A 70,878-nucleotide genomic window follows, 5' to 3' on the forward strand; every position below is an offset into this window, starting at 1 on the left:
CTTTTTATTATTATTTATGCAGAGGGGAACACGGTCCTCCCACCCCTCCACCCGTACAGGAGGGGTGGATTTAGGGCATGCCAGGAAGAGGTGGGAGAACCTGGGATGAACAACATTCCTCCTGGACCAAACATCCTTCCCAGGGCCTTACAAGACGCCTCCAGCCAAGACAGGTCCCATCAGACCCCGTCCATGCTCATCAGCACAAGGCAAATCCAACCATTCCTCGCACCCAGACCTCCCCAGGAGTCTTTTAACACCTGAAAAATATTACTTTGAGTCTTAGTTTTCCCTGGGAATGTCCCACTCGCCACTGAGGGTAACGTGTTTCCCAGGAGGGTATTCCAGGGTTTTTTTTTTGGTTGAACAAGCAGGATACCCTGCATTTTCCCGTTGCTGTGGCGAGGGGGAGAGCTGGGATTTTTTGTGCATGGGTTGGTGGATCCAGCCCGTTCTGCACGGCTGGTTTGCCCTCCCATTAATTAAGGGCATTCTTCCCTTCCCCTCGCAATTAGCAGAAAGAAAACCCAATTAACTCCTGCGCGGTGGGCGCCGTCAAACCCTCCCGCTCTCCTGGGGGAAAAATCCCGCTGGCCAAAGACATTGTCCCGCTGAACACGGACCCCACACTGGTTCCCAGTGCACTCCAAGGCCACGTGTTGCCGCCCCGTCCCTATGGAAGCTCCTGGTTTTCCCTGAGTGAATCGCATTCTTGGCTTTGCCAACCCCACCGATGGCAGGGCTTGGCTGAGAAATTGGGAATTTTGGGCGGAAAAGGAGATTCCTTAAAGTTTTCTGGACACCCTCAGGCTGGTGCCTGTGTGTCCCGATTCCCACCGCTCCCAGGCTTTACTGAGCACCCGGAGCAAACTCAGTAGGAAGGGCACCTCCACTTCTCCTGCCTCCCTCAGCCTCTCATCCTCCTTTTTTTATGGCTGGAGCCCTTTTTTATGCAGCTGGAGCACAGGGTTCTCTCCGTCCTGCCCCAGCATTCCGGCCCCAGCGGCTCCGCCCGTGATCCCTGCCATGAGGTGCAGCAGGAATTACCTGTTCCTGGACTGTTCCCACTTGCCCTTCCTGGCTCAGGCTGCTCCGAGCAGCTCCCTGGCTACCCCTGGCCTTCCCAGATAGATTTGGGTCCTGCATGACCAGCCTGGTGCCTGTGGCAAGGATGAGCTGTGCTCATTCCAGTCTCCCAAAATAAATATGGGAAGACTTTCCTGATGGGACAGGATGGCAGACAAGGAGTGACTTTTGGTACGGTCTGACCTGGCTCCTGCTGGTCACCAAATCCCTGGGATTTGCCCCAGGATTTGCCCCTGGAATTCCCTGTCACTGCCTCAACACATTTACTTTGCGTGACATGTCATTCCAGGGGATGCCTTGGTGGCCTCTGAGCAGGGACATGACTTGGTAACTTCCAGCTACCATCCGATATTACTCCCTTGCCTCCACTGGCTTCTCCTGAATTTTGGTTTTCCAGAGGAACATCCCTGCTCTGGCTGATTTATCAGCCTGCAGATGACCCAGAGCAGATCCATTGCTCTCCCTAAGCCTGGAATTGCCCAAAATCCCAAGTGCCAGCATTACCACACTTTCCTTTTGCTATTTTAACCCTAATTAGGTGTTTGTGGCCACTGCATAGCGGTTGCTGCGTGTCCCCTCCAGCTAGATTGCCCTGACAAGTTTGGCAGCAGGATGACTGATGTCCAGAGGATTTAGGGAGCTCACTTCCCACTCACTTCCAAGGAAATGAGGCCTTCCAGCTGCTCTGGAAAAGCAGGAGCCCTGTGGCAGGGAAGGGATGTCAGAGGAGCCCCCTGTGATGCTCCTCTACCCTTGTGGGGCTGAAACCCACATCCACAATCCCTTTATTGGGCATTTCTGATGTTTTCCACCCACTGGGAACCTCCAGCTACTGGGAACAAAAAATCTCATCCCCTTCCTGAGAATGTGTCATCCCTTCACCTCACCTTGGGGTCCCTGCTTGCTTTAGAGACCCCCCTGTCCCAGGAAGGGCAGGATCCAACCCTGAGGATAACAGCCAACACCAGCAGCTAAAGAGGCTCGGAAAGGGCTGCACTAGGACATGTCTGGCTGCTCTGAAATTCCACAGGTCATCAGGAAAGGATAATTCCATGGTTTGCTAGTGGCTATCAGGTGGGTTTAAGGAGCTGCTGATCCATTTGGAGAGGTCACGGTGCGGGATACGGCCCCTTCCCATCACTTGGATGTGGACAGAGCAGCACCCGGAGCATCCTGTATCCCGAGGAGAGCTGGAAGTTTGTCCATGGAAGGGGTGAATCCCACAGCCCCCCATGCCCATCCCCAGGGCCACCCACGTCGCTGCCACAAGGGATTACACCGACCATCCCGAACATGATTCCAACCCCATCCATCAGCCCTGCCAATAATCCCTTGGGACAAAAGACCCCGAGGGCAGCTCCCGCCCCCGCCTGTAATTCCTCCCCTGCTCCCTAATCCCCAGCCCTTCTGTCACAGTGGCCAAATCCAATTAACTGTGCAAGGATCACACTCCACCCTCAAGGCCCAGCGGGTGCTCAAATGGAGCCACGAGGTCCCTTGGGATGGATGGCGTGGGATGGCACCACTGGGGGCCAAGAGGAGCCATCCTTGCCCTTTAGTGGGCTTTATTCCCCCAAAAAAGGACCTTGTGAGAGCTGAGAGGTGCATCCAGGCAAGGTGTGAGGGAGGGGAGGTGGTCTGAGACCTGTGCCTGTTATTCTATCTGGGGTGACTCTTTTTTCCCCATTTTCCCAGTTGGCTTGGTTGCGGTACCAGCTTCCAAGACCCCATTCCAAACACCCACATGGGTCCCACTCAGCCTCCAAGACCCAATATCCACTTGATCAGGGTTTTCCATGAGTCTCTGAGCTCCATTTCATGTCTGGTTGCAGAGGAAGATGTTCTGGTCCTACTCTGACCTGGCACAGGGAATGGTGGGGATGGGAAGGATGCTCTCCAACCTGGCCACGACCCCCAAGGCCACAGAACTCTTTTCCCATGATCCAGTCTGCCAAAAAAAAGGGCTCATGATGGAGGTACCACAAATTCAGGACAGTCCTGGTGAACCCCCACCAGGACCAGGGTGCAGCCAAATAAACACCCAACTGTTTGGATTTGTAGCCTTTGCCAGGATGAACTTGAGCTGCAGGATCAGGATCTGAAATCAGGTATTTTTGGGATTGTGAAGCTCATGGGACAGAAAGAAGGAGGGGGGCAAGAGGAACTGGAGGGTGCACAGGTACTGGGAAGGGAGTTTTGTGGGGACCACCAGGGATGTGCCAGCAGGGAGATGCTGCTTTTCAGGGCATATTCTGGGGGAAAAGGTGAATAAATGATGGTTGGCCCCAGGAGGCCACAGAAGGATCAGGAAGCACCTTAAATCAGGGGGAGAAACACGTGGAGGTGGAGGCTGAGTCCAAGGGGACGAGATCCAACCGGCAAGGGGACGGCTGAGGGTGGCACGTCAGCAGCTGCTTCAAGACCTGAGCTAATGTTTAGCTTTGGACTTTGCCCAATTGTCCAAGGGGCAAAGGAGGAGGAGGACGAGGGCGGGAGATCTGTGAGGGGCGGAGTGTGGCCAGGGCTGTGACTCCTGCACGAGCTCTGGCTCGGAGCAGGGTGATTCTGGGTGTAGTTCCTACCAGTTTGCTCCTGGTTCAGCAGGACATTCCCTGACCAGGCCTTGCTGAGCTCCTCCCTTTAGCTCAGCTCTTCCTGATGTGTTTTATTCCCGACACACCAGGCTCCAGAGGGGTGTTTGCAAGGGCTGCAATGAGAGAACACTGTCATGGGAACACCATCATGAACAGGGTGAGGAGCCTGGTGGCACCACTGACAAAGCTGTGAACGTGTCCCCAGCGCTGACACAGGGTTGAGCACTTCCCTCTGGCCTGGATAACCCACCCTGGGAGGTGCCTTGTCTCTATTTAAACCCCCCTCTCCCGGGATGTAATTAAGGACGTGCCTATTAATTGCTGTGTCACATCAGCTCGTCCCTGTCACCACCGGTGCTCCCCGGGCAGCTCCCGTTGGACCACGGCCACGTGTTCCCTCTCCATCCCCATCCCCTTCACCCTGCAGCATCCCAAGCCTTCCCATTTTGAGTTCTACCTTCCCAGGCAATTTTGCACGGCAACATTCTCCAATCCCAGATTATTCTAATGACACCGTGGAAGAGCTAAAAATAGGAGCAAGGCATTTTCTGCCTCTCCCCCACCAGCCGCTGCCGGGAGCGCGGGGACGGCACCGGCAGCGGGAGCCTCCGAGGTGTTTGCAGGGAGCGTTTGGAGAGTATCACACCTCCCCTTTCCCTTCCCAGCCCTGGATCTTTAAATATCTGGCCCAAATCCACACGAGCCTGTAGTTGCTTAACTCCTTCCTTGCACTCAAATCCAAAGGAAACTGGGCACCTAAAAGGGTTTGGAGGAAACGGGGTGGGGGGGGTGCAAACACTGCAGGAAGCACCGAACCTGCAGGAGTGACTCAGCCACGGTGTGGGTGGTGGGGATGGGGTGGTTGGGCTCTCCCGGCTTCCCTGGGGACCTCCTGGCTCCCGTGGAAACCTCCCAGCTCCTGTGGGATTCACAGCACCCACCTGCCCCATCCCACTTGGCTTCCTCTCCTGCCGGGGCTCTTGGAGGTCTCAGGGTCCTGCACGCGCTGGGAAACACTGTGGGAAGCAACCCCTGAATCCACGCTGCTCTCCCAAAAATGCACATCCCACAAAAGTGATGTATCGCCCCCAGAAATGAAGCCCTCCCAAAAAAATTATGCCCTGCCCCAAAACCAGCCATGCTGGATTTAGCACCTGTACTGCTGGGCTGGGCAGGAGGAGCAAAACCGCTGTCACCAACAACTTTTTCCCTGGCTTTGGACCAGATTCCAAGAGTCTGCACTGGGAATGGGTCCGTGCATCATCCTGGACATGGAAGTCGGTGCTGGAATACAGGCATGGATGCCTAGGGGGTGGCAGGGAGCAGCCAGGGACACGTCCATCCCCAGCAGGGACACAACTGTTTTCCTCTTGGGATGCACAGATCCTATCCAGAGGGGAGTTAATCCCCTGCTCCAAGGCTCTGGGGCCAGGATTCTGCTGACGTGGAGCTGGAGGCAGGATGGGCTCTAGAGGCCGAGCAGAGTGGGAAGAGTAGTCACTGGGAAGAGAAGCAGCAGGTTCCTGGCCCACAGAGGGGAACAGAAACGCCGGTGAGCCGGTGGCTGCCACGCGCCCGGGACTGCACTGGAGCGGAGCAGAGACGGATGAGTCAGAGGTTTCGGGCACAATGGGAAGCGCGGGCTCAGCAGGGATGGGGACATGCAGGGACAGGGACACGCCAGGATGGGGACGTGCCGGGATGGGGCCTCAAGGCTGCCCTGAGCAAACCCTCCTCCAGGGCAGGGTGAGGAACAGCGGGGAGAAACGGTGGCTTTTTTTCCTCCTGGTCGCCGGGAGAGGAAGGAAAAGGGTGAACTCCTGGCAGTGTGCAGGGAGAGGGCCCTGCCACGTGTCCTGCCGGCAGCCGGGCAGGGGGATGTCCTGCACTCCTCAGCCGGCCCTGGCAGGGTACCAGGAACCACATCCCAGTCTCCAGCCCAGCTGCTTCTCCAAGGCCACTTCCCTCCCGCCCACTGCTGCCTCCTCACTTCCGCAGCCTTTTCCTTTTTATAACTAATCCCCAAAACCAAACCCAGAAGTGCAAGAGGAATAAAAAAGTGCCCACAGCAAAGCAGGAGCTCTGCTCTGCCACCTGATCCGAGTCACCCAGACAAGGCCTCGGCTGCCCCCACATTCCACATGGGAGCTCGTGAGGGCAGAAATAATGGGCACAAGTAATTACAGGCCTGAAGATGGAGGTGCTGCTTGTGGGCCATGTGTTCCCACAGGGATGGGAGAAACCTCCAGTGGCAAACCTGGGGTGGACTCAGCTGTCCAGTGGGAGACATCCTCCAAAAATGTCTCCAAAGGCCAAAGACAGAGTTTCAGCCACCTTTCTTCCTTCCTCTTCCCACAGGATGGTGGCTGGGAGAACTTGAGCCTCAAGAGGCCACTGAGCTTGGACACAAGCCTGGAACACCATCACCCTGGAGGTCCCAGGTCACTCCCTGGGGCTGGGAGCACACAAACACTCAGGCTCAGGGCTGGAAACCAGGGCTGTGGTTGCCCAGCAGTGCTGCACGAACCCCACGGTTTGCATGGCCCCGGAAAATTAAATTTCTCTTTCAGGATGTGAAAGCAGACCACGAGACTGAGGTCCCATGGCTTCCCCCCGGGCTGACAGGACACTGCACTGGCAGCAAGCACGTCAAAGTGACAGTTTGAGGAGGCAGAGGGAGGTAAAGGCTGGGATCCCACACGCCTCTCATGGGACAGTTCCTGCAATGCCATCGAGGAGTGTCCCCATCCCCCAGCTCAGGCTGCCCAAACGCCTGGGGTTTGAAATCACAGAATCACAGAATGGTTTGGGTCAAAAAGGATCTTAAAGCTCATCTCATTCCATCCCCCTGCCATGGGCAGGGACACCTTCCACTAGCCCAGGTTCCTCTAAGCCCTGTCCAACCTGGCCTGGAACACTTCCAGGGATGGGGCAGCCACAGCTTCTCTGGGCAACCTGTGCCAGGGCCTCCCCACCCTCCCAGCCAGGAATTCCTTCCCAGTATCCCATCTAACCCTGTCCTGACCCGTGGCCCTACGAGGTGGGAGGCAGGAGCAGTGTGATGGGAGCCCCTGGATGTGTTTTCTCGTCACCAAGTGGGGGTGTGACAGTGTCACTGAGCCGTTTGCTCCCCGGGTGAGGCTCAGGAAGTGGCACAACGGTGGCAGCCACAGCCTGGGAGTGGCTGCTCCCACAAAATCAACGGGAGACACCGTTTAACAGAGCTGTTTGCCACATACCGGGAACCCACCGTGGCCAGCGGGAGGGAGCAGATCCTCTGGAATAAAAGCCATTTTCCAACACTCTCTCTTAACACTGCAGGCAAGAAGCATCACTTTCCAAGAGGAAAACCCATTTGTCCAGGATCACATGCCACGGAAAATGATTACAGAGCTGCAGAGGACAGACTTTCCCAAGCGGAGCCACCAGTCCCGTGGGATTGTGTGGGCACAAGTCCTGCTCCCACACAGTCCCAGGGGGCCCTGCAGCAGCACTGGGAATCACTCCTGGATGGATGGATTGGGACACTGGCACTCTCTGTGCCAGTTGCATGGTATTCCAAGCTTTTCCTAGGAAAGGGAAAAAATAATGATGGAGCATCACGGGCCTTGCACTTTCTGAGCCCTGTCGTGACTGGTATCGCGACAAGAAGCCACCAGTGGTTTGTGCAGCTGCCACCGCACACTGAGCTCCCTCCCGGACCGCGCGCACGCGCCGTGGATCCCAGGGGAAGTGGAAAAGCTACGCCGGCTGTCACGGCAAAGGGTGAGCAGCCCAGGAAAGCCCCAGCAGGGCCACGGGATGGTGGCACTGCCATTACTGTCACAGAGACACAGGTGACACCAGAGAGACCAATCCGAGCCACCCGCCAAGGCTGTACGAGGCGACGCCGCCCCGGCACAGGAGCACCACAGGTCTCCCGGGAACAATCACCTCCACACCCACATCCCACACACTTTCCCATCACTCGAGCTGGTGTCGAAACCATTCCAGAAAATCATCCATGATTTAAGTATGACTCCAGGCAAACGCCCCGCTGTCCCAAACGTCTCTGCCTGTGGCACCAAACCGGCTCCCACAGCAGCGGCACGGGGAGGTTTCCTGCTCTCCCTTGTGAGGGTGTAACCAAATTTTGGCAAGATGAAGCACAGGATGGGTATCCAGCTTGGATGTGGTGGCTTTGGTGCTGCCAGTTCTCACCACAGCCAGCCTGGAAGCAGCTGCACACCCTGGGATGCACTCTCCTGTGTGGAAAGAGCTGGACAGATTTGGGCTGGCAGAAGGGGCTGAACAGAGCCCGACTCCAGCAAAGCCAGACCTTGCTGAAGAGCCCCTGTGTCTAATGGAACCAAAACACCCCATGTCTCCAAGGAAACGGGACAAAAAGCCAACAGGGACAAACCAAACAGGTGAGGGAGCAGAGAGGTCACCAAGAAGGACTAGCACTTCCCTCACATCCTGTTTTCCACGAGAACCCCAACATCCTCTCCTAGTTCAGAGCAGGCACCACCAGCCTGCTCAGACACGGTGGAGCTGAGCCGCAGTACAATCCCATCCCCTTTTCCAAAAGCCCTTTGTTGTCCCCGAAAAGCAGCAGCCATGTCACGTGGTGGCCCCTCCCTGCTGCCCAGGTTAGCGGCAGTTCCCTCCCCACGGAGCAGCAGAAGTGGTTGGGTTGTACATCCCCCCCGCCGGGTGACGGGAGGTGACACGGGGGTGATGGGGCCCAGCCCCCCTCCCACGAGGTCCCCGTCACCAACCAGGGACAGTCACAACCTGAGAGCTGAGGGCACAGAGCAGCAGCCAACGAGGAAGAGAAAGCACAACTTCCTCCCTTTTTCTTTTGAGCAAGAGATTCGAGTCCTGCGCAAAAGGCACTGCGGAAACTGCACATCCTGTAGGTAAAATAGTTACTCCACCAGCTCCAAAATCTTGGGAGAGGCTGCTGCCCCCTTTATCACCCTCAGCACCTGGCCCAGTGGGACACCATCCCCCCCCACCACCGGGATTTGGGACACACTGGACAATGCTTTTGGAACAAGAGCTTCCAGCCAGGAAGCCACGTTGGTCTGAACACGCCGGTAAATCCCTTCCTGCAGGCCACTGGGTAATTAAGGAGCTCTTCTCACAACAAGGTAACAAATAACACGTGTGGTTTGACAAATTACATTCTCACCTTCGCTAATCGTCGCTGCCGCGCTCGGCAAGCCAGGACAGTGTCTCAGGATGTGTGGAGTCTGCAAGGAATGCTCCTACTGGAGAGAAAGGGAGCCCAAGCTCGGGGCAGGTGCAGAAAACACCTGGGAACCCGCAAAACTCCTCCCAACCCACCAGTTTTTTGGAGAAAACCCCGTAACTGCGCCGAGCAGCACCTCTGTCGCAGCCCCAACTTCCACAGCTGCTCCCACACCAAGAGAAGCGAGAATTCCTTTGGAATGACACCTCAAAGCCACCACTGTGCTGCGAGAGGCAGCGTGGTGGGAACACCGAGAGCCACAGCGACCCTGCGCACCAGAGCAACGGGAAGGTGTCAAAGCTGAGCTGCAGAGCTTTCCACCCAAGAGTGCAGGTGGGAACAAAAGGCACAAGGATTTCACACAGGTGTGGTGTGTCCGTGTAGGAACCACCACCACGACAGCCCCAGCTCCTGGGATGAGACTCCCAGGAGCTCTGCAGGAATGACACAGGATGAAAGAACAACCCACCATCCGAGACCCATCCCGGGTGCAGAAGTTTTATTGACTGGCCCAGTTCTGGGTGTGGTGTCCTCGGATCTGCTCGGCCAGCACTCGGCAGCGCTGCCCCAACAAGCCCAGCAGAGGTACCAGAACACAAATCCTGGGCTGCTCCAGGTGAAGCTCCAGTCCCATTTCCTGCCTTCCTCAGCCCGCAGGCATGGCCAGCCCACATCTGTCCTGCAGGAGATCTCAGCTGCTGAGCCCACCCCTGATGCCTCCTGCCAAGTCCACCAGGGAGAAGCTGTTTGGTGTGGATGAGTCACCAACCACACCGGAGACAGTCCCTCTGTGGTGTTATCCTACCCCCTTCTCCCTCTTCTCCAGAGCTCTGGCCAGAGGACACATCCTGCGGTCAAAGGCCTCACGATGGAAAATTCTGTGAAGAGATTTTTACAAAAATCATGGATTTATAAGCACTGAACCCACGTGTTGTGTCAGCACAATACGCAAAGTATTTTTTTTGTGCTTCATTAATCAACCCCAAAATGATCAAACCAGCCCTGGGAGGTGCTGAGCACCACAGTGCCAAAAACATGGAACAAGACGATCTTTAAGGTCCCTTCCAACCCAAACCATTCTGGGATTCTGGGATTCTCTGGACCCACCGTTTGCCTCCTGTGGATGTTCATGATGTGGATGTCTTCGCTGCGATACTCCTCGTCGTGCTTATCCAGGGGAATTTTTTCCAGCTCGAAGTCCATCTGAAGCAGCTGCTTGTCCAAGAACACACAGAATGATTCCACAAAGGCCTCTACAACCATCCAAGCCATTTTTCCCACCCCGTGCAGCACATTCACCCTTGGTTTAACCACCCCAGCACCAACTCAAAGCTACGACACCTTGTAACACTTCCGAAGAATCTATATAAAGCTTGTGCTAAAACATTCTGGGGGGGATTTAAAAGATGTGTGGATGTGGCACTTGGGGACATGGGTTAATGGTGGCCTTGGTAGTGCTGGGGGAACGACTGGACTTGATGATCCCAGAGGATTTTTCCAACCTTAACAATTCTGTGGTTCCAAGATTTTGCTTCCCCCAATCTCTGAAGCGCTAAGCCAAACCACAGCACCTGCCTCTGTCTGCCAACCCTCTCAAGTGGAAGAGAGGGGAAAAAACAGGCTAAACCACCCCACCGTGGGCTCTGGGACACGCTCAGATTAACTGGGCTGCACCTGGCAAGCCAAGGAAGGAAATAAATCACAAAAAAAAAGCAGAAAATCAGCCAGAAACACCCACAGCTGTTGTTTGTTGTGGGAGTGGCACCTCAGCAGAGCCGAGCCCAGCCCTCCTCACAGCCAGGGCCCCACAAGGGTGAGAGGCACAGCTAATTATGAAACAGGTGCTTTTAGTAACACATACAAATCAACCTGGCATTCTCACCATTCCCCTTTTTATTGTATTATTATTATTATTATTATTACTACTACTACTGCATATAATGCTTTTCAACAGCCATCACAGGTGCAGAGTTAAATCTGCACTGACCACCATCCCACACCTGGGAGGGATCCAGGTGTTCCCCCTGTTTCTTTCCTCTGCCTGCACACATGACACAGCTGGAACATTTAATTAAATCACCTCAGTAGAGGACAACAATTTTTCCAAGAGCAGCTCCATCACTCAGAAGAGAGTGCTGAGTTCCTGAGTGAAACTCTCTGTGTTTTCCCTCTGCTTTCAACGAAACAGCCTAAAAGAAAATGTGCTAAAACTCACTTACTTCAAAGTATTTTCTCTCGATTTCAGGGTTCTTCCCCATGGTTCTTTGCTCGTAGCAGCACAAGACACACGTGTCAGGGCCAGTGAGGTCCTTCAGCGTCTTCAGCAACGGCTCCAACGACTGCCCAAAAGAGGTTAAACATTTCCCACTTGGATTTCAAGCTCATTTCCCTGGAACGATACCCTCCAGCTAAAGTCTTCACCCAAGAGAGAAATTCCCAGTTTTGCTTTGCAGGGAGTTATTTTTAGTGCTTTAACTGGGACGAGAAGAACATGGGGGCAAGCTGGGAAGCAGAGGAGAAAGGGAGACTGCACGGGAGAAGAGTTTCACAGACTGACCAAGAAAACTGAACTAGAACCAAAGCCAAAACCATCCCACCCTGCTGAGCGGGCATTTCCTTGAGGCACAACAGTATTTCCTGACATGTTTCAAAAGTGAGAGTTTTCTCAGTTATTCCTGGAATATGGCTCAGATCCAGACCACTACGTATGGAAACGGGACCAACGTGCAGGGAGTCAATGCCAGGGGCTGGTAAAACCATTGGAAGGGCACTGGGACATGGGGTTCTTCAGGTCATTTCCCTTTTCCTGCAGCTTCTCTTAGCTCTCTCCATGTACATCCCACAGAACTCCAGCTGAGGACGTGGGTCAGACTACAACAACCACAAAGCTGAAGCATGATTTCTACTCTTGCCTTCCCAAGGGAAGCACGAGGAGAACCCAAACTGAGCAGATGTGGCACTTTCACGTTTCATTTACCAATGACTTCAACAGTTCACAGTGTTTTTTGCCTTACACTTCATTCCAAATGTATAAAAAAAAAGGGGAGGAATAAACATTAAATTCGGGGTTTAACATAAAGTCCCTGGTTGAAACTCAAATGGCCCTGAATCTACTCAAAATGCCTTTTTCAGTCTTGTTCTATGTATTCCTCAAAATCACAGGGACCAAGGTACACTATTTATTTGAACACTTCTCATACTAAACACACTGAATCCATCCCCCCTTCCCAAGGAACCTTTCCTTAGGGGTTTTGCAAAGTCCTCTTTTACCTCCTCATAGTAAATGCAATCAGCCATGAGTATATAATCAGGGGGAGGCTGAAATTCTGTTACATCTTCTCCCCTAAAAAGAACAAACAAGAAAAAAAAAAAACAAACCAACAAAAAGTGAAAACAAGCTTCAGCAACAACACATACAACTAAAGGACTGAGTATAAAATTAACTGTTTTCAAATTAAGCATCCCTTAACGCAGTGATGTTTTGAAGTATATTTAGCAATTTAACAAAGCCAGTACAGAATTACAGAACCACAGAACACAGAACAAATAGGAACATGGTTTGCACTGGGAGGGACCTTTAAGATCATCCAGTCTCACCCCCTGCCATGGGCAGGGACACATTCCACTAGCCCAGGTTGCTCCAAGCCCTGTCCAACCTGGCCTTGGACACTTCCAGGGATCCAGGGGCAGCCCCGGCTTTTCTGGGCAACCTGGGCCAGGGCCCCACCACCCTCACAGGGAAGAATTTTTTTCCTAGTATCTAATCTAAATCAACTCTCTTTCAATTTTAGCCCCGTTAAAGCCGAACAGAGACATTAAAGGTTCATACAAACCATTTCAGTACCTTGGCTCGGACTGACCCTGTGACCAGGTGCTTGTTGTTCTCTATATTCACCATCAGCAGCTCCTGCAGCTCCTCGAGGTCCGTGACCGTCACGTTCGCCCTGTAACACAGACACGGGGTCAGGGACCAACACAACGGCACCGGGCCGCCAACGGTGTTTAAAAGAGGCGTTTAAAGGCACGCAAAGGCCCTGAGGGAGGTGGCGGCGCGGCTCCCCCTCACCCCAGCGTGGCTGCCATGATGCCGACGGCGCCGGTGCCCGCGCCCAGCTCCAGGACGTGGCGGCGGGCGAGGGGACAGGCGCCGGTCTCCAGGAACTTGGCGAGGACCAGCGCGGCGTCCCACACCACGGAGCCCACCCCTCCGGCCGCCCGCTGCTCCAGCCGCAGCGCCGGCCCGGCCCGCCGCTCCAGCTCCCGCACGAAGCCCGCCATGGCCGCGGCTCTGAGGCGGCGCGGCCCCTCCTCAGCCTCCTCCTCCTTCCCCTGAGGGGAGGAAATGGCGGGCGGGCGCCGCGCCCTCCCCTCAGCGCGCCCGCCGGGGGCGGTTTGCCACCGAACGGGGCATATCTCTTTAAATCACTTTATGCTTCCTTATATCAGCTCATGCAGCAGCGGCGGGGAGTCGTCGAGAGGAGATTTAAACCCGTGAAATAAAGCGGTGACGGGCAGCCTCTGGAGGCGGGGGGGGGAGGTCCGCGTGTTAGAAAAGCAAATTATAAAGTTAAGGGGCCTGAGGAGCTGCGGCGCTCGTGGAGCTGGGAGAGGAATCCGCTGTTGGGGACTGAACGCCAGGAAATGCATGCAATATTATATTAAAAAAAAAAAATACAAAGCACAAAGACGTGTTACAGAAATCAGAGATGCCCTGTCTAGATGCCCTAATAAAAAGACTGAAATTGTGGGCTAATTAGCATGAGAAACAAGAAATCGATACCGATAAAAGATAGAGTACTAATTAACAAGAGAACTATGTAACTTGTAGCCAATAAACACTAATTCCTTTGTTTGCTAAACTATATTAGCAGGGAAAGGTTTTGATAGTGTGTGTGTTACGTGGAGCGATCCCCATGTACCTTCAATGTTCAGTAAAGCAATTCGAATTTCTAACCTAAAAAACTGGTTAGAGAGTTTATTTTCAGTGACAGCTCCATGGTCTTGGAGGCTTTTCCAACCAAAATGATTCCATGAATCCACCACTCGTGTCCCGGAGGCAACACAAGCCCCCCAGACCCCGCTCCCTCACCCCTCCTGACCAACTCCAACCTGACTCTTGCTGAAGCTGCTTTTGCTAGAAATCCTCCTCCTACAACTTACAGAAAGGTTTTAATAAACCTGCAAAAGGGTTTCAAGAAACCTACAGAAAGGTTTTTAATAACCTTACAAGAAGGTTTTAATAAAGCAGCTGAATATGATGCGTTGATTGCACGTAGACATTTTGAAGTGCAAAGGCTTTTGATTTTTTTTTTTCCTCCCCCCTGGATATGTGGAAGGATTTTATTATTTTATTTCTTCGCATTTCTTTTAGACTAAGGAAAGACCTCGTGGCTGTCTGGAGCTTCCTCATGAGGGGAGGCCGATCTCTTTGTGTCCCAATGACAGAACCCAAGGGAAGGGCTGGAGCTGTGCCAGGGCAGGGTCAGGTTGGATCTCAGGGAAAGGTTCTTCCCCCAGAGGGTGGTTGGCACTGACCAGGCTCCCCAGGGCAGTGGGCACGGCCCCAAGGCTGCCAGAGCTCCAGGAGGGTTTGGATGATCCTCTGGGGCACAGGGGGGGATTGCTGGGGTGTCCTGGGCAGGGCCAGGGGTTGGACTGGATGATCCTTGTGGATCCCTTCCAACTCAGGGAATTCTGTGATTCTAGAACACTCACTCCCTGCATTTCCAAGGGATTCTGAATGGTGTATTCAGACTTGTGGTGGAAAATTGTAAATCTGGGAAAAAAGGTAATAAAAAAAGGTTCCTTTTGTCCCTCCTGTTTTTTCATCTGCTTAGCGGTGCCATAGCACCCAAATTATTACAGCTCCAGAGCAGACAAAACTGCTGAAATTCTGGAACTCAAAACAGGATCACTGAAAACAACTACAAAGATGTTTCTTTTGCTATTAGATGCCTTCGCATTCCATCTGTTGATCTGTGCTTTTCTGAAGGAACTGCCTTTTCCCACACAAGCCAACTTCAAACCCGAACTTGACATTTTTCCCCTCTGGCATTTTTTTGTTGTTCTTTTTACCTATCCCTCTAATTATGAAGTAACTGAAAAGTTAATTTATTGCTCTCTTGGCATTCCTTGAACCACGCTGGTGGGAATCTGACGGCATTTGACCACTTCCATGGCCATGTTATGTTTTCCTACGGGATATTGAAAATGGTTCTGGCATAAGCACTTTTACAGGGAGGCATAAAGCTGACACCTATATATTCTAAAATTTGGGGGAGAATTTTTTCCTCTTCCACAACACACAAAAGTCTTAAAAAATATTTTTCTCCTTCTTTAGCAGTAGCTGCTGGTGACGAATTCCAAAGAGTTAATGCAAAGAACTAGGTAACGAATTTTACTTGGTTGAGGCATCATCTGTTTCCTACCTGCACTCCCAGTTCATGCATCTCAAATTTGGGACTTCTTGAACCTTATTTTTTCAAAATGAAGCAGCTCTCCTATAAAAAGTCGCATGAATAGATGCCCTCTTTTCTTCCTCAGGAAAGGAACACGAAGGGGACAGGCAGTTGGAGAAGACTGTCCAAGAGACAGATGGCAAAATGCATCTTCCCAGGAGAAAATGGTGGGATTCTTGGGGTGGTCCTGTGCAGGGCCAGGATTTGGACTCGATGATCCTGGTGGGTCCCTTCTAACTCAGGATGTTTCTAATTAACATCCCTCCCCGGACATATCTCCTCTCCTTTTCCAGAGGGAACGGCCAAGACGGTGGGAGCAATACAGGCAGGATGATGAGAACCTGGAGTGTGACTTGGAAGCCTGGGATGGGCCCAGCTGCCAAAGACTAAAGGACAGCCAAAGCTGAGACCAGCAGCATGGAAAACTGGGGCATTTTGTATTGTCCAAAATGCAATTCCCAACCTTGTCCTTACAAGGAACACGCACCGCTCAAGCTCTTAAAAATTAAGACTGGGGTGATTTATTAATCTTGTTAAGAACTCTGATACAAAGCACAGTAAAAGGCCACAGACCAGTAAATAAAATGTGGCTTCTGAAGGCCACTTTATAAATGCTGCTACAGTGCTACCAGTAAAACAGACTCACTCTCGCACCAGTTCAAACACGGCGTTCGACTGGCAAAGAAAAGTTCCATTCACTTATCAGTTCAAAAAGTTTAATAAAGCTTTTAAGTGTTTGCTGGTTTAAATGCTACCAATTTCCAAAATGGATTCACGATTAAGTTAAGTGTAGATCTACAGAAAAGTTGTTAGGTTTGGAAGGCAAGACTGTTCCCAAGCCAGAGGAAACGCTTCTGACTGGATACGATCACAGGAGTAGCAACTGTATTATAGGCCTCAAAGTCAACTTCAATTTATACAGGTGATTAGAATATATGTAAATATACAATATAAACAATTGTACAGACACAGGCATAGTTTTGTTCTCCACAACAGTAGATAAATTCTTTAGCTTAAGACACCTTCGCCTACCAAAATAAAAAGGCACATCTGAACAGGATGTACTTGGGATCCTTCCCAATATCCCAGATGGGTACTCCTTGTTCATCCTTTCTCCAAATAACCAAGGCCAACTGAATATTTTGGTATTTAGATTTCAACCTAGTTTTTGTCTTCAGCAGCAAATCAATGGCGATTAAGACACGGCATGAAAATATCCCAGAACAGGAGCTGTCACTCAGGAACCTCCAGGCTTAGCCAGAGGTTTCAAATCGGTGACACTTTATATCCTCGTGTTGTTGAGCGTCCCATGGTTGGGTTTTTGAACTAAAAAAAAAGGCCACTGGTGCTCAAATTTTTTTGAAAAAAATTCCACAGACGCACCTTTTTTTTTTTGGCTCAGTGCAATTCAGTGATGTCAGTTTAAAATTCGTTTAGTGTATTTTACAGTGCAAAAGGTCTATTTTTGTGTCCTGGCAGAACTGTCGGCACTGAGGATGTGAACCAAGGCAATGCTGCTGCTCACCTGAGGGTAATGCTGCCCAACCACACAGGCTGGGGTGTTTGTGTGTGTGTGTCATCTGAATTTTTTCCAATTTAAACCTTTTTTTTTTTTTTTTTGAGCAGCAGCACTTTAAGCATAATTTGTGAAAATACTAAAATACACCGCCTTTTTTTTTCTTTTCGAATAAAAAAAAAAAAAAAAAAAAAAAAAGAAGAAAAGAGGAAACTTTACAAATACTATTCCAGTGTCAATGACTACTATGGCAAAGGTCATTGAGGAGTTTCTGCATTTTCTAGCAAAGACAGTCTGTGCAAAGGAGGGTGGGAGAGCTCCCTTTTGTAAGTCTTTGGTGGCAGTTTTGGTAGCTGAGGGCTGGAGTTGTGCCGGGGCGGGACGGGGGGCACGGGCGGGTGCACCAGGTTGTTGTGACTCGCGCTGGTCACGCAGCAGCGGCGCAGGACCCGGGGAGAGGGGGTGCTGGGAGGGGTGCCCGGGGAGCTGGGGCCCGTGCCAGCCTCCCGCAGCCACTCGGGATCCCTGTGGAAGCGTCCCAGCGGCGGCGGCTGCAGGCTCAGCGGGCAGTTGATGAAGTGCTCGGGCGGCCGGAGCGGAACCGGCGGGGGAGTGTCGGGAAGAGGGTCCCGGGGGGGTGGAGGAGGAGGGCTGTGCAGAGGCTGGTCCAGGGGGGTGGTGTAAGCAGGAGCACGAGGCTGGATCTTTGGAGGCGGCGGCTGCCGAGGTGGGATTGCCGGAGGGTCGTCATCCGACTTTAAGTTTCCCTGCAGTGGAAAAGGCATTGTGAGAAATGGAGATCAAGGAGTCGTGGAACAGTTTGGGTTGGAAAGGATCTTGAAGGTCATCTGGTTCCACCCCCCTGCCACGGGCAGGGACACCTTCCACTAGACCAGGTTGCCTCAAGCGCCATCCAGTGTGTCCTTGGACACTTCCAGGGATCCAGGGGCAGCCACAGCTTCTCTGGGCAACCTGTGCCAGGGCCCCACCACCCTCACAGCCAAAACTTCCTTCCCCATATCCCATCTAACCCTGCCCTCTGGCAGCTTAAGGCCATTCCCCCTTGTCCAAGTGTTTAAAGAGCAAATCTGACAGATGCAGAATTCTCCTGATCTCTGCTACTGGTGCTGTCAGAAACAGGACAGCCCATTGATCCAAACAGGAGAACTGTGTTCCTGAAATTCTTACAGAGTTTGGACACTGGGAACATAAAACTTGGAAAGGGCAACTGGAGCTCTGCATCTCAAAGTCGTTTAGATTGACAGAATCCCATCAGCTCGATGGCTGGACTCAACAGTCTTCAAGGTCTTTTCCAACCTAAATCATTCTGGATGATCCCTGATTTAGTATCCAAGTTATTCAATCTAGGACAGAAATACCTTAGCATTAGAAGCATCCTGATCCATCTTTTTTCGTGGAGGAAGCGGAGGAGGGTTCTGAGGCTCATCACTCAGTTTGGGAAAGCTCCCCCAGGAGCTGAAGAAAGTCTCTGGAGAGGGAAAAGCAGATCTTTTACTGCTTGTGCAATATCTGAGGAACATATTCTGGAATATTAAGCCAAACTCGAAGCAACTCAGACAAGCCGATCTTTGTGCTCCACAGCAACATGAACCAGTAACTTCAGCAGCATGAAGTTCTTTAATTCATTGCTTTAATCAGATCTAGGTCTCTCAAAGTGTTCTCCTATTTCCAGAATCAAAGATATGCATCAACAATCAGCAGGCAATGCTGAAGGACAGGAAAGTAAATCAAGTGAACTCCAAGTGAGTTTTTACAGAGGGGGAAAAAATATCCTCAAATTAAGAAACAACACAAGCCCCCAACCTGTACTGGTGACTTTTGTCACACCTTTGTTATTTCTCTCAGAAATGCCCAGAGCTGTGTGCCAATCCATCAGGCACTTGTGCTCTCCAGTTGGAAATTTTAATCGCATTATGAAAAAAATAGATGTGGAATAAGCAAAAAGAGCAGCTGAAAACACGGGTGAATGCAGGATATCCCTCACAGGTGTGGTACAAAAGGAGCTGCTTCTTGCCCAGCAACAGAGCAGTTGTTTTCACAAAGTGAAATTAGGAAATTATCAAGTTGCTTCATTTGCAGCATTAGACAAACAGAACAATCATGAAGGACATCCAAAATAGAAGCAAAATCACGCAAGAGCCAGGAGATAAAAAACCTAAACCCCACCAAAACTAAACCAGGCAGTTTCTAGACTTTACATTCCTCACTGGACATCTGACCTACAAAGAACCCCACTGAATGCAGCCCACATTTTCATCCCAGATTTCAGATTTTCATTCCCATTCAGCTTTCCTGAACCCAGGAGGGGCAGAGTTAAATATTTAACAGAGTTCCACTACTCACTCGACTGAGGCAAACTCACAGGAGCGAAGATGCTGTTGTTACCTGTGGGGGGAAAAAAATGGATTAAAGACCTTCCAGACAGAACATCTGCACGTAAAGAAAGCTTCAGTGACCTCAGAGATCACGAAAATCTCCAGGTTTATCTCCTGCCAAAGTGAATTAAAACTTCCCGCGTAAAACATTCCCGAACTACCGATTTTAAGTTACGGTGGGAATTAACTTCACTACTCTAAATTTTGCAACTTTTTTGTTTTAAAGGAATAAATCTGGGGAGCCTGAGGGACAGCAACAACGATTCTTAGAACGTATTTACCGTAAGAACTGTTGAGATCTATGTCTGAGAACACACTGAACTCCGAAGTCGCCGACACCGGTGGCGTAGACGGGGTGTTGGGAGAGGTGGGTGCCGAAACTGTGGATTCATGTTCCGCCTCAGTGATCCTACTGAAGCTTATCTTGCTGGGCTCCTTTTCGAGTGGCAGTGGATGGCTCCTCAAGGTGCCAGAGGTGGAGCCGTGTCTGCCCGTGTTGGGCCTTATCCCGGGGGATTTCAGGGGGTACGTTGTTTTCCTAGGCTGCAGACAGTGAAGCTGTTAGCACTGTTGACATTCCAGACAGCAACATTTCCAAGGCTCTGGGAGATATTTTAAACAGTATTTATCAAATACACCTTAAGGAGCTGTACAGGGACAACTGTTGTGAGGTACAGTGTTATTTATACAGCAGGAGTTTACTGGGATGTTATGGGTGCAACTTAATAAAATCTTTTTTTCCCAGCTTAATTTTAGGGTTTTTTTCCACAACTATGAAGACTGAAGAGTGCAGTTTCTGATGCCAAGCAGGACAAAACGCAGGGAAAATCAAGTCACAACCTTGGGAAAGACAAAGTTACTTCAAGCCACAGAGCAGCACCACAGACACACTCTGTGCTTATCCACAGGTCACCAGGATCCTACACACATCCAGGATCAAGGACACACCTGGACACATGCTGTCCACATCCTCTGGGTTAGTAAGGATGAAATTCCTACACCCAGGTCACTGGGTGGACAAAACCAGCCTTGTTAGGCTCAGGTGTAACAGCCCAGATCAAAGCTGAGCCTTGGAAGGTGAATTACGCTCCCACCCTGCAGGGGTGTCCAAATTACAGCACCCAGAACTGGACTTTCCTGAAATTCCAATAAGATTCTCTCTTTGGAAATGGTGAGCTGTAAAAGAATTCCTGCCCAGCTGACAGACTGGCAGGGTGGACTCCTATTTTTAGAAAATCTTTCACAGAAATTCCTGTAACAGCATTTTTGCAACAGCAATTTCTGGCGTTTTCTTGCCACCTTTGTAATTTCGTCTCACTCATTCCTCCAACAGGAGATTTCAAATCCGATTTATAGCTCTCCCAAAAATCAGAGATGTCTCCAGCTCCTCAGGCAATTACAACATATAAAAAACAAGTGCTCTAGACCACGATCTTCCTGCTTAAAAAAGAATCCTGGGCTCCAGTAGCTGAGGTTTTTTTAAACCCCTAAATTGCTACTCCTTTGAATTGAACTGTATTTTCTTCAGCAAGAAGGTTGCACCTGGTCAAGTTGTGCAAATTTTGCAACAACACCAAGTATTTCGACAAAAGAAAAACAGAAATTACCTTCTATTTAAAGAAAACTGAACACATTATGTGTAAAAGTCTTATTTCAGTTAGTATTGATATAAGACTTCTCGATATTGTGAAATGAGAAATGTTGCTCCACGTTTTATCATATGACTATATGGTAAGACATACAAATATAACAGCAATATTTCAGGTTCTGGGGGAAAAAAATGCTAATTTTAAAATAAGCCAAAGGTTGTATGTTTTAATAGAGGCAAGCATCAGGAATAGAAGTATTTGTAAATCAAGTTTAGCTGGAAAATCATCTCATGATAAGGAATTCCGAAGGAAATACATACAACTTATTGAGTCAACCATGCAGGGTGACCAGTGGATTTTAGCTATTTAATTTTAATTAAATAATCCAGGAGTTGGACTTGATGATCCTTGTGGGTCCCTTCCATCTCAGGGTATTGTGTGATTCCACGAATTTTCAGGAAAACACTTACAAATCGAGGTGGCTGCTTGCAGTTCCGAGGTTCAATCTCCAAGGACTTGTTGAACAGATAATCTGTAAACTCTTTTTCTGGGATCTTCCCCATGGGATTGAGATTCTCAAAGAATTTCTAAATGAAACAAGCACCAATAAGATTTAAAAAATAAGGACACACACGAAATTTTAATTAAATACTTTGTAACTCACTGGTTTAAAATCTATTTTTTCACCACTTCTGGGTAGTTCTTAGTGGGGGTGCTTTGTTTTCCACCAGCCACTGTTCCCCCCCTCTTCTGATGGTCACAATTCATGCAAAATTAGGTCCAGTATTAGAAGATTATTTGGCAGTTTTTGTGGTGTTACCTTTTTTCCCCCTCTCCAATCCCCAAACAGGTGTTTAATGGTTGATTACCCGAATTTCTGGCTCTATCCGTAAACAATAAGGCTGGTTTTGGTACTGCTGAATTTCTCCTGTAATTTCAGCCACTTTTCTCCTCTTGCTGAAGTTAATTAATTCTTTCCCTTGTCTTTTAAGGAAGTCAGGATTCCCTTCTTCTGTCTTCAGGATATTTGTCAGGTATATTCCTGATAAAAACAGAAGGAGTTTTTAACTACACACCTGCAGCAAAGTCAAGTTTGGACTGACACCACAAAATATTGGTGTGACTTACCAAAGAAAGGCACACAGGGTGGGTTGATTGACTTCAGCTTAGCTAAATACTTCTTAAAATGATCTTGGCTTAATTCTACTGCTTCATCCAAGACTCTTTTCTTCCTTTCCTGTAGTGCCTAAGTTGCCAAAGGAAAAAAACAGGGATGGAAATCTTCTCAATACCGTGATCAGCAAATACGAGGCAATTCCCTGGCTGTCTCAGCAAAACTTGGGAGCTGAAATTCAGATCTGAAAGCACCTCTTGTATCAAATATTTGCTCTGGATTACAGCACTCCCAGCCCAACAATTCAGTCACGTGAATCCTGAGACTACTATAAACAGAAGATTATTTTGTCTATCAGTGAACAAGCAAAATCCTGGTCTTTTAATAAAAATCACACATTTGATTTTAACTTAAAATGCTGCCTTTCAAAGACACACAGACCTCAAAAGATTTTATTTTTATTCTTCTTTTTCTGTTTTACTGAAGGGAGGCTTTGCTGACAACATTTCACACTTGTTTTCCTCCATGAAAGCACAGATTTCCCTTCACAACTGTGTGTGGATACAGGCCTGGATGCTGATTTAATTTCTTTTTCCCTGCCCAAACCTTACCTCAAAGGTGTGGTCCAGCCTGTACACTGACACAGAGTTCATGGCACTGACAATCTCCAGAACACCGTTGAAATTGTTCAGATCCTGAAAAACCTGCAGGATTTCTATGATCCTGCTCAGCACAGCCACTCTCTCCTCAAAGTTCTCCGTCTCCACAATGCACCTGATCAAAAAATGGAATTGGAGAAACACTGAGAGATAAAACCTGACATTTTGCAAGCTACTAAATCAATTTTTTTCCAAGAAAAACCACACAGCATGCAGATTTTGGCTCTCCTTCCAGAATCTCAAGTACAAATTTAGGTAATTACATCTTACATATGTTCCGAGTTGGAAAGCCAAGAGAGGGTTTTTGGCAGGGCCTGTAAAATAAAACAGCAAACCCCAAGCAAGTCCCAGGGTAAAAGTGGTTAATGCCATTCCACTGCCAGCCCTGTACTTACTTCTCAAACCAAAGAGTGAGATTTGTGGTGTGACGAATCATTTTCAAGAGATTTGGGGAGTTAATTTCCTTATCTTCCTTAGTCCACACGCTGCCAACCAGTTCAGAAGGCTGCACTGCCCTGGGAGGGACAAAACACAACACGCAGAATGCTCAGTACAAATCATAATTTGTAATTTCTGTGTTTGCCTTAAAAGGTTGTTTCTTCCCTTAATCACGACCTGGTATTTTCACAAATCCAATCTGCTGCAAAACAGTACTTGAAACAACTTTTTGACGAGCATTCGAGCACAGAGGGAAACCCATTTTTATCTTAATTGAAATCGGGTGGGTTTGAATAAGCATTTTCAGATAAGAAAAACTGCAAAGGGGCGAGTTTAATTTTCTGAAAGGGCAGGAAAGCAACTTAAGAAGAGCTACAAATTGAAAACGGGAAGCTGAAGCACCTGGGAGCAACCTGCTGGAAAAGTGGCTTGTTTTAGTAGGAAACCCGCTGTCACTGAAGCAGGAATGGATGCTTCACTTTGGAGTTCTAAGACCCATGGATTGTCCTCCTTGCACTTATTTATGTTGTCTGATATGAGATAAAACCTTTTTTTTTTCTTTTATTCCCTTGCATATTTTGATATTGAACAGATGGCAAGGAAATCCCTTCCCGTGAACTCTGGGAGTCGCGGGGGGGGGTGTCGTATTTTTGACCGATTCTGTGAACTCTTTCTTGCTCGATAATAATCTAAGAAATAAGTTAAAAAAGAACCTAAAAAAGGGTGCGTTTGAGCTCAGCCCCACCTGTACAGGTCGGACTCGAGCAGCGTGAGCTGCCGAGCGATCTCTATGGGGTGCAGGGTCATGAGGTCCAGGCTCTCGCTGTGCCCCACGCGCCAGAGGTGCCACTCGATGGGGGGGGGAGGGCTCTCGAAGGTGATGTTGTGGCTGATCCCATTGGCCTGGGCTTTCTTCCTCCTGATGATCTTAGCAATGGATTCCACCCACTTCTTCATGGATTTGCCTGTAAACCAGAAACCATTTAAAAAAAAAAAAAAAATCAAACCAACCCACAGCTTTTTTAATATCGTCTTAAATTTTAAACTGACAGAGTGCAGGGTTAGGTGGGATATTGGGAAGGAATTCCTGGTTGTGAGGGTAGTGAGGCCCTGGAACAGGCTGCCCAGAAAAGCTGTGGCTGCCCCTGGATCCCTCAAGTGTCCAAGGCCAGGTTGGAGCAACCTGGGATAGTGGAAGGTGTCCCTGCCCATGGCAGGGGGTTGAAACAGCATGGTCCTTAAGGTCCCTCCTAACCCAAACCATTCTGGGATTCTATGATTTTAAATGACTTTTGATAATTTAGTGAAACCAATCCCCCCAAAAATTTGAATATGCACTCAAAATTCTGCGTTTCTGCATGCAAATTAATTAGGTTTGTGGTTCTCTATTCCCTTCTTAGGGGTTCTTGCACCTCTATCAGCTGGCAGACAGACACATGTGAACCCAGGTGCTGCCCAGGTGTATTTAACCACATCCTCTGACAGTTTTGGCATGTAAAGAAGTGACCTGTATCCATTGTCTTTTACTTATCTGTCTCAGGATGATATTGGCCAGTGTAAGGCCTGGCAAGCTGAAAAGGAAAACCTGGAATTGCCAGGAGAATTATTAAAAATCGACATGCCAACACATAAAAAAAAATCTAGTTTGGAAGGAAGTGATACCAAACGGGTCAGGTATCCTCTTCTGAAAGGATAATGATTTTCACTGGAAACTTAGATAAATGGGAAAAGAACAAGATGGAAAATCTAATCTCAGTAAGCAACAGGGAAGGAATTCTCTATGGAGAAAGGGAAGGTGACAGCCTGAATCACAGAGTCAGGCAAAGATGAACATACTGTCCAGAAGTAAATATACTTGAAGTATTATTATCCTAATGCTTGAAGTCATTTTTGGTGGCTGTTCAGGCTCCAGGCCAAAGCTTGCTCATGTGAAGGAGAGTCTCATAAACAGCTCAATTAAAGGCATTAAAATTACTCATGTGTGTAAAGACATTCTCATGCCTAAAACCCATCAGGATCGACCAGATTGTCCCAAATTGTGGAATGAGAACAGGACCCTGCTCCTGTACCTCTGACACTGGAAATGAAGGTCTCCAGCCTCTCCAGCAACTCCAAATCTCTCTCAAAGTCGTAAAAATGGTGCTCGACCCAGTGACGAAAAACATTCAATATTCTGAGGAAGGAGAAAAAAAAAAAGTTTCTTTTTAAGGACTTTCAAGGTTTATCCCACAGAAACACCAAATAAAAGATAATCCTACAAAACTGAGTTACAGATTCATGTAGTTGGTAACTATCAAAATACATGTGGACAAAGGAACAGAACAAAAACTGAACAAGGCACCCATGACCACAGAAATTTCAGGTATTTAAGACCTAATTTCCCAGTTTTAGCATATATATATTGGTGTTTTTTAAAAAATCTAATACAAAAAATGCCATTTCTAATGTCTTTTTTTTTTTTTTAATAAAAAAGCTAATTAAGATTTCCCATTTGGTAAGAAACAAAATTGTAATGGTCTCTTTCCTACACACAAATTTCAGCTTCAAAGTTGCTGCAGTTGTTGTTACTGCCCTTCTCTTACAACTTTTTAATGACACAAAAAAGCCATACTAGATCCAATACTTCCTTTAAGGATAACACTAAACTCCCTCTTGATTTTTCCCTACCCTTTCTTAAACAAATCAGTAATAAACCAGCCTCTCAAAGTGAACTCCAACTGCTCCTCTGCCTTCTACACTCAGGATAAATCAGAATAAAAAACTGGTTTGCCTCTTCCTCAGGTAAACAAGTTGAGCTCGCACCTCAAACATTTGATTTATCAAAGTGCTATGCATGACCTTACCTGAAGAGTGAGCAAAAATCTCCTACATCACCCAGGACAAGAGATATTCCTTGTGCCAACTCAACAGGATGATGGGGCTGATGGAGAACCCACGGCCTCGGGCTCAGGGGAGATGGTTCCAGGGAGATGTGGTTACTCCAGCCCTGTGCTGCTGAACTGGGAGTTTTCCACTGGGAAAACAGTGCTAATTGGGTATGAGGATACTGGGTTTGGTGGCTCAGCCCTTTAAATTGGTGGCAAGAAGATCTGAGAGGGACAGGGCAGAGACCTGATTGCAATCTGTGAGTCACAGCTCTGGAGAGGGGCTGGCTTAGCTCAGACAAATGAATTACATCCCTGTGAACACACGGAGAAGTTCCTTAGCTCTCCTCTTCCCAGTGTGTAAGGGAAAAAATAAGGTTTATCCCATAAAAGAACTGCTGCCCAGAGGGATCATTTAGGCTGGAAATCAACACCACCTTCTAAGCAGCCAAGTTTCGACTCAAGTAGCCACTAAAAGTAAAACAGGATCTTATCTAATCCATCTCTGCCTTTGAGATCCAATGGTAAAAAGCACTGGAAAAGCAAGAGAGATTGCCTGGATCTGCTGACTGCACTTCCAGCTTAGCAGCTCCTCCTTCTCATGACCTCACATGTTTTTATGCCAAAGCCACTGCCCTTTCCATGCCTGGGCACTGCACAGTGTCTCCTATGAGATGGGGAGTGCTGGGCAGGGAGGGAGGGATGAGCCTGTTCTCCACCTTGTTCCCAAATCCCAGATCTCTCTGAAGTAGAGGTCAATGCTATTAACAACGCTGGAATCAACAGCTCAAACCCAGACACTTATTTTCAGCTCTAAGACAGTTCCAAGCCACTGGAAACACATCACAGGGATCGGAAAGAGCTCCCAGAAAACAGCAAAGCACGAGCTGAGAGGCGGCTCTCCCAAGAACTGATAACTGTGGAGACTACTGGTCCTGCTGAACCCACAGGAGCTGATAAACTGGGAACACCAAGGGCCTGATAAACAGCCCAAGGCCAGGAGCAAGGTTACGCTGAGGTTGTATAACTTGGAGCACGTTCAAGAAGGTGGTGGCTGCTACATGTGGAGGAAAACTCCTGTATTACACACATCCTTATCTTTTTAATCCTTTATATATATATATATGCACACGGGTATCTGATGGAAAGGGGACCTCTGAGTGACTTTCTCAACACGCTCAAGGTACTGGCATGTCAGTGTTACCCTTCACTTTGAGTCAACTGCTGTTGCTCCAACAAGTAAACTAGGAATGTGTGCCAGAAGAATATCTGAGGGTGCCACTAATAGTAACATTAATAGTAAAATTAATGTGCCATTAATGGTAATCTCTTGATGCTACTCATCAAAACAGTTAAAAGTTGTTCTAGCAGACTATGGTTGTGATCCGTCTCCTCCTGACTCAATCCTCAATCAGGGGAACAATTAGCCTCATTCATGCTAGAAATGCTTAATTGTTCCCCAAATTAGCTTGGTCAGCAAGACCTTGAAGATTCACTGCAGCCACTGCAATGCTGCAGCACAGACAAGAGTCTCCCTGTCTGTGTGCAAACACATCCACGGGGCTGGGAAAGGGAGCAAAACACCAGCAGGGCTGGAAGACTGGAAACAGAGGAACGATCTTCACAGGGCCTGGGAACAAGGAGCCCATTCAGAACCGCTCTCAGCTACACATCCCTCACCCACACCCGCTGTCCACAGCAGCCACGCAGTGTCTGTGGGTGGGGATCACAGCTCTGGGAACCAAAGTGCAGCTCCAACAGCTCCAGGAGTCAGTGTGACTAATGAGAGCATGATCTGGGATACCGGGCTGCTGGCAGACACGGATAAGTCCCTGCTCGACAGCACAGCAGTCTCCAGGGGAGATTAGTGTCTCCAGGAATACCATGTAATCAGGGAACTCGAGTCTGGCTGTAACAAACTGGAAAGCAAATCAACCTGAGCTGCACTGGCTGGACGTATTCCTTGCGGAAGCGCTTCAGGTCGGCGCTGATGGGCTGCTCCCCCTTCTCGATGGCCAGCCTGTCTGCTTCCGTGGGCTCCGGCTCCGGGATCTCAAACCTAGGGAGGAGAGCACCAGAGAACTGATGGCACTTAAGATCAAACACAAAGCCTTTATGGAGGACGTGGGGAGCAACTGCAGTTCAAATAAATTCAGTGTGGTGAGACTCAAGCACTCCTGTGACATCCAGTTCGCCCGGAATTCCCTCCTCCCCGAGGTCCACGCCCGGCTAATTCACTGGTTCTCTGCTCATCACAAGATGTCTAGACTGGGATATAAGGTTTTTAAGGGCCTGCTAGCTTGATTAAGGGAAGATTAGACGAGAGCTTAAGAGCAGCTTTATCACACTGCATTAAAATGCTGTTTACATTAAGTCTGTGTGCTCAAACAAACCGCTCAGAACATTTCTGTCCTTATTTGCATCGAGACCTGGAAGTTTAGCAGTTCACAACATCACCACCCCACAGCCCAGGCTGTGCTCCAGGTAATACCCAGTTCAGGTAACTCATTTAAACTAGGAGAAGGGAGGTTGCCTTAAAAACTTGGATCACTGTTTTAGAAGTTACTGTTTTACAAACTTCACTAAAACACGTGAAACATGACGCTGGGAACCTGAGCAGGGAAGGAGCAGCTGGACTCTCTGATCCCTGTGGGTCCCTTCCAACTTGGGATGTTTATGATTCCAAACACACAAAACTCATCAGGAACTGCAGTGACAGAACAAGGGGGAATGGCTTCCTATTAACAAAGAGTAGGTTTAGTTGGGATATTGGGAAGGAATTTTGGCTGTGAGGGTGGGGAGGCCCTGGCACAGGTTGCCCAGAGAAGCTGTGGCTGCCCCTGGATCCCTGGAAGTGTCCAAAACCAGCTTGGATGGGGCTTGGAGCAACCTGGTCTAGTGGAAGGTGTCCCTGCCCATGGCAGGGGGTGGAATGAGCTGGGCTTTAAGGTCCTTTCCAACCCAAAGCATTCTGGGATTCTATTCTGTGATTCTAAAACCTTTCCATAACTTCAGGAAGTATGACCATTCCTTACCTTTCTATCAGCAAGCTCAGCAGCTCCTGGGGCTTGCAAAAGGAGCGGTAGGTGGTGAGGAAAGTCCGTACGAAATTGGGATCTGTAAGGACAGAAGAAGAAAATGATGGGAGTGTTTTGGTTTTTTTTTTCTTTTTTTAATCCAATTGGAAAATATCGGAAATAAAATACACAGAGAAAATTTTAATGTGCGGAAAATCTCCTCTAACACCAAAAATATCTAAATCTGCCCAAGGCAGGGGGGTAGGGCAAGATGGTCTTTAAAGTGCCTTCCAACCCAAACCCATCTGGAATTCCATGAAACTAATACTCAAATACATCAGTTTATTCAGGAAAGGTGATAAGAGCACAAGCCATCAAAATCCATCACACTTTAGGACTGGATGAGCTGGGACACACAGACAACACAGCTGAGGGTAACTTGCACACTGAGCAGCTGCTCAATACTGAGCTTTAAATGCTATTTAAAAAAAATTATTATAGTTTCACAATATGTAATCTTAATTTCACAAAAACAATCACTTAAAAACCGGGCAGTTTTGTAAAAAGCACAAAGGAGACTGTTATTATTTGCAAAGTTTAACAAAAATTGCACAGCTTCTCCTTTCAGCCTGTGACTTTTACCCCAAAACTGAGACCTAACGTTTTCCTCAACATCAGCACTTCATACAACTACTTCAAGGTTTCATTTCTGTGCCTTTAAGACAGTATTTCACAGCACAGTCTGCAAAATGCTGGTTGTGCTTTGCATCCTCTTCAACACAGGGACTTCCCAGAGCGGCAGGGTGAGTATAATAAATAAAATAAATATAACTTCCAACTTTTTTCTCCTTCCACAGACACACAGCCTGTAACAGCTCCACTGCTTTAGCAACAATGATCTCAGGAAACACACTATTGTGGGAGTTTTTTGGGGGTGAAGGGTTTGCACACCCAAAATTTTCTTACGGCTTTGCCAGCAATGCCAGGCCATTTACCAATAGATTTTTTTTCCCCCTGCAAATCTTACTTTACATTTAATTATATGCAGAAAAATCCAACTAAAGATAATAGGATTAATTTCCTTCCCCATAGAACCATGAGCTTAAAAAACATCTCTAGAGAACCGTGCAGGATACCTGCATACATGTGGTACGTCAGCCTCTCGATGAGCTTCACCACCGTCCCTCCCTTGATGATGGGAATGCCATTCCTGCTCTGCAGGTTGTCCTCAAACACAATGTTCTCCTCAGAGTCCTCCACGACGAAACGATAAACGTTTGGGCTGGGCAGCCTCAGGGGCTGCTCGTTCTCCTCCTGCAGCAGGACTGAATCCAGCATCCTGTCCAGGGTGCTGCGGTACTGCAGCGAGATCAGCGCCGCCATCCAGTTGCTCTTCTCCTCGGCGGACTTGGCAGCAAACAGGACGCTGTTGTCATCCTTAGACACCAGCTCAAAGGCATGTTTGTATTCAGGGGTGTCCTCTTTGTCAATCACCTGGATTTTCCTCATGATGATCTTCTCCTTCAGCCTGTACTCGGCGCTGCTGTAGCCGGGGAGCCGCGACTGCCCGTGGTTGGTTTTGCAGCTGATCATCAAACCGTCGAAGAGGAAGATGTGCCGCTCGTGCTTGGCTCCTATTTTGGTCAGGCCCCCTTCCATGATGAACTCATTGCAGCACTGCCCAATGTCTTTGCCTTCCCAGCCATCAATGTTTTTCTGGATCTCGTTCATTTTCTTGATGGCCAAGTGTTTGCTCCTTATCTGTCGGTGGTAGAAGCGACAGACCGGCTCCCTTGAGAGAAGAACAGAAAAGGTCACAACGGGCACGTTCCACGCCTGCCATCCCAAGAGACCAAAATAATCAGCTAAATTAACTGCTTATACATTATTTTTTCCCCTAAATATGCCCTAAGTTCCAAATAAGCCACAAGCACTGCTTTGGCTGGGGAAGGGAGTAAGATATCCACATTATTCTCTTCGAAGTGGGGCGTGAAGGTTCTGGGCTGCTGCTCCATTTACAACGAAAACTGTCAGAAAGACATGCCTGGAAATGGGAATATATAGATTTCCTGACAAGGAAAGATGATTTATCTCCTTCCCTGCCCGTTTTGGGGAGGCAGGGTGTGTCTGTGCTCACCCAGGCCGCCGCCTCGGGGAGTGTTTGCTGTAAATGCGCTCCATGCTGCACTGCAGGTTCAGGAGGGCAGTGATGGCTTGTTTCAGGCATTCCCGATCCTCTTCATCCTCACTGCATTCCTGCAATTGCTGGGACAGAACAAACATTTATTTTCTTTCAGATTTGCCTCTTTTATAGCAGGGAAGGAAGGCTGGCAATCATTCTCACACGGTGTTATCTGTGGTGCTCGGTGAAGTCAGTGATTTCAAGCCAGTGAGTTATTACAGAAGCCCCTCAAAACGAGCTGTGCATGAAACTAAAAATATTTGTCAGATATTCAGGAAAAATCCATGGATACTCAGCAGGAGAGAGTTTAAAAAGATCACCCTTTACCCTTCAATGAGAGCCAGTGCTAATTGTCAGTTATTATTTTTCTTGTTACCTTGTCAACAATGTCCTGTTTCACAACTGGTTTTATTAAAGAGTTTGAAGGTTTGAAACAGCCCAGAATTAAATGCTGGTTTATGTGACTGTGTATATTCCTTCCATGAGTTCCTTTCAACAATCCAGAGCAAATTTAAAGGACAGAACGAGCAAGCTCCTCTCTTTGCTTCTTACCACTCTGAATTCTGCCACCTTCAGCAAACTCACCTATTTCAAGAAAAAAACGTCCACTTTGCACGGTGCAAACTAACAAGAGTCAAAAAAAAGGTCTGCGTTCAAGATTTGCTTCTACAGCAAAATGTAAAGACGGTGAAAATCAGCGTATTTCCTTTTTATAAAGACTAGATCTGTCTCCACCACGAGGCAGAAACTTCCTGAACTAGGAAATTCCACAGGTTTTCACATCATCTCCATCCAACTGGCAGCAACATGCCTTGAGTGAAGCCTAAAAGTTCCTGGTTTTGGTTCTTTAAGGTGACACCTAAAATACTACTGATAAAAATAAAAGATTTTTTTTCTTTTTTAACCTCTTTCACCCTCAAGATTGTATGAGCCCCTCCATGGCAGGGTGTGGAATGGGATGAGCTCAAAGGTCCCTTCCAACCCAAGTCATTGTGGGATTCTATGAGTTGTTTGAAGGAAAATTCAAGCTAACAAATTTCTGGGAAAAATCATGACAACTTGCCACGCATGGATAAATTCTGGACAGACTCTGTTTTACCTACATACTTAAGAGAAATCTTACTTACACTCACTCAGCATGGCAGAGCCTTCTTTTCCTTTCCCCACTACGTTCCCTCAGCAAGGATCCCTCAGCTTCCTCTAAAAGTAATGGAGAGAACAGGATTTGACCAGCTTGGTCCACTCCATGTCATTTCAATTACTAAACTTTTTAGTTTTCACATGCCCAAACGACCTCCATCTTGCAGAGTAAACAAATCAATGTTTCATGGCCCAAAATTTCCGGGAATTTTGTGAGCTGAGGAACAGTACAGGGAAGGGAAAAAAAATCTGTGGAAATCCTACTTTTCCTTACTGTCAGCCACAGAAATGCAAAGAACGTAAAAAAGGTGTGAAGTGCAAAATCCTAAAGGTGGGGAAAGCTCCTCAGTCTGATAATTTCATGTTTTGGGTTGTTTGATGACAACACAACGAGTCACGTGCAGGAATTCGGGATAATCTTGTGCCTGGGAGTCACATGAGGAGGAAGGATAAACTCTCTATTCCATTCAGGACCTTTATCCTCTTTCTTAGGCAGAGACAAGGCCCTGATGAAGATCCTGCATGTTTTTGCACCGAGGAGGAAAAGTTCTACAGCTGGAAGGAATTTTCAAGCTTTTCACACTTTAATTTCATTAATTTTAGTTTTGGTATTTAACAAAAAAGCAAATATTTGAGGCCTGTGCTTTGGTAAATCATTATTTTATTTACCTCCCAGTTCAGAAGGGGTTTTTTGGTAATTTTATGTGGAAGTAAAAGTCTCAATCTGAGCTTCTCTCCCTACAGAAACCATGAAAATATGAGTATTTTGTTGCTTTTTTGCTTCCATTTTGAACTTTTTCAATCATAGTTCCTAGAGACAAACACAATGGTGACAGAGTAGCAATACCAAAGGTTTTCAATATGTTATATATTAATATTGTTGAATAAATACTTTCTCTGTGCCTAAAAACACGCTGTGTTTTAAAAATCTCTGCTGTCAATTTAAGATGTTTTCAAAGTACAACATAAAACTCAAATTTTAAACCTGTAACTAAAGGGATCATAACAGAAAACTCTGGATTTACCATTGATACAGAGTAATATTTCAGATTTTTGTTCTCTGCTCACAAGGTTGGAAAGGCTCAAGACAGCCAAGTGTCAGATCCTACTCAGAAATCTTGTGTACTGTGGGTAAAGATCAAATTTAATAATTTTCACTGCTAAAATTATCATCTTTCATGCACCCTCCTGCTGTACTATCCTTCAAAATGAATAAAAAGCACAACAAAATGATTTTGCACTGTCTGCCAGGCTTTATTCATCAAAAACACGAGGAAAACTCCACTCCAAACGAGGACAAACACCACACACTTTACACTTGTAAATCCAGTTGAAGGCTCAGATTCCCCCCAAAGCTGCAGCACATGATTTCATTCCTAAATTTCATCCTGATGCACTTTCCCAGCTCTAAGACACAATGGGTCATTAATCAGCCTGACCTCCAGCATAATGCAGGTCACTGATCCAATTATTCAGCGTGAAAGAGGAACATTTTGGGAAGTTCCAGGGAATTATCGTGGTTATGGGAAGGGAAGTTCCACTATTTTGAAAGAGACACTTTATCTACAAACCCACAGTGCTCCCTTCACATAAGGCTGGCAAAACTGTGGAATTGTGGAATTGTTGAGGTTGGAAAAGCCCTCCAAGATGATGGAGTCCAACTGTTCCCCCAGCACTGCCCAGGCCACCACTGCCCCGTGTCCCCAAGTGCCACATCCACGGGGATTTTAAATCCCTCCAGGGATGGGGACTCCACCCCTGCCCTGGGCAGCTGTGCCAGGGCTGGACAGCCCTTTCCATGAAGGAATTTTCTATAATATCCAAGCTAAACCTCCCCTGGTGACCCTTGAGGCCTCTCAAGTTGCTTTGAGGCAACTCTTGTCCTGTCCCTTGTTCCCTGGGAGCAGAGCCCGACCCCTACCTGGCTCCACCCTCCTGTCAGGGAGTTGGGAGAGAATTAAGGTTGGTTTTGGGGTATTTTTAAGCTTTGTAAACTACTTCCTAAAATGACTATCAACAGAAATGCTTAAAGATTTAAAATTTACTGAGACCACGTGTATTTAAGTATATTGCAAGGTGTCCCTGCCCATGGAACAAGATGGTCTTTAAGGTCCCTTCCAACCCAAACCCTTCTGGGATTTAAATCTTTCCACAAAATACTGGTCATCTGCACACTGCAGGTGTGTGATTCATGGGACAAAATAAATCATCCCTCACTTTTCTTTATCTAAATCAGCACATGCAAAAAAAAATCACAGCAGACATACTGAAAACAAGACTGAACTTCCAAAAAAAAGGAACTTGTGCTGAATAGATATGGTATTAACATACTTGCTAGATTTGTTACTATAGATATAGTCTATGTGGCAAAGTTTCCCTTTCCTCCTTCACAGCAGTAAATCCTTTGAAATCCAAAGGAAATCCATATAACACACCTGTACAACATGGCCAGTGCCACTTTTTTACACTGAGAACCTAAAAGAGTGATTTCTGTTGCTATTTCCAAATGTCAGCTGCAGCCACAGGGTGTTTTACCTACTTAAGTCCATCCCAGTTGGTTAATAATTCACTTACCCCTAAAGCATTACAAACTTTCTTTCCCAACACAATGGGGCAAACAGAAACTTTTGTACATTATCCTCAGCTACTTCCATTTAGGACTCAGGACAAATGGTTGAACATTAAGAATGGATTATTCTGAAATAATAAGCTGAGCTGCAACTGGAGTGTGACTTGAGACTGAGAATTTGATCTGGGTTCTGTTTAGCTGCTTGTGAATGAACAAAAATTTAGCACTCAAGGAAAGAAGAAATTAGATTTTTATATTCAATTTTTAACTATATTAGAACTCAAGGTTTGTTTAATAAATTATAGTTCAAATGCTCATATCAGAGCAACAGATGCTTCTGAAGATTTCTTTACATGTTTTTACTTTTCAGACATTTAGTGACCAGCATCAAATGTTTTTAGCTCTTTCCACTTTAAGAAGAAGTAAGCAACGTCTTAACACCTATTTAAAAGCTCAGATTCTCCACATTAATAACTGGTTTTATGAGAAATGAGAGTGTGGCTTTGTTTACCTGTAGTAACTCAAAGTAGTGCAAACAGTGATAGACTGGGATGAGCAGCAGGCGAGGGAGGACGTATTGTACAGCTTCTTTAAACCCCTCAGCAGTGGACTGAAAAGGAAGAACAAACAGGATTATTTACACTGAAATACTCAAATCAGGACTGGATAGGTCTGGCACTGGCTAAAGAGCAGTCAGGGCTTCCACATAATCAAATAAACTTGTCACAACTCCCCCAAATTCCCTTTTCTCCCAGGTATGTTCACTGTGCTTCCATTACATCCAACATAGCACCAAAATATGGAGCTCTCATCAAGCACTGAAGAAATTAGTATTAATATCACCCTGAGAAAATGAGAATCACAAGTTTATTACTTAAAAAATGATAAATCTTTTCCCCTTCCCAGCACTTAACTAAGACAATAACTCAGGTTGTAAGATGAGATTTTTCCAAAGGACGATGAAATTCCTGCCATCTCCCACATCAGGATAAATGTTGAGCAGAAACTGAATTACCTCACATCCATTTAAAAAATTATCTTTCTGCCTTCACTCCACAGCCCAGAGAAGAACTGTGAGGGAACATTCCTAAGAAAGTCTTTCTATGGTGATCACAGAATCACAGAATGGTTTGGGTTGGAAGGGACCTTAAATCTCATCTCATTCCACCCCCTGCCACGGGCAGGGACACCTTCCACTAGCCCAGGTCGCTCCAAGTCCCGTCCAACCTGGCCTTGGGACACTTCCAGGGATCCAGGGGCAGCTACAGCTTCTCTGGGCAACCTGTGCCAGGGCCTCACCACCCTCACAGGGGAGAATTTCTCCCTAATATATGATGACATCAGGATGAGAAATTAGTGACGAGAGTCAGGCAGGAGGCCAGATTCACTGAAAAATGACTCAATTAGCAATTTAATCTGGAACGGAGCTTTGAGCTCTAAATTTGGTAGGGAGGGAGGTAAAGAGCCTTATTTCAACACTGAGAAGTATTTAAGAGTAAGATGATCCAGCTTTCCAAGGTCTTGGAGGTGAGGAGGAAACACTCACCTGCAGGAACAGCTGAGAGGAATCTCAGCTTGCAGAGGTGCCCCAGTGAACCCTACAAACTCAGCACCACTAAACTGGGTTTAACTGGGAGCAGAACTGACTCACCACTTGCTCAGCACCTTCTCTTATGCAGCTTTTAATAAATCGGCCACACTGGTGGACAGAACTAATAAAACAATAGAAAACTCACAGATGATCTTGCTGGGCAGCAATGACTAAGAAATTATTGAAGAATTATTCAAGAAAAAACATCAGTTGCAGCCTCAGTGCTGAAGGAGGCCTTGGATATCTCTGGAAGGAAATGAAAACATGGTGTTTGGGTGCCTGTGTTTGGTTTTAAAAGGCAAGATGGAAATGGCAGTGTGAGAACTCACCCTCTGTCCTCATGCAAGTGTCTGATATGAGGACAAAAAGAACTAAAGAAGATTCATGGATGGGTCAGAGTTGTGCCCAGATTTTACAGCAAGAGGCAAAATCCAAATATCTTACACTGAAGAAAGGGCAGAACCTCGAGGATTTCTTCCTCAGTTGGAAGTAAAGAATTCCTGACAGAATTCAAACCTTTGAAATATGAGAATTAAAGCCTTTCAGTATTCCCCATTTGCACTCACCTGGAAGTGGAGAGCAACAGCAGGTTTTGCCATTAGGTTATTAAAATGCTCATGAAATTGTGGAGAGAGAATATCCTGGGACAAGGTTTCATATGGATCAAAGGCTTGTTCCTAAATAAAAACACAGAATTACATAAATACATGAAGGATGCAAGATATTTCTGTCCCAGCTGGTGCAATAATTTCCTTTGAGAAGCTGACACACAAGTGGAACTTTTCACGAAAATATCAATTTTGCAAAACAAATCCTGAGGAAACCACAACCCTTTCTCACTTCCAACTTTTAGCTGCACACGATTTTCTCAGCATTCCTCAACCTCCCAATCCCTGTGGCCAACACAAACTTTGTTTTGCTGAAGCAGTGGGAGGCAAGAGAAGTTCTTGCTTTCGCCCCATTTCACATGGAATGGCAAATTCCCTCCTCTCTGCCTGTAAAAAAAGGACACTGTGGGCAAAAGTGAACTTGGGAGACTGTCACAAGGAAAATATCTCCATCTGGGACAAAGCAACCCAGGGAAAAGTTCTCTAATCACACCAAGGGTTTCAGGTGCAAGAATTACGACTCTGGTTGGAGTATCCGGCTGTGATTCCTCAATATCAGCTACAGCAGGATGGGATGCAAACCTGACTGCACAGGAATCCCTGCAGGAATAACTCATGGCTGCCTCTGGATCAGCTGTGCCAAAGCCTGTCAGGCTGATCCCAGTCCCTGCAGATCCACTGGGCTGAATCACTCCTGACTCACCGGGTTATCCAGGATGGCACCGTGCCCGGGATAAAGCACATTCCTCTTTCCACCTTCATTCTTCCCAGGATACAGGCTGCCGAATTTGGGAATGCCAACCACCACAAAAGGCTGGTTTGAACATTCAGGTGGAGTCTCAGTTGCAGAGGGTCCAGGGGAATTCCTACCCGACTCATGGGGAGCTGCAATGGAACTCTTTGTGGGGAGCAGAGGCACAGAACAAATGCTCTTTTCATATGCAAATTGTAATTATCGCTCTCAACTCTCCTCATCGAGTTTAATCAGCACTGGCCACCCGTATTTTGGGAGAGGGGGGGTGAAAGAGGGGGGGTGAAAGAGGGGAAAGTTTGGCACTGCAGCAGCTGAAATTATTAGACACTCTCTAATTGACCAAACTGGTTTTCTTCAGCAGATTCTGAATTCAGTTTAGAGCCTGGTGGGTTTTTTGTTTATTCCACTACAGCAAACATAAAAACTCACAGAAACCCAGAATGGTTTGGGTTGGAAGGGACTTTATGGATCATCTCATTCCACCCCCTGCCATGGGCAGGGACACCTTCCACTATCCCAGGTTGCTCCAAGCCCCATCCAACCTGGCCTTGGACACTTCCAGGGATCCAGGGGCAGCCACAGCTTCTCTGGGCAACCTGGGCCAGGGCCTCACCACCCTCACAGACAACAATTCCTTCCCCATATCCCATCTAATCTTGCCCTCTGGCAGTGGGAAGCCATTCCCCTTGTCCTGTCCCTCCAGGCCCTCGTCAGCAGTCTTGCCCCATCTCTCCTGTGAGTTCCCTTCAGGTACTGGAAGGCTGCACAGGAGTCTTAAATTTAAAACATCCAAATTAAAGCCAGAGGACAATAACACCTCAGGACACAGCTGAGAGCAGAGCTGGAGCTACTACTCACAGTGTAATCCTGCTGTAAATCTACTGGGGGAGCCCGGCCAACACATACTCTGTGCTGGTTTTTTATATTTTTACTGCATTTTAGAAGTGGTTTCAGTTTATTCCACTTAGACTTTAATCAGTATTTTAAGGTTTTGGATTTGTTTTATGAGCCCAAGATTGAAAAGAACTGCATTGGGGATCTTCCTTAGAAGACCAATCAGAAAAAAGGGGTTTTACACTTGCAATGCTGCAAAAGTTACTGAACTATGGAATTATGGAATACTGAAAATAATGGCCTTCAGCTGAAGGAGGGAAGGGTTAGATGGGATATTGGGAAGGAATTCCTGGCTGGGAGGGTGGGCAGGCCCTGGCACAGGTTGCCCAGAGAAGCTGTGGCTGCCCCTGGATCCCTGGAAGTGTCCAAGGCCAGGTTGGACAGGGCTTGGAGCAGCAACGTGGGCTAGTGGAAGGTGTCCCTGCCCATGGCAGAGGGTGGAATGGGATGGGCTTTAAGGTCCCTTCCAACCCAAAAAATGCCATGATTCCATGGAGACATTAGCCTGATGCCCACACAAATTATTTCAATGCAGCACACAATTCTGGATTGGTGTTTGCACTGTTCAGCCCCTTCAGTGTGTGCACTGGCTTCCACCTTTTTTCCTCGGTGGATATTAAAACTTCTCCTATGGGAACACAAATATCAGCAAAACAAATTTACAATCTACTCACAATAGCTTGTTTTATCAGCTGCCTTCTGAAGATCACTCCAGAGTAGGCACAAAGACCCTCTGCCCTCATTCTGAGGCTCTCCTGCCACCATCCATCACCCTCTTACCTGTGTCAGCCATCAAGTTTCTGAATTTCCTCCACACCAGGAAAAAATTGTTTTATTTGCCCCATATTTAAAAAAAAAAAAAAAGTTTTGTTTTCCCCATACTCGAAATTAATGTTTGGTTTTCCCCAAAAACTTCCTTATCTCAAAACCACGACAATATTTTATGTTTCTAGACCTTCCAGAGATGTGATGCAGGAAAACAGACAAAGCAGGAAGATTCCAGCCCGTGAGGATTGTTTGGTTTTAATTATCCTTCCAAAGGAGTTGAAGGACCTTTATAATGGAAACACTAAGTGAACAACGCTGGCAGTGAGATAAGCAGAGCAAATAAACACTTCACTTTCATATCTCTCTTTAATGATCCCTTTTGCAAACACTTCCAGAAAGATGATCTCACCCTGGGAGATGATCAAATCAACAGCCCAGTTATTAAGCAGGTCTTGATCCATAAGAACTGAATGAATAAATTCAAACTTATTACCCTCATAAAAAGCTTGGAAATATAATCTGCTCTTCATTTCCTATGTAAATTTTTTCAGTGAATGACAAAAAAATCAGGTGAGATTTTTGCTCATTGGAAAGGATTGGTTTCCCTTTAAAGCACAGGATGACTAAAAGCAGCTTTTGCAATAAAATGAGATTTTTTTTTTCCCCCAGGATAGTGATGTAGTATTTCAAATTTTTAGTATGTTTTTCAGTTTTAATATAATAGCTACTTTAATTCATTGAGCAAACATTTCTCCTTATCATTATAAAGCAATTATGCTTCAATAACTTAAGAGCTAAGACTTGGTCAACTGGAATTCCCTCCTCAAGAGTGGTCTGTTGAAGCAATGCCAAGAAAACTTGATCTTTCTGGTCTATTCCTAAGTGAGTGGCACCAGGGCTCAAAGATCAGATCCTTTAAATGTGATCATTTTCCAGGTGGTGCTGGTGTGTTCACGCAGTCCTCAGATATTATGTTCACCCTCACATTTTAAAAACTGAAGATAAGTAAAAATTAAACAGAATTTTTATTGTTATTTTTAATCAATGTCACAATTTGAAGCTAAAAACCATATATATTCTTTCTCAAGACAGAACAACTCATTGATTTCCTCTGTAACAGTGGTTTACATGATTCCCCTCACATTTTAGGTCTAAAAAATGGGATTAATACACATCCCAAAGACTCCATTTAAACATGTCCAATGACAGCAAAACCTCCTCCCCACCTTGGTCACTCATTGAAGTCAGTTAAAACTGTGTGCTGGATTCTAAGCTGAATTGTCCTCTTTTTTTTCAGATCCTGCTTCTTCCCTTTGCACCTCTGCTGAATTCCAGAGTCATTTTGCACCTATTTCCAGGTCATGAAGGTACCTTTATACTTATATTCTGAACAAGCTGAGCTCTATCCCACTTGCTCAAAAACTTTAGTTTTGTGACTCCCTTCCATATTTCAGAGTGGTTTTATGGAATAGTTGAATATGGAGCATTTCAGAATTAAAAAAAAAAAAAAAAATCCTTCCAGTATTTCAGTGCCCACTAAAACAAAAAATACCTGACAAAATAATTGTTAATAATGTTCCAATATGAGCCACACCCAATAACTGTCCAGTGTTTTCCCTTATTCCTGCTCTTTAATATCTATTTTATAGGTCAATATGGGTATCAACAGCACTTCTGCTACAACCCTGACCCCATCAGCTGCTTCCCAGACTCACTGCTGCGTGGAAATACCTGTGGAAATATTTCCCATTCCAGACGTAAAACGATGCGTTTTCCTGAATTAAAAACCACCTTTCGAGCGATGTAATAGAAGCAAACATTAAAAAAAAACAACCCCAAAACTCCCCAGTTAAACACTGTTACCTCAGCAAGATCCTCAAAGCAGCTGCCAGCCAGAGGGTGGGGGCTGCTCTCATCCGTCATTTCCACGGTGTCCTCGATCAATCCCAGAAGCTTCACCGTCAGCTCGTGGATGTCTGAGATGTTGCTGAATATCACATCGATATCCTGCAAACATCAAAACATGCCTTAGTCCTGCCTGGGATAATTTATTCATTAGGTAAATACTGGAGTATTTTTTTTTTTGTCTGGACCAAGAGGTAAACGGAGAGGAGCCAACGAAAAGCAAGGAAGAAAGTCGGAACTCCAGGGCATTCCCAGTCCTTTGGGCATATCCAGCCTTGCCCAATTCTCACACCGTCCTTCCCAGGCTGGTGTGGTCCCAGGACAGGGTGCTGGGGCTTTGGACAGAAATTCCTGGCTTTTCCAACTGTTATTTGTCCCCTCTGCTCGTTCTTATTCCACAGAACAACAGGAAGGAAGCAATTTAAAGCAGGGAATTTACAGGTCAGATCCTCTAAACCACAGGTCCAACTAAATCAGCTCCTGGGCTCCTTCAGCAGAGGAAGAATCAGCAGCTTCCTTTCCCAAATTCTACTTTTAGATTAGATATTTCTCATACCCATTCCCAAAAGAATATTCCTCAACTCCAAAGCTAATATCACTTCCTTCTCCCCCTGTTATCTCTATTTGGATTCTGTCCTCACATTTGCACAATTCCCTGATACACCATGGGCTCCTGAGGAACGTCCACACCCAGCTGGAATGGGCAGCTCCTGCTGCCTCTTTTTAACCTAAAAATCCCAGTTCAGGTTCTGCTGGGTCCCCTTCTCCTTCTCCCACAGGAAGGATTCCCTAATCCCTCCTTCTCTTACCAGAGCTGTGCTTCCTTCCTAAACTCCAGCATTCCAAAAACGGGATTTGCCACATGTACAATTTCAACCAAAACATTTCAACCATTTATCAAACAGAAACTGCCTTCACAGTTAGAGAATCCAGAGCCAGGGGCTGTTTTACTTGGAATTCCTACAGATTAGAGGGCCCTGGGGTAGACCTCAAATGTCAATTCAAGTGTTCACCTGCATTCACTGCACATGCAGGTAAATAACTTAATTTTTATGTTAAGCAAAAGTGAAACTATTGCCCACATGACCAAAACAATCCTGCTGGCACCTGACAGGGAATGGTGTCCATTAAGCTGCACTCACACAACATTAATGGCAATTCCCCCACTGGATTTCACACACAGACAACACTCATTACTCAGTGACAAGACAATAAATCAGGTTTAATTTTACCTCCAGCACAGTTAAAATGGATAAGTTGTGGCTGCTAATGGAGCAATTAGCATTACCCATCGATAACCACTAAAGGACTCACATTGGGTGTGAAGAGTTTTCTGTTGGACAGGAAAGCTTCCCGAAATACTTTGATGATCAGGTTCAGCTCCCGCAGGTATTGCCTTTCCTCTGCTATTTCGTTCCTCACAAGGTCATAGTAGTTGAGTTCCCCAGAAGAAGAGGGCTCGTCCTCACACAGAGAAACCAATCCAATCTCATCCTGGTCAAACATATCCATCAAAACCTAGCAAAGGAATTAAAAAAAAAAAAAAAGAAAAAAGACATCAAGCCTGATTTTCACACTTGGCTCAAGCTCGGCTGTTTCCGTGTGTTCAGAGAAATCCTTGGAGTTTTTAATACAATCCTTTCTGTGATCACTTTCACAAGGGAGTAATATTTAAACTTTGGCAGCAGGAGGCTGGATCAGTTGCCAAAGCCATTTTTCCCTTTGGAAGTTAGTATGACCTAGAAAACAAGTTACAATTCATGCAGAATCAACTTTGAAAACAAGGCATCTTGCATAAGCCTTGGCCAAAACCCTCCTGGTAAAGACAAAATTAAACAAAAATGTTTCTCATTTTAATGGGCATGAAAACTAAAGGTCTCTTCTGTATTAGGAAGAAGAGCTGTCGTGACAAAGTGACATCAAGAGGGCCGTGACAGCAGAGAAATAAAGGACAACATCATTTTCTGTCCTTACACTGTCTGTAAGTACTAAAAAGTATTTACAAATTTTAGTTCCAAAACTTACACAGGCTTAACTTAAGTTTTTGCTTAAGGTCTGGAATGAATAAGGAGAAACCTCTGCATTTGAGTAAGACCAGGCTCTCCCTCCCATCCTCCTTTGGATATACCTTCCAAATGCAATTAAATTTTAAAAAATCACCTCTAGATACCGTTTTAATCCCAACTCTTTACCTTATCAGCACACATTGATACTTTAATGTCCTGCTGGGAGATCTCAAAGTGCCGGATATTGAAAACATAGTTTCCAGCCAGCTTTAAAATGTCAGCTGAGATGTATTCCAAGACAGCCACGATATAGAGAGAGACATGGTAATCCACCTTATAGCCCAGGACCTCCTGCAAAGTGAAAACAAGAGGAAAAATAAAAGGTATTTATTCCAGAAATTCATTTGGAATGACAATTAACACGTTGAGTTTTCTACTGAAATTGGTCTTGTCTGTGGTGGTAATTGTCAAAGTAACAGCCAGGGATAAGCACATCAAATGCAAATTGGGACATCTGCCTCAAAGGGAAAGCTTGTAAATGCTTGTGTCATTTTGCCATTTTAACAGATGAAAAGCTACAGAACTTTCAATGAATCTTCCTCTAAAAATGACACTCCTAAAAATAGGGTTCCTGCAAGGAAGAAACCACTCCTGTACTTCATTTTTCGTCTGTAGCTGTGCTGATTGCAGGACTCTGGTCTTAGTCTGAACTGAGAACAGAGCAGGTTTCACTGTCATAGAGTCCCAGGATGGTTTGGGTTGGAAGGGGCCTTAAAGCCCATCCCACTCCACCCCCTGCCATGGGCAGGGACACCTCCCACTAGCCCAGGTTGCTCCAACCTGGCCTTGGACACTTCCAGGGATCCAGGGGCAGCCACAGTTTCTCTGGGCAACCTGTGCCAGGGCCTCACCACCCTCACACACAAGAATTCCATCCAAGAATCCCATCCAACCCTGCCCTCTGGCAGTGGGAAGCCATTCCCCCTTGTCCTGTCACTCCAGGCCCTTGTCCAAACTCCCTCTCCATGTTTCTTATTGGTTCCCTTCAGGTCCTGGAAGGCCACAATCAGGTCACCCCAAAGCTTCTCTTCTCCAGGCTGAGCAATCCCAATTCTCTCAGCTTTCCCTTATGGGAGAGGTGTTCCATCCCTCTAATCATCCTGGTGGGTATATAAAGTAATTAAACTTTAATAATGAAATCCTAATCAGAAAAAAGAACAACAGGATGAACCTTGCATGTTCTCCTCAGGACACACGTTCCATATCCTGCAGAGCTTGTTCCACAGGGCCTCTTACCTGGGACAGGACTGTCAGGACCAGGTAAACTCTTGCATTTGAATAAGGCAAATTTGTTCTTATCATGCATTGGTGCATCCCCTAAAAATCAGATTCTGTGCCTGTTTTCACACACTTCTAAACCAGACTTGACCCAAAAACACCACTGTTGTCTCGGAAGATCTTACTTCGTGCTGTTTTCTTGCCTAAAATCTCTTCCCCTCTCGCTGACCCTCCTGAACTGAGACACTGTGAATGAGAACAGCACAACTAGACCCGAAAAAGGGCTTTAATTTCTGCTTATGCTCAAGCAAAGTTTTCTCAGCAGCTGGAAACACCTTTGCAGATCTCATGATTTTTAAACCCCAGGCTCCAGTGGCATTCAGCAGTAACTCCAAGGACACTGGCACACATCTCAGTTGACAGTACACAAGGAACAGGACCTACTTGTTCTCTCTTCTTCTGTTTTGGTTTCTGCAGCATTTTGAGACAAATAAAGGCATCAAAGCAGCGCTGCTGAAGTAGGGAAGGTATTTTAAGTTTTATTTATGTTAAAAACTAACCGGTCACATTTCAAAGAAGAGTAGTAATTAACACACTGATGCCTATGATGAATTTAAGGATCTACTTTTATTATCACTGTAATAAATTCATCCTGTTCTATGGTGACTCTTTACTCCCTCAGCCAATGAGAGAAACTCCTTTAATGTCACACAAATTAAAGAAAGACATGAAAGGTTATGCTGGAGGGCAATACCACAGCAGAGGGGGTGAAGTACCTTCAGTAAAGGATGGATTTTGTCCACAGGGAGCAGGAGAGGGTTCCTTCTTTTCCGTTTCTCTATGGCAGACTGAGCATCAGCGATCGCCCACTTGTCTATGGGGTGAGGAAATGTCTTTTGGACCCGCTCCTGTCCAAACACACAAAGTGCACTGAGATCAACCACAGCCATCAGAGAGAAGTTTAAATAAAACACAGCACAGCAAATTACTTCCCCTGTAGTACAGACAATTATCCTCCTCCTCAGTGTTTGCAACACGTTCTCCTAATTGTTCTCTCCCTCTTACCCAACTCGGCTTCTCTCTTTGCAACATTCCCAACCAACCTCCCTGCCCTGGGCACCAAGAACTCCTTCAAATCTCCTAAAACACCTCCTGATCTATCATCTTTACAAGAGCAGCAAGAAAACTCAGGTTTAAGTCTCTACTTCCAGTGGATGGTGTCCCAGCCCATGGCAGGGGATGGAAGTGGGTGGTCTTTAAGGTCCCTTCCAACCCAAACCCTTCTGGAATTTTATGAGACCAGGAGCCCAAAATATAGACACCATCAGGAAGTACTAAACAGTTTACAGGCTACAAAAAACCCAAGTTGATATTGTTCCTGTTTCAGAAAAGGGTGTAACTTGCCCAACAGCAGGTCAAGTTTATGGCAGAAATGAAAAAGGGAAGGATGAGATGGGAAAAAATGGTGAAACCTTTGTGTCCCTTTGATAAAAAGGTTTTTGCACGTATTCTGACATCTGACAGGAGGTCTGAGGTTTTCTTACAGGCAGGTTTTCTTAGGGGCAGCTTTTAAATATTTGCATGTGGCCATTTAATGCTCAACCTTCTGTGTCAGTGCCAGGTAAGGACACGGTGACCTTTCCTCTTGGAGAGCGGCCGACAGCGCTGGGCTGGTTCACCAAAATGGACCTTCCTCGAGATCCTACCAGGAGATCATCCCAAAACATGGAGATAATGTGGCATTCAGATGTCCTTCAACATGGAATCATAGAATTCCAGAAAGGTTTGGGTTGGAAGGGGCCTTAAAACCCATCCCACTCCACCCCCTGCCACGGGCAGGGACACCTCCCACTAGCCCAGGTTGCTCCAAGTCCCATCCAACCTGGCCTTGGACACTTCCAAGGATCCAGGGGCAGCTTCTCTGGGCAACCTGTGCTAGGGCCTCACCACCCTCCCAGCCAGGAATTCCTTCCCAATATCCAACCTAAACTTCACGAGTAACACGCTCCTTCTGCACTCCAACTTCACTGCTTCCTACTGTTTTCTTGGGAACTCTTTTAAAGGCTTTTTCTATTTATAGAACATTTATAATTTGAGATTTTTAGACCTTGATCTTGCAAATACTTAAGTCTAACATCATGCACAAACAGTTCCATTAACTCCAGGCTGGTATGTAAATATCTGCATGATAAACTTTAGAGAGATCACAGCCCTCATGTTTTCTCTTAACTGCTAAAAACAGCCCAGGAGCAGATCCAAAAGCCCTTATCCGTGGATCTCGGATTCCTGCTGGCAGCAAAACCTCACCCACAACCCAGAACAAAACTGAATTATAATTTCCCTGCTCTGGAAGGGTCTGAATGTATCGACCTACACAACATTTACACCTAACTCTGTGTTTTTAAATGAAATAACTTACATTGCCAAGATTAGCAATGTTTTATTCGGAAAACACACAGGATTTGGCATTTGCTGTGACACTCCCAAATCAGAGTTGAGGGTTTGATCAGCTGGGAACTGCAGAAAGAACGTGGAATTTCTCAGCTCCACATCCAAAGTTCAAATCCACACTCAAATCAGACTCTCCAACCCCGAGAGCTATTAAGTGACTATTAAGTTTTGCTTTTACTTAGTGATTTGATAATCTTTATGCCTCACTATATCAAAATACATTAATCATAAACCAAAATTAATAATTAATAATTAATGTTGAATAAAGGGCGTCTCACAAAAATCTAAAACCCTTCAGGCAATTATTTTGCAAATATATATTTTTACATATTTTATGCATATATATATATTTTTTCTTTTTTATTTCCATGACACACATACAAAATATTAGATATTTTTGTGCATTATATGTATTATTCTTTTTATTTCCACGACATCCATAGAGAATACCAGACAAGGACTTCATTTTGCTCCAGGCTATAAATCCCAGACATATAGATTAATGTAAAATTAATACTCTGCAAAGCTGTAACGGGTCACAGCCACATGCAAGCACTTCCTCCCTCCAGACTCCATTAAATCCTCATTTTGGAATGATGACACAAAAGCAGACAGCTGCAATAATACAAGAGCCTCAGTGAGTTCAGTAAAGTCCCAGGAACATCCAACTCTGTTCCCTCAGCTGCACAATCCAGCCCTGACAACAGTAACCTTTCATTCTAATATCTCCTTTTTCCCCCCGTGTGTTTATGTCAAGAAGTAAGAAAAACTCTTAAATCCAAGGTGCATTTGAGGAGTAAAATAATGCTTCAAAGCATCCTGCATTTACAAAAACGATGCTGAAAAGAAAAATTCCCAAAATTTCTATTCTTAAGGACAGGAAGACGAGTTTCCAATTAAACTTGCTGATAAAATCTAAATAGAATCAGGGAGTGGTTTGGGTTGGAAGGGACCTTAAAGCCCATCCAGTTCCACCCCTTCCCACTGGCAGGGACTCCTTCCACTGGACCAGGTTGCTCCAAGCAAACATTTTTTGGGGTTTTTTTTGGTTTTCCAGTCTGCAGTTGTACCTCCACATCTTGGACAGTCCGGGGCTGAGCGATGCACAGCTTGTTCAGCAGCTGAAGGATCAACTCCTCAATGTAATACAGGGAATCTTCCTTTGCCGACAGGTTTGGGTGAACCTGCTGCTGAACCTGCCCAAAGGAATGACAAGAATTAGGATTTTCTGGGGAGAAAAGGACAGTGCTGCAGTGCTGCAAGCTCACACGGGTTCCAGTCGCTTCCCACAAGTTTCCCTGTGGAGTTAAGGTGGTAATTCCTACTCCTGCAAGCAAAAACTACGTGTTTGGCCGTTGTGGTGGGGAAGGAGTTTCAAGCCAAGGCAGATTTCTGCCAGCACTGCAGTGAAACAATCCCTGTGGGTTACTCACCCAGGACTGAGTAACTGCAGTTCCATTACTAACCCCAACGAGTGACTGTTGTAGTCACCACCTGGAGCAACAACTCGCCCTACCTGGGTGACTGAACAAAGGAGCAGCACGGACTCACCAGAGGGAAAGACTGGATAAGCAAGGAAAAGCTGATTCCCACCTCTCCCCAGAGCAAGGCAGGGTAATGTGTTTTATCTCACTACACGGAGATTAATCCCAGCTTTGGTTTCCAAGGCTAAACCAGACCAGGCAACCCAAAACAGGCAACCTCAGCATGTGCCCACAATTCGCTCATCCCGGGCCACCAGGATGTTTTCCCACTAAAAATCCCCCCAACAAAACCACCCCACCTTAAAAACAACAACAAAAAAAAAGCTCTCGAGAGTTAGTCTCTACACTCAGTTTTCCCTGGCAGCCTCTCAATCAGGAAAGCACTAACTAGACCTCAAACTATAGCCAAAAGATTCGTAAGGAATACAATCCAGGGAAATTCCCTCCTCTCCCCATACAAATTCTATGTTAATCACCTCGAAAAAAGTAACCTGACATACTCACACTGGCATTCACAAGAAAATGGGTTGGGAGCTTCTTGGGGGAAGACAAGAACACCTTTGGGTCCAGTTCTGATCCTATGAAATACAGGCACTTCCAACTCCAAACCCCCTGGGTGAGACCCCAAACCCTGGGAGGCTCTGAGGGCTTCCTCCAAATTTAACAGAATCCCAGAATGGTTTGGGTTGGAAGGGACCTTAAATCCCATCTCATTCCATCCCCTACCATGGGCAGGGACACCATCCACCAGCCCAGGTTGCTCCAAGCCCTGTCCAAGCTGGCCTTGGACACTTCCAGGGATCCAGGGGCAGCCACAGCTTCTCTGGGCAACCTGTGCCAGGGCCTGCCCACCCTCCCAGCCAGGAATTCCTTCCCAGTATCCCACCTAACCCTGCCTGTCCAGTTCTGTTACATAGTTTTTGTACAGCCCTGTAAATGTAATTTCACTTTCTGTGCCTCAAACATGAATCTCTCTCTGCGCTTCCTAGAACTGTTTCCCAGCTGACATGGATACAAGATCCTGAAAGAAAGAAAGAATCCTCAAGAAAACCAAACCCACTCCTGGAAAACTCTTACTTAAGATGCCAGTTTTACAACAATGGTCAGGGCATTTCATGTTCTTCCTGGACATGAGAGTTTAATTCACAAAACAATGGAAAACCAGGAAGTGCTGAGTTAAGGTCCCTCCACATATCTCTCACAGAGCACCACTATAAAAAAAGCAACTGCTAGCAAGGGAATAAGATGGAATTTTATGTCCTTACAATGAACGCTTAAAGATGCTCCAGAGGACTGACAAGAACAGGAACTGTCAGAAGTTGAGGAAGGGAAGACTTTTTCCCCTCAGGAGCAGAGTGGGAACTCCCATTCCCTGTATCAGACCACATTCTACTCCCACCAGTCACCCACTGTACACACAGACATCACTGCCACAAAGAAAAGGACTTTATTTGTACTTAACAGCTTCTGCCATGTTCTCCTCAGCTTTCTCAGGAGCACATGGACATCCAGCAAGGCTGAGGGGCAGCACAGGAGCACAGAGTCCTCCTCAAACACTGACAGGGAATCTCAGTCTCATACAAGGAACACAAATCCCAGAATTCCAGAGTGGTTTGGGTTGGAAGGGATCTTTAAGATAATCTCATTCCACCCCCTGCCATGGGCAGGGACACCTTCCACTAGATAGGTTGCTCCAACCTGGCCTTGGACACTTCCAGGGATCCAGGGGCAGCCACAGTTTCTCTGGGCAACCTGGGCCAGGGCCTCCCCACCTTCACAGCCAACAATTCCTTCCCAATATCCCACCTAACCCTGCCCTCTGGCAGTGGGAAGCCATTCCCTGTGTCCTGTCCCTCCATGCCTTGTCCCCAGTCCCTCTCCAGCTCTCCTGGAGCCCCTTTAGGCACTCAAAGGGACTCTCAGGTCTCCCTGGAGCCTTCTCTTCTCCAGGTGAACACCCCCAGCTCTCCCAGCCTTTCCTCCCAACTGTTCCATCCCTCTAATCATCTTCATGGCCCTCTATCATGGAGTTAATTTTCCTTCAAAAGGAGCAAAACTGACAACAAAGCCCAACATTTTTTGGTTGAGACAACTCTTCCCTGAGGATCTAGAAAATCAGCTTCCATTTGAAATGAGTCTGCCTGCAGCATCCTGGAAGGTCCCTGAGGTACCTGTGCACTCCCTGGCTTCCAGAGAAGTTATTCTGACATAAGCAATGAGAAAAATAAAATATTTTTGTTTTATCTGACTGTTTGTCAGAGCAAAACAAAAACACTTATAAAAGCCGTGCACTGGCTGATCAAATCAGATGCCTCTGGATCAAGCAACACTTATTCTCTGCAGTATTCCCCTTAATCCTGACTAAAAGGACTGGAAAAGCAAGGAGGGATTGATAAACATTGGATATACACAAAAAAAGCAGGAGGAATTACTGAGGACATGTTCCTTAGGGAAGGTACATCCACTGATTTCAGGTTCAGACTGAAATATCTGAGCACAATTATATAAATTGGCATGGAACAAACACACCAAAGTACACTGGGCTGAATATTATTTGTCTGGTAACTGTTTAAGGGTCAAAATACCCTTTAAAAACCCCACAAGGTGTTCCAGAGCTGTGCTGCAAGAACTGAGCAGAAGGTATCACAGACACCAGATTTTTTACCTATTTTATCTCTGAAACAGTGGAGTGTCTGGAGCCATTAAAGAGGCAGATTAGGATTAGCAGGACTAATTTCTACAGTGTCATTCACATGGGATTATTCCTCTGGGAGCTGTTCCAAGGAATGGAAATTAAATAACAGGTACAAGCGTGGCATTTAAACTTGGCCTTAAGGCCTTTCTGGGGGACACATTTATTTTTTAGATGGGAATTCCTAAACTGCTGCTTCTCCTGCTCCTCTCCTCTACTTCTCCCTACTTTTCTACCCCCCCCCAACACGTGTATGTTTGATGAAAAGCCACAAAAGCTTCTCCAGAAATGAAATCAAGCTCAAAATTCCTTCTCAGTAAGATGTTAATAATCCTGTTCAGAAAAAGATGAGGATAAAAACCTTTCATGGAGATAAACAGTATTAAAACTACAAACAAACTGATTGATTTTTTTTTTTTGGCAGGGTTAATTTTGAAGTGCAGGAATTCTGGTGTGAAGTCTGAATGTCACTAATAGCTGCATTTGGGGTAATGCAGAACCCCAGAGTATAAAAGCAATGGTCAAAGGGTTGCATCTGATATTACAAAAAGCTGAGGAAAACAAAATCAGGAGTAAAAAATGAAAAAACCTTCTTTTTAGCCTGTGCTAATGGGACAAACCAGCAGTTTGGCCGTAATAATTATACATATTTTTACATAATACATGTATTTTGATGGTAAAAACACATCTAGAAAACTCCAGTTGTTCCACAGTGAGCACAAGAGCAAAGCAAGAGATGGTTCATTAAAAAAAACCCTGAGAACAGAAAAATCCCAGCATATATCATCAGAAACACATGGATTCCTATTCCTGAAAGACTTGACAGCAATATCCCATTTCTCTACTCATATTCAAAACTACATTTTCAGAAAACAGAATTCCAGAATTACCTGAGATTTCAGAACAAGAAGTTTCTCATTTAAAATGTCTGTGCTTAGGTTGGGGTTTTATTCTTCCTTATCTTTTCCCTCCTGAAGATAACCCCAACCATGAGAAACACAAAACATCTGCTCCAAAGGCATTTTTAATCCTGCATCTGGATGATGCTCCAGAGGAAGGCAACCAGATGTAGTAACTTAAAAGTTTCTGATGATCTTATTCAGTGAAAAAGGAGGTTGATATTCCCAACTGATCGATATTCCCAAAGCATAATTCTTTAGGAAGAACCACAAATATTAAAATACTTGAAGAGAAATCCCAAATAGAAAAAAAAATTTACAAAGTTGACATTTTTATCTTTAGCTATTTAACTACACTTTTCCTCTAAGATACTGTATTTGAGGGGAGGGTGAATTGAAGGAGGAATGATGGCTGGTGCAGGCAGGGAATCTGACTCTGAAACAGCATCAAAGACTGTCCTAAGATCTCCTGGGATCCTGCTTGGTGCAGACAGAAAAAAATATATTAATAATGACCCAAATACACACCAACTCCCCTTTCTCCACTTGATTGTTGCTTCCTTTTATACACAGGAACTAAAATGTGGGTCTGTTTACACGTAAACAAACCATATATACATTTTAATCTCAAAAACTGATGGGAATTTAAGTGTTTGGATTTTATCCAGCCATATAAAATGCTTTGTTTAAACTGAGATAAACCCCAAGTGAGCCTGGCACAGCCTCTGCCCTGTGACAGGGAAGGGAAACACCACGTGGAGATGGTTGTGCACACACCTCAATCAACGCTGATAATTCTCCCAAAATTCTCCTAATTCTCCCAAATGAGATGAGATGAGAACTGCCCTGGGTTCTGAATTCAGCACCCAGGGGCTTCCTCTCCCCACTTATTACATCCCACCCTTCCCAGGAACGGCTCACTCAGGTAGATGGAATTATTCAGACCTTGAATCTGAATCCCAGAATGGTTTGGGCTGGAAGGGACCTTAAAGCCCAGCTCATTCCACCCCCTGCCATGGGCAGGGACACCTTCCACTAGTCCAGGTTGCTCCAAGCCCTGTCCAACCTGGCCTTGGACACTTCCAGGGATCCAGGGGCAGCCACAGCATCTCTGGGCACCCTGTGCCAGGGCCTCCCCACCCTCCCAGCCAGGAATTCCTGTAACCTGGAGACAGTGAAGACCCTCAGAGTAATTTCTTTGTGAACCAGTTGGTCACTGAAATGACATTAAAAAACTGGGGAGAACAGAGGCCATGGGGACAGGAAAGCCAGGTTTTCCACGTGACCAACCCTCTGGACTCGAGGAAGGGGAGCACAGCACTCCCTGAGAGCCTGGCAAAGGGAATCCGTGAGGGAATTATAAAAGCAAATAAGAGACTCAAGGGCTCCTCTGGAAGAGATTAGATAACGCTGTGCAAAGAGAGAGAGGGGTGAAAAAGCAGGGAGGGCAGGAGAGGTGGAGGGGAGACACACAGGGGCAGAGGTCAGGGGGTTCCCCGAAAGACAGGGGTGGAATAGGATGAGAAAATGGGAAAAGCACACACTGGGATTGGAGCCCAATCCTGAGGCATAAAGGCATGAGGTGAATCACGGCTCCAGTGGTTTTTGATTCCTGTGACTGTTCTCCAAGCCAACCCAAACACTGATTTCCATGTTCCACTTTACCAGCACAGGTAGGAAGTGTTTCTTCTGCTGAAGCTGCCAAATGAAATCACACCGTTCCCATTGAACACCCCACATCTAAAATCCACCTTCATTTCACGCCAGTGGCTGGGAAAACTCTCCTGTTACCATTTGCCAACTGCAGATTCCAGTGTCAGTAACTTCAGGTAAACAGTGTAAAAAAAATAAAAAAAAAAAAGAAGCATGAAAATAATGGGATTTAAGTAAAAGGACCAGTCCTCTTTGGTTCCAAGCTGAGGCATTCATAGAATCATGGAATGTTTGGTGGGAAAGGACCTTAAAGTCCACCTCATTCCAAAGCCCTGCCATGGGCAGGGACACCTTCCACTCCAATTCATGTTTGTGGCAACTGCAAGTCTATAAAGGTCCAGACTTCTGAGTTCAAATAAACATATTTATTAGAAGCTAAATGACCTAACAGATTTCAAACCTAAATATAACTATTTAAAACTACTTAACAAGTAACTTTCCTGTTGGAATTAGAATGCATTAAATAATAATGAAATTAGAATGCATTAAATAATAATCTCCTATAATGACACTGTAATACATTAAATAATTCTAACCCAAAGGGAGCCTGATCTGCCATGGAAAACATGCAGGGAATAAAGTGGGGCACTCCTGCACTTCTCCCAACGCTGGCCAACCCCAGCCATGGACCTCACACAAGTCACATACACTAACTCCCAATATGTTTTAAAATATAGAAGCACTGAACTAATGTAAACTTCAAAAAAAAAAAAAAAGAAAAGGCCTCAAAACGGTCTTTTATATTTCTCCACACAACATTTGCTAAGAATAAACCCTTTAGTCATGCTCTAGAAATTTGATGAGTGGTCCAGAGCAATGGTGGAATTGTTTTAGAAAATGCAAATAGTGCCCAGTGCCAGGATTATCCCGACATGTGGTGCCTGCAGAGCCGTGGGGATTAAATGTTTGACAGTCTCTGTTTGTGGATAATGGAGAAAACCCAAAACAAGAATCCCTGTGAGATGCTTGTAAACTTAATTTAGAAAAATCAAAGAGCAAAGCAACTGATTACACAGCTCTTGTTTACAGAAACAAGTTTTTAATTTGCCAGCAGATTTGTAAAAGCCAACACAAATGATAATCCCAGAATCCCAGGATGGATTGGATTGGAAGGGACCTTAAAGCTCAGCTCATTCCACCCCCTGCCATGGGCAGGGACACCTCCCACTAGCCCAGGTTGCTCTAAGCCCCGTCCAACCTGGCCTTGGACACTTCCAGGGATCCAGGGGCAGCCACAGCTTCTCTGGGCAACCTGAGCCAGGGCCTCCCCACCCTCCCAGCCAGGAATTCCTTCCCAATATCCCATCTATCCCTTCCCTCTGGCAGTGGGAAGCCATTCCCTGTGTCCTGTCACTTCAGGCCCTTGTAAAATTCATGCAGAGGATGCCCAAGAACATTTTTGGGGTGAAAAAAATCCATCCGTACAAATCCAGCAACACATTCCTCACTATTTTCAAAACCAACGCACACCAGCTCCATGGAATCACTCCGTTTTCATTTTGAATTTCCAAGTAACTGGAACAGTTTATTCCAGGTAGCACCGGAAGGTATTTGGTATTAATGAATTTGTCAACCACAATTCCCCCCAAATTTTTTATGCAGTGCACATTGAAACTGGGACCTGGGAGTTACACACTCAGTTGGCACCACTGAAATTCAGGCAGGACTGTCATGGGCACCCCTGTAACAGCAGTTCAGGTCACCAAACCTCAGTGACCACATAAAAATATTGTCTCCTTCTGATTCACTAACTTTGACAGGACTTTTATAAGGAGTTCCAATATCCTCACTCCCTACTCAGATTTCCAGCACAGCAGCAGAAGGAAATAAAGTGTTTTAAGAGCAAGGACAAAATCCCAGCTAAAACAGAGCCAATGCTTGAAACAGCTTTGAATTTTTCAGCTTACAAGATTCCCAGGTGCCAGTGCTAAGTATTAGGGCATATAAATATATAAAATCTCATTTAAAGATGTCTTGCCATTTAGTTTCATTTTTTTTCTTCCTAAAAAGACTCACACTGGAAGGTGGAATTCAGCACCACCAATTTTAAAGAGTATGACTCTTTAAATGAATACAAAATGTTGTTCTAAAAGACACATTCTCACCTTTTTTTTCACATGTTAAAGTAAGAACTGATGTATTTTACCATTTTTCCCCCATTCATGATGTGTTAAGGGTCAACTGTGTAGAATTAAACTAAAGCGAGGGTTTAAAAGTGTTTGATAAAAAGAAATGACCTTAAACTTGCTGAAATCATGATGAAAGAGACTGGAGCTCTTCAAGGCATGTTCTGGACTTAAAACCCAAGCAGCAAGGAAATATTATATTATCCATCTCCATATCTTTCTGTGTTTTAGAATGAAAGACTTCTCATACCCCAACATGAACAAGGAAAACCAAAACCCTTCCTTCTTTTTTCTGCTCCCAGTTTCTCTCCTTCAAGAAATGCTCATTAAAGGGAAAAGCTTCCAGGAATGGAAATAGCATCCAGGACATTAAAAATCCAGCTTAGGAGTTCAAAACAACCCCCTACTCCAGGTGTTTGACTAAAAAGTTTCCAAATTTTCTTTAAAATTTTCATCTCAAAGCAACCTGCTCGGAAAGATCACAAGTAATCTGGGATGAGTGGATTTTTAAACCTCTTCAGGACAAAATTACAAACTATTTGAAAACAGGGGTGATGATGTTTAATAAATTCTGTACTTAACACAAAACCTGATGCTCTCACACTTGGGATTCAGTGCCACACTCTCCTAGAAATAACTGAATAGTTATCTTGGATAATCTCACTATCCAAGTGAAAAAGTAAAGCTTTTGTAAACAGAACAACCCATAAATTTACTAAAATATTCTGGTTTACTCCAGCAACACTCCAGTGTTTATTTTAAAGACTATCTTTTAAAGAATGTATTTAAACTGCCAGTGTCTCCCTGCCTGCAGGAACTGACAGTGATACAGTTTTGGGTTGACTCACTGATACTGTGTGTTCACACAAGAAATGCACATTAAAGTCTCATTGCTTCATGCTCCAGGGTGGGTCCTGCAGACAGGGAACTTTCCCCAGGGAAAAAAAAAACCAGGATATAAGCAACTACACATTTTTACAAGCAGCCACTGGTATCACAACTCTTATTTTGGAAAGCTGAAATTCCTGCTCTTTCCACCAAAACCAAATGGACAAACAGAAAGAATTGGTAAGAGCAGCATGAATCCACCAATTTTGACACTATTTGTATTTTAGGATGATGAAAACACCTTTAAATTTTAAAGAAACCACGTTTGGGAGGATGCTGGTTGGTGTCAAGGTGCTGTTTCAGGTTAGATTCAAGAGGCCAGGAAAAGAACAGCGTGGAATTCTCTAAGACACTGGAAAGCAGCTACTACAAGAAGGAGATTTAGGAATAAAGAGCAGAAAATCCAGGATTCTCCAGCCAGGTAATCAGGGGTTTCTCTGCCAGCCAGAAGACTACTTAGCTGCCTTGTAACACAAGTGACACGGGGGCCCAGAACAAATGCAAATCTACTGAAAAAAAATCAAAGGGAATCGTTGCCCCACAGCATCAGTATATCTATTCTTGGGGAAAAAAGGAGAGAAACCACTCATGAGTGCCTGCAGGACCTGTATCCCAGTCCTGCCCAGCAGCAGAGATCCAGATCAGCTGGTAACTACGAACTATGGAATAATCCCCAACCTTTGGGAATGACACACAGCAGGACATCGCTCCCACCAACACCAATTTAACCACTCCCTCCACTGCTGGGGGTGTCCTTCCAAAGCGGGGTGGGCCGGGGGCTTCCCTGCCATGCAGAACACATCCTAAAAGGATAAATTTATCTGCTGTGAGGTTTCCAGCATGGTTTATCTCGTTCATGGAGTGGGAAGATGTGTCAGGAAGCACAGGGTGGCTTCACCCTGCAGGACAGCCCGGTGATCTGCCGGGTGTTACCCGAGTGCCAGAAGCACCTCGGGTGGGTGCTCAGCGAGGGAATGAGGTTCAGGAAAGAGCCTGGAAAAGCCGCCCGGGGGAAAGGGATGCAGGATGCCATCCCACTGCACATCAGCAGTGTTACCAGGCTGCCCAGAGAAGCCTTGGCTGCCCCATCCCTGGAAGCGTCCAAGGACAGGTTGGAGCAACCCGGTCTAGCGGAGGGTGTCCCTGCCCACGGCAGGGAGATGGGCTTCCAGGTCCCTTCCCACCCGAACCACTCTGGAATTCCAGGATTCCAGGACTGCCCTTCCACGATCTCGCCCTCCCCGCACGAGCCCCAGTTTAAGGCAGGGAGCGAACTTTAATCAAGCGAAGGCGAAGCAGCGCCCGTCAGGTCCATCACCCGCCGCAGCATCCGCACCCGGAGCAGCTCCTCGGGAACACCGGGAGCGCCCGACGGACCGGCGGGAGGCCGGGGGGGGGGAACCTCCGGGAGGGCCCCTTCCCTTCCCAGCGCTCCCCGGAGCGCAGGTGCCGCCGCTCCCCCCTCCCCGCCCCGGGACTGACCTTGCGCAGGGCGGGCACGAAGAGCCCGCGCCATTTCGGGCCGTTCTCCTCGCCCAGGAACTCGTAGGGCTGCGGCGGCGGCTGCATGGCGGCCGCTGCTCCGCATCGGGGCCGCGCCGCCGGGCGCTCCGCTGCTCACCCGCCCGGCCGCGCCGCCATGGCCCGGCGCGGGGGCCGCTCGGGGCTCGGCGGGGACGGGGACGGGGACGGGCCGGGCGGGGACGGGTCGGGCCGGGCCGGGCCCCGCTCGCTGCGGCCCCGCTGCCGCCGCCGCCCTGCGCGCCTGCGCAGTGAGCCCGCAGCGCCCCCCGCGGGCGCCGCCGGGAGCGGGGCTGGCCCGGCTCCGGGGCCTGAGGGTGTTCCCGGCCCGCGGGGGATCGCCCCGGCTGGAAGGTGGGTCCCCGGCTGGAGGCTGTTCCCCCGCCTCGAGGCTGTTTCCATCCCCGCGTCAGTGTGGTTGCCATCCCGACCTGGAGGCTCCCTGTGGTGTTTCTCCCGACCTGGAGGCTGTTTCCCTCCGTACCTGGGGACTGCTTTCCTCCCTGCTTGGAGGCTGTTTCCATCCCCGCTTAGAAGTTATTTCCCTACCTGGAGGCAGTTTCTCTCCCTTCCTGGAGGCTGTTTCCAGTCCTACCTGGAGGCTGTGCCTCTGCCTACCTGGAGCTTGTTTCCATCCTTACCTGAAGGCTGTTTCCCTCCCTGCTTGGAGGTTATTTCCCCACCTGGAGGCTGTTTCCATCCTTACTTGGGGGCAGTTTTCCTCCCTACCTGGGTGCTGTTCTCCCTACCCAGGGGTAGTTTCCATCCCTACCTGAAGGCAGTTCCTTTCCCTACTGGAGGCTGTTTTCCTCCCTACCTGGTGGATGTGCTTCTCCCTATCTGGAGGCAGTTTCCATCCCTCTGTGGAGGCTGTACTTCTCCCTACATGAACGCTGTTTCCCTCCCTACTTGGAGGTTATTTCCCTACCTGGAGGTAGTTTTCCTCCCTACCTGGAGGCTGTTTCCACCCTTACTCGGGGGCAGCTTTCTCCCCTGCCTGGAGGCTGTGTTGCTTCCCACCCGGAGGCAGTTTCCCTCCCTACCTGGAGGCTGTTTCCCTACATGGAGGCTGTTCTTCTCCCTGCCCAGAGGCTGTTTCCCTCCCTACTTGGAGGTTATCTGCCTACCTGGAGACAGTTTCTTTCCCTACCTGTAGACTGTATTCCTCCCTACCTGAAGGCTGTTTCCATCCCTACAGGTAGACTGTTTTTCTCCCGACCTGGAGGCTGTTTCCATCCCCACTTGGAGATTGTTTCCCTGCCTGGAAGCTGTATTCCTCCCTACTTGGAGACTGTTTCCATCCTTACCTGGAGGCAGTTTTCCTCCCAACCCCGGAGAATGCCACTGTCACTGTTTCCTCCACCCACTGACCACCCAACTCCAGCCAAACTTCCCCTCATTTCCCTCCCAACAGCATCATATCCAAATCTCACACCTTATCTGCCCCCTACTTCCCATTTTAAGACTGGTCTATAAAAGGAGTCGATAAATTAAATCAGGAAAAAAAAGTGCCTCTCTGCCAGTGAGATCCTTCTCTGTGACAGATTTCCTAGAGGAGCCTGGCACTTCCAGAGGCAGCAATAACTCCTTATGCTCTGTGGCTCAACTTTGCTGCCCCACCAGAGCAGCCTGGAAGGTTCCCAACAAAACACTTATTTCTGGGGGAAGACACTCGTTCCTCAACCTCAAACTGTGAGGAAGAAGAAAAAAGGTATTTCCAAGTGTGACCTCGGGATAATTGTGGTGTGATCCACGGACCTGCAGTTCCACGGATCTGGGACCCCAAACTCTTCCCAGAGTCATTGGTTTAGACAGGGAAGGAATTCCTGGCTGGGAGGGTGGTGAGGCCCTGGCACAGGTTGCCCAGAGAAGCTGTGGCTGCCCCTGGATCCCTGGAAGTGTCCAAGGCCAGGCTGGATGGGGCTTGGAGCAACCTGGGCTAATGGAAGGTGTCCCTGCCCATGGCAGGGGGTGGCACTGGATGGTCTTTAAGGCCCCTTCCAACCCAAAATCAGTCTGGGATTCCATGATTCTATGACAATTCTGGGGAACAAACTGAGTTTGTCCACACATTTATTCAGAATGTCAGGAATTCCCATCCCACGTGCCATGACAGGCCCAGATCAGCCTCAAGACCAGTTCTGGCTAGTGAGGAAAAGCTGTGAGGTGTGAGAAGCACAGATAAGATAATTTAGGAAGACAAGTTTGGTCATGTGTCCCCCTCCTAAATAAAGTAATTCCTGTTATATAGAGCAATATCCTGCCTAATTCAGGGGAGAATTAGCAAATACCAGTGAAACTTTTCTCTGAGTCAGGAGAAACACATGGATTTTACAGCAATTAAAAAAAAAAACCACCACACTATTTTAATCATAATAGAAAAAGGCACATTTATAAAGTCATCAAAATGAATTAGACCCATTTGGAAAATAAATTAATACATTTTCACGCTTCATGGGCAACAAGATTCATGTCTGCAACCCCATTATTATAATCTCTGAAGTCATTTTTTTTAAACGACAGTTTATAACCTTTATCTCTAAAAATATTTATATTTCACAGAATGCTACATCAAGATTCATAATTTAAGTTTCAATTAAACTTTACCCCAAAATAACCATCACCTGAGAGGAAAGAAACACAGGGAAATGTGCTGACTTAAGATTCCCCCTGGTCTCTGTCTGCTTTACATTTTAATGTTCCTTATTCTGTTAATACATGTCAGGGCCACACCTCGTGTGGGAGGAAGTTGGTTTTGCAACCCTTTTGTAGGATTTACTGTTGAGAGGCAACACTTCTGGCAGGGAGGGAAGAGAGGATTGTTGGTGAGGAGTTTTACACATCCCTGTGGCACTGGAGCATCTGGAATAACTGAATCTCTGTCTCCTGGTATTTGGGGCTCGGAAGAGCGAGCAAAGCTTTGCTTTGAGGGGGTTTGAATTTCCAGGAGTCACTTTTCTGGTAAAGCAGGTGTCACCAGGAGAAAAAATTAAGAAAAAAAAAAGGCAGGTTAATCCCTTTTTTCCCCTCAGAAGTGTTGTCTCAGCTCTGCACAGTAAAACATCAGCCACACACCTGCCCTCCTGTGCTAACCCACACTTCATGCTCAGAGGAGTTCAGAAAATCAGTTTTTCGTGAAAAATGTGTGTCAACTTGCCTGGTACAAACTGCCCACAATGATCTGTGTAAGCCAACATCCTGTGAACTTCTGCTTTACAAGTATCAGCAAGCACTTTGTCCCTGAGGCCATAAAATTCTGGTTTATAGCAACTCTGCAGAGCACACCGAGATAACTCAGCTCAGGACCAAGATTATTTGACATCTCTCTCTCCCCAGACTCTTCCAGGTGTATCTCTGATAAAAGCTGAGTATCAACAGAGTTCAGAAGAGTCACCAGCACTGTCTGAGCTCCCCCTGTGCCAGCCCTGTGGGAAATGGGAAGCCTCCCTGACTCATCCCTGTTTGGGCTCCCAGGGAAACAACATGACTCAATTCAGGCAGGTTTCTGGAGCTTCCCTCCCTTCACATTTGATTTTGCAAAGACCATTTCCTCTGGATTGCTCAACAGCCTGCACTAAGACCAGCTCCTGTTGCATTACCAGTATTCAAAGATAAAAAAAAAACAAAACCCACTGAAGTAGTTTCTGATCAGTGGATTCCCAGCTGTAAATTAAATGAAAAATGACTGTTTATGTCCATATTTCCATTTTCAGCTCTATAACAAATAGAGGCAGTGATCAGACAGCGTATCTGAATTGCACATCTAAATGGACTTGGGTTTGGTAATCCTTGCTAAGCTTATTTTTCTGTGAAATACTCTACATTCACGTCAAAGGCTCTGAACATTGTTTTCAATCTCTGATAAAACCCTTAATTCCATATCAGTAGGACCCTTAAGCAGGGCTTATCCTTCTATTCCATTACTCTCATGTAATCTAGAGGGCTGTAGGCTCCAATTTAAACGGAATCAGAGAGAAATCACCCCGAGAACCACCCCGTGCCTGTGCTTTTTCAGACCCACCAGTTCTCAGAGGAGGCAACGTTCCAACCAGAGGCACGGGAATAGTATGGATAATCCCACCACAGAGGCTCTTCCTGCTCCACCTGTGGTTGGAGACCCTCACGTTGTGCTGGTTCCTCAGGTGGACAAACCCCCCTTGCAGGTGGCTGGACCTCACCAGGCACCACAGCTCCTTAATCCAAGAAGTCGTGGGCAAAGGAGAACATTCCAAACGCTGGCCTGGAAAGCACCACGCTGCCTGTTTGATCCGTGCCCTTGAGAAGTTCATTCAGTCCCACATTCCAGAGGGGGAATCCACAGCTTCCAACCCCTCACAACTCAAAGCGTCTCTTGGCTTCGTCCGCGATCATGCCGGCGATGGCGAGGGAGGAGGTGGCAGCGGGAGAAGGGGCGTTCCTGACGTGGAGGACCCTGCTCCCAAGGTCTCCAGTGCCTCCATCGAACACAAAGTCATCCACCAGATTCCCATCGCTGTCCAGCGCCTGAGCTCTCACTCCGGAGGGGCCCCTGCAAAACCAAGGAGGAGCTCAGGAGACATTTTCCTGCTGCTGGTGGAGTCGGGAGATCAATTCCCTTGGGAAGGGGAACAGTGAGGAAGGCAGAGTGTGGAGTCAAAGCCTTTTAGGGGGAGCTTGAACACTCGTAAGGCAGAGCAGGGGATGTCTCACAGTCATGGAATCGTTGAGGTTGGAAAAGCCCTCCCAGACCATCCAGTCCAACCGGTGGCCGATCCCCACCAGCCCAGAGCACTGAGTGCCACGTCCAGTCATTCCTTGGACACCTCCAGGGATGGGGACTCCAAACCTCCCTGGGCAGCCCCTTCCAATGCCTGACCACCCTTTCCAGCAAGAAATCACTGCCACAGAACAAGGGCAGGCAGCCAAGCAGAGGATCTTCTCTGTCCTTCCTGGTTGAGAAGTTACTCTCCCACACTGCCACAAACATGCCCTGTCTTTCCAAGAAGGAGACCCTTTGTTTTGAAACACCAAACCTCGTCAGACATGAATTTCATGCCCCTGATGTGCTGCCAGACCTGGGTAACTCCTTCTCACCATGGCTGGCCTTTTCTTATTCTGTATTTTCTCCCTGCAAACGTTTGGACAGTTAAACCCTCCTCCATGTACTCAAATGCCTCCTCTTTCCTCACGAGCCTCTTCAGTCCCTTTGGCATTTCTGAACTCCTCTAAATTAGTTTCTCTCTCCACACAGCAAGAAACCAAATACAATTTTATTGAGATGATTAAACTAAGTCACTATTCACTCAGTAGCAACTCACAGTCCGGTTTCCCCTCTGAATTTCATGTTTTGCTTCCTTTGTGAACTCACATTATGTTCAGGCTACTGAATGTGTCACTAGGATTAAGAGGCCTTTTCTTTGTAGGGAATATGTCACAGGAGTTCATTTCAGGCTCTGGAGAGTGTAGAAAGTCACATAACTATTCATCAAACCTGCCTGTACACAAGCAAATACCATAGAGAAGATTTTCCTGTACAAAGTGTCCCAGAATGGTTTGGGTTGAAAGGGACATTAAAGAACAGCTCATTCCACCCCCTGCCTTGGGCAGGGACACCTTCCACCAGCCCAGGTTGCTCCAAGCCCCATCCAACCTGGCCTTGGACACTTCCAGGGATCCAGGGGCAGCCACAGCTTCCCTGGGCATCCTGTGCCAGGACCTTCCCACCCTCAAAGCCAAGAATTTCTTCTCAGTATCCCATCTCACCCTGCCCCCTGGCAGTGGGAAGCCATTCCCCCTTGTTCTGTCCCTCCAGGCCCTTGGAAATAGTCTCTCTCCATTTTTTCTGTCAGCTCCTTCAGGTCCTGGAAGGCCACAATTAGGTCACCCCGAAGCTTCTCTTCTCCAGGCTGAACAATCCCAACAGTCCCAGCCTTTCTCACAGCAGAGCTGCTCCATCCCTCTGATCATCTTGGTGCCTCCTCTGGACTCACTCCAACAGCTCCATGTCCTTCCTGTGCTGGGACCCCAGAGCTGGAGGCAGCTCTGAGCTTCGGTAACATATTTTGGTGCAGGAAGAGAGAGAGCCCATGCCATGTTTGCCCCTGTTAAAACAAGATTTTCAACAAAGCCCCCGGGTGTTCCTGACAGGAAAAGCTTCCTTTACCTGAGCACGTCACTGGTGGTGACCTCAGGGATGAACCTCTGGAGCTGCTTCACCTGAGCGCTGAGGGAACAGGCTCTGTACATCTCCCCCACGCCGTAGGACACGTTCCTGAGCACCAGCTTCCACAGCCCACTGCAGGCAGGAAAAAAAAAAAAATCACTGCAGCAAAACCAAATCTCCCACCAGAATGCAGCCAGGTCCAACTAAAGCTGTCAAAGAAGGCAGCAAATGCAACTGCACGGTGGGAATTCCCATTCCCAGCATCGGGGATCCCATATGCTTTCTATTTGAGGAACATATGTTTGCCCTTCCCTGCTTCAGTAAATCTTTTTTTACAGGCATGGAGCATTGCATTTACATTCTCTGGGAATTAACTCTGAACTCCAGTCCTGGAAATGTTCACAGCCAGGTTGGATGGAGCTTGGAGCAACCTGAGATAGTGGAAAGTGTCCCTGCCCATGGCAGGGGGTGGAATGAGATGAGCTTTAAGGTCCCTTCCAAACCATTCTGTGATTCCATGATTCCTTCCTACATCCAGCATTTTTCTCTGGTCCAGTCAAATGCCAAGGGAAGACAGACATGACACTTGGGACTTTTTCCCCACAATCACTCTGAAAAGTTCATCACACTCCTAAACCCCTCAGCTTTCAGTCACTGAATCTTGCTGTGCCTTTGCAAACCTTGTTTGCTCGCTCTGCTTTCCTCAAGTCTTCCCCTATAAAAATCCATAGGCAATGATGAAGGTGCTTTCAACTATTTACTCAATAAACTGAATTAAACTGAGCTGTTTGACAGAAAGCTCTTTTCCAGTGCCCTGACCTGCTTTTCAGCCTTTCCTTGGATCCTCCATAATATTTTCATATTGTTTTTCAAGTCTAGTTTCCAAAATTGAGCACTTGGTAATAAGCATTCCTACAGATCACAGAATCCCAGAATGGTTTGGGTTGGAAGGGACATTAAAGAACAGCTCATTCCACCCCCTGCCACGGGCAGGGACACCTTCCACTAGCCCAGGTTGCTCCAAGCCCCATCCAACCTGGCTTTGGACATTCCAGGGATCCAGGGGCAGCCACAGCTTCTCTGGACAACCTGTGCCAGGGCCTCATCACCATCACAGCCAAGAATTCCTTCCCAATATCCCATCTAACCCTGCCCTCTGGCAGTGGGAAGCCATTCCCCCTTGTCCTGTCCCTCCAGGCCCTTGTCCCAGGTCCCTCTCCAGCTCTCTTGGAGCCCTTTTAAGCACTGGAAGGGGCTCTAAAGTCTCCTTGGATCCTTCTTTTCTCCAGGCTGGACACCCCCAGCTCTCCCAGCCTGTCTCTCTCCCAAGAATCCTCTGCAGGTATTTTAATTACACTGTCTGGGTTGATTAAAGTATTACAGTGCACTGGACCAAAACCATTCCTGGAACAGCTCCACCAGCACCTTCTGATGAGCAGCCACATTCCCAGACTGGCTGAGACATGTCCTGCTGGTTTATGAAAATTCAAATATAAATCACACAAAGCCAAATGCCTTGGAGAATTCCACCTTTCCCGGCACAACTGTCTTTAAACACACCAAAAACTCGGGGAAAGCAGGATTTTTAGCGAGAAGTGGATATTTAAAAAAAGACCACCCAGCAGACCTAAAGGACAAAGCTTTACCTGTAGGTCACAGCATCCAAAAAGTCTCCAGTGCTGAAGTCAAACAGGTTGTAGCCCTCTCTCTTAAAGGCCAACACTGCATTAGGCCCAAGCCAAACACTGCCGTCCATCCTGGGCGTGAAATGGAATCCCAGGAAGGGGAACCGAGGGTTGGGAACCTGCAGTGGGATCACAGGAGTTATTGCAGCTGCTACAAACAGTAAATTGGGCCCTTTTATTTCCAACCACTACAACCAAATCCCAGTCACTGAACCATAAAATTGTCTCCTGCGCTTGTTCTTCTGCTTGTTAATTGTGCAGTTATAGCCTGTAATTAATTAAAACACCGAAGATGATTCAGTAAGGTAAGGCTGAATCTTAGAGGGAAAACAAACAGGGGGAAAACAAAAGTCCACACATGATTTCTCAGGATATAAATCAACCCACAACAAAACCAAAGACACACTAATGCTATTCACCAGCAGCAATTACACTGCAATAAAAGGGACTACACAATATTAGGAAAACCTCACAGGCCTGTACGGCTCAAAACAACCTGCACTCAGCAGGTCTGATTAATATTAACACTAAATATAATAATAATAACAACAATAATAATAATTGGAAAACCTCACAGGCCTGTACAGCTCAAAACAACCTGCACTCAGCAGGTCTGATTAATATTAACACTAAATATAATAACAACAACAACAATAATAATAATAATACATCTGCAGCAACAACAACAACAACAACAATAATAATAATAATACATCTGCAGTTTCCTTTTTTGTTCCAGTTCCTCCCTCCCATCCCAAGACAGGATCCTGGATGATTCCCAGGTGAAAAGAGGTCAGACAAACACCCAACACCCAGAGTTCCACAATTTTCATAAAGATCCAGGCAAATTCAAGCTCATATTCAGAAAGGCAGCATTTCAATGTACTGCAGAAAATGCTGCTCCAGGAATTCCCTCTTCTTGCTTTATAACTATACTTTCTCTCTGGGATTGCTTCTCTTCATCCCATTATTTGCCTATTTTAGATGGTAGAAGGGTTGTCCTTTTCCTCCCATGTCTATTTTTTTGTGACACAATGCAAAGCTAATTAAAAAATGAGGCTGAGAGGCAAATATTTAAGTCTGGTATTAGTTAATAATCGGGTATTTAACTGGTATTAGAACTGATATATAACTGGCATTGATAAAATAATAATTAATAAATAATTAATAAAGTAATAATTGGATATTAGCACACAAGATTAAACCCTATGTTTCACCCCAGAATGATTTAGTCTGGAAAAGACCTCCAGTGTCCCCTGTGAGCTTCCTGAGGGTACAGTCAATCCTCTCATTCAGACTACCAATAAATACATGATACAGGACTGTTTTAATTAGTTAAATAATAAAAAAAAATTATATAATAAATAATTAATTACTATTGTCTCTCATTGAGACTTCTGAATCCTCCCTACAGATTTATTTTAGAACACAAAGAAATAAGCCAGAGTTTTTCTGGACACGTGGCTTTCATTATGCTTATTTTTCCCCCCTATTAAACAAATAAACAAACAAACAAAAACCCACAAACAAAACAAACCAACTGACAATAACTCCCCACGTGGCACTTCTATATTTTCCTTAAAAATTAAACAAAAAAAATGCTGTTCTGTCAAAAAACACCCCAACCTCCATCCATGTGTTGAGCATCCCTAACAGAAATAACCCTGGAATTTTGCCTTGTTTCTGCAGTTTTATCAGTTCTTGGAGCCCACAATCCAGGGGACACATACCGGGTAAATATTCCCTTTCACCAAATAGCACTTTTCTGGTTTCAGCACCAAATAATCCCCCCGGAATGGGACGATCCTGGGCTCGGGGCTGCAGCCACTGATCTCGGAGAGGCGGTCGGAGTAAAGCCCTGCACAGGTCAGAAGGTGCCCACAGGAGATTTCCTCACCCTTTGGAAAAGAACAGACCCCAAACACACAAAAATTCAGTATATCTACTTAAAAGCAGCTCAGGAAAAACCACAGCCAGGTATGTTTGGTTAAATAAGGCTGTTCATTGATTTCACCCCACAGGGCGGGAGCAGTAATGATGTTTTTTTAATATCCAAAAATTCACAGCACACAGATATGGAAGGCTGCTAAATATTTAAACACCTTATAATCTAACTAAAGAAAATCAAATCACAAACTATTACCTCTTTATTTAGCTCACGGTATTTGTTTTTAAATTCTGTGGGGTTTTTTTTTCTTTCAACTAAAAATATTTGCATCAAAAAATACCAGTATTTGGTGAAGGGATCTTAACAGATTTTGGAAACTACTTTATAATGAAACAGCAAAAACAGAAGGAAAAAAACAGCAGAACTAAATATATAAAACACTGGAAGGGTTTTGAGGTTAGTTTTGGTCCAGATATTCTTCCTTGAGGGTGACAAGGTCACAACCACATTTCCTGGGCAGCTCTGACTTGCAGGAACACCACCTGCATAGGCAGGTGTTTTACATCTGCTTCTGGCTTTCTTATAATAAAATGACAATAAAATGATGCTAAATCCCTCCTTATCACTTTACAGATGCCAAAGTCTAAAAGCAAACAGGAAAAGAGGTGTTTGTCACCAAATGGACAAGTCATAAAAGGAATCCTTGGAAAGACAAGAGTGAGATTGTGCAAATAAAGCAGATAAGGGACAGTAGAACACAAGTGAGGCAGCAGAAAAGTTACACTTAATTATTTTACATTATTATTATCATCATAAAATTTGAGCATGCTCATTGTTAAGAACTGATTGCAGCTGTTTCATTAAATCAGGCTTAGATGATTAATCCACCAGGACTCAAGAAAAAAAAAAGTCTTAAGAAAAGGAGAAGCAGCTTCCTGTATGGAATTTAAACTTCTGCTTCGTTCTTACCTTTTTGTTCCTAACAATGACTGGGTACTTCAGTCCTGTAACAGAATTGGACAAGAGAAGGAATTAATGGGAAAAGCAACAGAGAACTGACAGAACATGCAGCTTGTCACCAGGAGGGATTTCTCCTTTGGAATATCTTCAAGTTATGGAACAACTATAGTTGTCAAACTGTATTTATGAATAGGGTTTTTTTTTATTCTTCCACATGTGTGCCAGGACAGATCCAACCTGCCTTTCAGGATAAGGAAAACTCACTATCACAAGAACACACATGCAAGATTCAGCGAAATCTGATTTTAATGGGAGAGAACAACCTTATTCCTCAGTTTTACTACTGTTTTCTTCCGTCAGCTTGAAATGTTTCAGCTGAAGGGTGACCTGCTTGCAAATAAACCCCAAAGTGAGTTTGCTGAATACTCTCACTAACATAATTTTGCCTTTTTTCTCATCCCTAGGAGACAGAAAGGTTCAAAAATTCATTTCAGTTAAAACAAACTGAATTTTTGAACAAAATCTTTGGCAGGACTCTAGTAAATGGAGGGCAAAAAAAAAATCCCTGCCTTACCATCTTCACTTCCTGGAGAACTTTCTTTAGCCATCTCCATGTTTGTGACTTCAAAATCCATCAAGATTGTCCCACCTGCTTCCTGGAAATCTTCAGCATAGGACTGGGCCACTTGTTTGTAATTCACAATGCCAGTGTATGGAGAATCAAGGGCCATCAGACCCTGGAATGGCATGAAAGACAAAGAAGAAGAGTGAAGGCTGGAATATTCCATCTGGAATGATGTGCATTGCCATGAGAAGGGAGTGCTGGTGTCTCCCCACTTGCTCAGCTGGATCTTGATCATACAAAAAATGTTTTGAGGAGCGGAGACAAAATGTTTACAAGACAAAAAAAAAAAAAGGATAAAAAAAGGTTCTTTTCCAGAAAATTTTTGTCTGCTCCTACGACCACTCATAACACCAACAGCAAGATGCCAGGTGAAACAGGGAATTTATATCCAGGTTTTCCTTTCAATCAAAGACAGACTCATCGACAACAAATCTGTATTCCATCAACTCCACACGTTTCTCCTGCTGTGAAAACAAACAGGCTGAGAAGTGCTACATAACAACCACTCCTGTAGGAAGCAACTGGACTGAAACTCAGACACAGGAAGGAATTTTCAGGCTCTTCTGAACTTGTCACTCATGGAAATTACCTCAAGGCCAGGAGCACATTTATGTTAAACTATGAAATGCTGTCACCTGAGAAACTGAGCTGATGAGAAGTACGACAATTCCTTACCCTGCAGAAGGGCTCCTTGGCTTGGATTTCCTTTGCCCCGATGAGTTTCAGCCCTGGGACGTTGTTCTGCAGCCCCCTCTCATACAGAGCTTTGAGCCTCGGAATTTCATCCTGTTCCACGGCTACAATCAGCTTTGGGAGACACAACGAGGCACAGCAGTGAGCAAAACACACAGAGCCAGGGCAGGTCTGGCATCGAGCCCAAGCAACAGGGAATGAGTGAACAGGGAATTATGTAAATCAAGTGTGGGAGGGGAAATGGTTGGTTGCACTATAATAATATTGCTGACAAAGCACTAATATCTTATGGAGAGTGAAAAAACAAACGTTAAACTGCAGTTTTAAGTTACTGCCAATGGGTAATATTTGCTAAAAGTACCACGAGACTACAAATCTGAATGTGAAAGAAGAGAATATGAACTTAAAGAGCCACTGGGGTGTTTCAAAAATAAATAAAACTGAACTTA

General features: G+C 46.2%; 3 protein-coding genes across 3 annotated transcripts in view; all 3 read right to left on the minus strand.

Moving 5' to 3' along the window:
- Positions 1-9,397: 9,397 nt before the first annotated feature.
- VCPKMT (valosin containing protein lysine methyltransferase) lies at positions 9,398-13,274 on the minus strand. The gene is made up of 6 exons (XM_039386829.1): positions 12,983-13,274; positions 12,750-12,860; positions 12,187-12,259; positions 11,136-11,255; positions 10,024-10,131; positions 9,398-9,794 (listed from the first exon to the last, which is right to left on the minus strand). Exons 1-6 carry the CDS (start codon positions 13,192-13,194, stop codon positions 9,780-9,782), a joined length of 639 nt encoding a protein of 212 aa, XP_039242763.1. The 5' UTR covers positions 13,195-13,274; the 3' UTR covers positions 9,398-9,779.
- A 2,598-nt stretch (positions 13,275-15,872) lies between these two features.
- SOS2 (SOS Ras/Rho guanine nucleotide exchange factor 2) lies at positions 15,873-58,524 on the minus strand. Its single transcript, XM_027744420.2, has 23 exons — positions 58,398-58,524; positions 48,184-48,309; positions 45,439-45,570; positions 43,571-43,735; positions 42,693-42,896; positions 41,337-41,480; positions 37,016-37,126; positions 35,370-35,468; positions 31,105-31,232; positions 30,104-30,759; positions 28,986-29,067; positions 27,887-28,009; positions 25,156-25,259; positions 23,832-24,051; positions 23,044-23,163; positions 22,601-22,763; positions 22,004-22,121; positions 21,745-21,917; positions 21,346-21,462; positions 19,568-19,829; positions 19,255-19,296; positions 18,270-18,379; positions 15,873-17,657 (listed from the first exon to the last, which is right to left on the minus strand). The coding sequence occupies exons 1-23, from the start codon at positions 58,482-58,484 to the stop codon at positions 17,148-17,150; spliced, it is 3,996 nt and encodes a 1,331-aa protein (XP_027600221.2). The 5' UTR covers positions 58,485-58,524; the 3' UTR covers positions 15,873-17,147.
- A 2,252-nt stretch (positions 58,525-60,776) lies between these two features.
- Positions 60,777-70,878, minus strand: part of L2HGDH (L-2-hydroxyglutarate dehydrogenase) — a 12,606-nt gene continuing 2,504 nt past the window's right edge. The window contains exons 2-8 of the mRNA XM_039386832.1: positions 70,412-70,543; positions 69,686-69,848; positions 69,121-69,155; positions 67,994-68,161; positions 66,225-66,382; positions 64,579-64,710; positions 60,777-62,964 (exon numbers count right to left, since the gene is read on the minus strand). Coding sequence (XP_039242766.1) covers positions 62,769-62,964; positions 64,579-64,710; positions 66,225-66,382; positions 67,994-68,161; positions 69,121-69,155; positions 69,686-69,848; positions 70,412-70,543 — 984 coding nt within the window. The 3' untranslated portion in view covers positions 60,777-62,768. The remainder of the gene's footprint in view (positions 62,965-64,578; positions 64,711-66,224; positions 66,383-67,993; positions 68,162-69,120; positions 69,156-69,685; positions 69,849-70,411; positions 70,544-70,878) is intronic.

Source organism: Pipra filicauda, unplaced genomic scaffold (assembly GCF_003945595.2).
Source record: "Pipra filicauda isolate LSUMZ 115617 unplaced genomic scaffold, ASM394559v2 scaffold508_size1329835_pilon, whole genome shotgun sequence".
NCBI classification, from domain to species: domain Eukaryota; kingdom Metazoa; phylum Chordata; class Aves; order Passeriformes; family Pipridae; genus Pipra; species Pipra filicauda.

Coding starts and splice junctions, on each gene's coding strand:
- VCPKMT (XM_039386829.1), bottom strand. CDS start 13,194: ATGGCGGGCTTCGTGCGGGAGCTGGAGCGGCGGGCCGGGCCGGCGCTG. Junction 12,861..12,982: donor ATCATGGCAGCCACGCTGGG/GTGAGGGGGAGC, acceptor TCTGTGTTACAG/GGCGAACGTGACGGTCACGG. Junction 10,132..11,135: donor TCGAGAGAAAATACTTTGAA/GTAAGTGAGTTT, acceptor TTCTTGGACAAG/CAGCTGCTTCAGATGGACTT.
- SOS2 (XM_027744420.2), bottom strand. CDS start 58,484: ATGCAGCCGCCGCCGCAGCCCTACGAGTTCCTGGGCGAGGAGAACGGC. Junction 35,469..37,015: donor CTGTTGCTCTCCACTTCCAG/GTGAGTGCAAAT, acceptor CTTCCTTTTCAG/TCCACTGCTGAGGGGTTTAA. Junction 23,164..23,831: donor CTCGAGTCCGACCTGTACAG/GTGGGGCTGAGC, acceptor TGTCCCTCCCAG/GGCAGTGCAGCCTTCTGAAC.